General features: G+C 44.4%; 1 protein-coding gene across 1 annotated transcript; it reads left to right on the forward strand.

Annotated features, from left to right (window-relative positions):
• The first annotated feature begins 25938 nt into the window (after nucleotides 1-25938).
• Nucleotides 25939-57496, forward strand: LOC138845289 (uncharacterized). Its single transcript, XM_070057150.1, has 6 exons — nucleotides 25939-25959; nucleotides 27601-28160; nucleotides 28358-28471; nucleotides 53424-53467; nucleotides 55380-55454; nucleotides 55793-57496. Exons 1-6 carry the CDS (start codon nucleotides 25939-25941, stop codon nucleotides 55852-55854), a joined length of 876 nt encoding a protein of 291 aa, XP_069913251.1. The 3' UTR covers nucleotides 55855-57496.
• The last annotated feature ends 14593 nt before the right edge of the window (nucleotides 57497-72089 follow it).

Consider the following 72089-nt stretch of genomic DNA (forward strand, 5'->3'; position numbering starts at 1 on the left):
AGACACTGAGTGAAACCAAAACAGGATAAACCTAAAGAAAGCCATGGAAGACACACTGTACTCACATATCTGAAAACTAAACACCTAGCAAATATCTTGAAAGCAGTGAAAGCAAAGCATCTTACCTATAAAGCAACAATAATTACAATAACAGCAAATTCCTTCACAGAAAATATGGAGGCTGATATTGCACTCCCAAGTTTACAGCAGCCCAATTCACCATAGTAAAAATATGGAATCAACCTAGATGCCCATCAACCGATGACTGGATAAAGAAAATGTTATATATATATATACACACAACAAACTATTACTCAGCCATTAAAAAAAAAGAAATCCTGACTTTTGCAACAAAATCAGTGAAACTGGATATCATTATGGTAAGTGAAATAAGCCAGACACAGAATGGCAAATACCACATTTTATCTTACTGTGGAAACTACTATCTAGAAAGAGTATAAAAATGAAAATGATATGGATGTCATATTATTTAGTGTATACATAGTTATATGTTTCTCCTCTGAGTTATACCATCTACATGACAAAATACCCTTCATTCTTTTTTATGACCATTGTCATGAATCCCACATTGTGTGACATTAATATCCCTGTGTTCAAGAAAAATAATATATATGTGTATGTGTAGAATATCTACATATGAAGCAATAGCAGCAAAAATGATAAAAAATGCTAAATCTGGGGTTGGTGTTGTGGTATAATGGGTTAAGCCACTGTCGGTGATGCCAGCATCCCACATGGGCACCAGTTTTAGTGCCAGCTACTCCACTTCAGGTCCAGAACCCTGCTAATACACCCAGGAAAGCAGCAGCAGATTGGCCCCTCAAGTGGGAGACCTGGATGAAGCACTGGCTCCTGGTTTAGCCTGGCCCAGCAGCCATTTGGGGAGTAAACCAGTGGATAGAAGATCTCTCTCTCTCTCTCTCTCTCTCTCTCTCTGTCTCCCTCTCTCTCTCTGTAACTCTGCTTTTCAAATAAATAAATCTTTAAAACATTGTTACATCTTAAAATAAATTTTTAAAATGCTTTGAAAAGTAAATAATGACATTTTTCAAGTGCTAAAAGAAATGTCATCCCAGAATTCTCTATCCAGTGAAAATATACTTCATCAAAACAGGGGACACGAAAATGGTCTCTGACAAATGAAAACAGAGTATTTGTCACCAGCAGAGCAATCCTAAAAGGATGAATAAAAGAAATTCTCTAAACAGAAAGAACAAGGAAGAATCTTGGAAGATCAGGAAGCAAGGAAAAATACAGTGAGAAAAAATAAGAGTAATCAAATAAGCATTCCTCACTGAGTTTACTAAATTATGCTTCATGGTTGAAGGAAGAATTAAACACATTTCTATGTGATTGTAAAGACGTCTAAAGAAAACAATTAAGGTAATTATACTATAGAAAGGAAAGGTAAAAGTGTAGAAAGGGAAGCAGCTCAATATCTCACTGTAAGTGTTAAGAGGAAAACTCTTGTGGAAAGTGAGAAGTTATGTGTGTATAATGTAGTATCTGGAGCAAACACTAGGCAAGCTGAGCACAGAGATTTATCCAAAGACACCATTGGTTTGGGTGTTTGGCACAGTGGTTAAGATGCCACTTGGAACACCAACATCCCATATCAGAGTACCTGGCTTAGAGTTACATATTTCAAAAGGTTCAATATACCAAGAAGTCGCAACATTTCTGAATGTGTATTTGTGTACACCAAACAACAGAACTGCAAAATATGTGAAGCTGAAATGATAAAGTAAAAGGGAAAATGGAAAAACCTACAATTACAGCTGGTGACTTCAACACCCCACTCCCAACAAACAACAGAACAACTAGAAAAAAAAAATATCAGCAAGGATAGAAAAATCAACAACATTATCAGTCAACAGCATCTAATCAATGTTTCTAGAACATTCATCCAACTACAGATTACATTTTTTTATCAAATGCTCACAAAATATTCACAAAGTTACATCAGATTCCAGGCTCTAAAATCATCCCCAACCAATTTAAAAGAGTTAAAGTCATGAGGAGTATATTCTTCTGCCACAATGGAATCAAGCTGGACATCAGTAACAGGAATAAAATGGGGAGAACATCAAAACACTTGGAAAATAAACAACACAGTTGGAAATAATCCATATATGAAAGACAAAGTTTCTAGGGAAATTTTTTTAAAATCTCCAAATTTAAAATCAAAATGTGTGGTACACTGCTATAGCAGTGCTAAGAAGAAAATGTATAGCACTAAATATATACACATATATATAAGAAAAGTAATGTATACATAATTAATACAATAATATAGGCTCCCATCTCAAGACCATGATGGGAGCAGAGCAAAATAAACCCAAAAAAGCAAAAGGAATGCAAAAACCTCCACTCTCAGCAATCTTATTCAATGCAATCTTGGGTTTCAATCCAGCATCAGACAAGAAAATAAAGCATACAGGTTGCAAAGGAAGAAGCAAAACTGTCCCTATGTCCAGATGCCATAATTTTCTACATAGAAAATCTCAGGAAATATACCCCTTGCCTCCAAAAATACTTTTTATACATTTTACCTGAATTTAGTAAGGTTGCAGGATACAAGGTCAATATACACAAAAAACCAACTGATTTTGAAAGTACTATCAATGAGCCCATGAATACAATAATTTAAAATATAGTATCATTAATTTTAAAAATGAGAACCTTTAGTATGTTAAAAATCCACAAAATAATCACAAAATAAATCAAGTAACATCTAATTAGAGAGATATCCTATGTTCATAATATAGTAACTATGTCAATTATCCCCAAATTGAGATACAATCTTAATGTAATTGCTACTAAGTTTATAAGAATCTTAGAGATAAGGGCAAGATTATTCTATAAGGTATATGAAAAGGCAAATAACTAGAATAACTAAAACAACTTTGAAGAAAAAGTGCAATAAATAAGTCTGTCAGGATGGGTGCTGTGGCATAGTACATTATGTCTCTCTGCAGTACCTGCATCCCATATGGGCACTGGTTCAAGTCCCGGCTGCTCCACTTCTGATCCAGCTCACTGCTGATGACCTAGGAAAGCAGTGGAGGGTAGCCCAGGTGCTTGGGTCCCTACAACCACATGGCAGACCCAGAGGAAGCTCCTGGCTTCTGCCTTCTGATCAGCCCAGCTCCACCCGTTGCGGCCATTTGGGGCGTGAACCAGCAGATGAAGGACCTCTCTGTCTGTAACTCTGTCTCCCAAATAAATCTTTAAAAATAAATAAATAAATAAATAAATAAATAAATCTGGTTAAAAGAAATAGCTAAATTAAGAAGACTGTGTGGCATATATAGATGGGTACATGGTTAGACGATGAGAAGAGAACAGGGAACTAAGAAATAAAGCAAAGATGTTCAACTTCATTTGACAAAAGTGAAGAGGAAGTCGACAGCAGAAAGGTAGACTTTTTACACTTGATCTCAGCGAAAAGGCCAAGAAGCGATAAAGGTAAAATTTTTAACAAATAGTCCTGGAGCAACAGGCTACCCAGAGGAAAACAATGAAACTCAACCTAAGTCTCACAGCTTGTTTAAAATGGAGCTCAAAATGAATCACAAACTTAAATATAAAATGACAAAATGTCCAGAAAACTATAAAGCAGTAAAGAATGAGGTAGGGGCCGGCGCTGTGGCTCACTTGGTTAATTCTCTGGCTGCAGTGCTGGCATCCCATATGGGCGCCGGGTTCTAGTCCCAGTTGCTCCTCTTCCAGTCCAGCTCACTGCTGTGGCCCGGGAGGGAAGTGGAGGATGGCCCAAGTGTTTGGGCCCCTGCACCTGTATGGGAGGCCGGGAAGAAGCACCTGGCTCCTGGCTTCGGATCGGCGCAGCGCCGGCTGTGGCGGCCATTTGGGGGGTGAACCAACGGAAGGAAGACCTTTCTCTCTGTCTCCCTCTCTCACTGTCTATAACTCTACCTGTCAAATAAATTTTTTTTTAAGAATTAAAAAAAGAATGAGGTAAATACTTTAAGACATGTATTTACAAACAACACAGAAGACAAAGGACTAGTATCTAGAAAATGTAAAAGACTCTCACAACCGAACAGTAAAATAGCAATCCAGTTAGAAAACACACATTCCACCTAAGAAGTATGCAGTCAGCATATATGCCCATGAAAAGATGTTCAATGTCATTACCCTTGAGGGAAATGCAAGTACAAACCACCCTGGGACATCAGTATATACCTATCAAATTGGCTCAAATAAAAATCACTTAAAATATGCAATGCTAGCAAGGATGTGCAGAAACTGGATCAACCCTACCTTGCTAATGAGACTACAAAATGGTACAGCTACATGGGCAAGCAGCTTGGTAGTCTCTCAACATTAAATTAATAATAAATTAAATTAAAATGCCAGAGGTTTTTATCCTTGAAAAATTAATTCCTACATTCATATAAAATACTTCATGTCTACAGCAGCTTAATTTTTAATAGGCAAGAACTGGAATCAACCCTGATGGACCTTAGTGGGCAATACCAGACCATCCATCCCACGGATGTTAATACAAAGGATGGAACTATGGGTACACACAGTGACCTATAGGAACTATGGGTATGCACAGTGACCTATAGGAACTATGGATACACACAGGAACCTATAGGAACTATGGGTACACACAGGGACCTACAGGAACTATGGGTACGCATGGTGACCCATATGAACTATGGATATGCACAGTGACCTACAGGAACTATGGGTACGCATGGTGACCTATATGAACTATGGATATGCACAGTGACCTATAGGAACTATGGATACACACACTGACCTACAGGAACTATGAATACACAGTGACCTATAGGAACTATGGGTACACACGGTGACCTACAGGAACTATGGGTACGCACAGTGGCCTATAGGAATCTCCAGAGAACCATGCTGACTGATAAAACCCAGTCCCCAGGGTACCTACTCTGTGTGACTGCACACAAATGACATTCAGGATGTGACTCAGTCATGGAGCTGTGGGACAGACTGGAGCCTGTCAGAGGAAATGGGTGTGGCTCTATGAGGGTGACGTGAAGTCTTGTGAGGTCCAAAACATTCTCTCCCTTGGCTGTGCCCATTGTGGTCTCCTGGCTTTGGAACTGTACTGTAACTCTGCAAGAGGCTGGTTCTGCAGGAGACTGGATACAGTCTGTACTGTGTCTCACCCCATTACGTGAACTTACAGATACTGCAAAATAAACAGGAAAGTTCGACTTTAGAATTACTGAGTGAGGGAGAAGAGGCATGCTTCCGCACGTTAAAAGTGTGAAAACTTTCTAGGGATAGTAAAGGAAAAGTCAGCCCACAAGTTCTGGTAGGACCCCTGCTGTCTTGGAGATTGGTGATCAGGAATTTAGAATGCGCAATCTGCTCTGTTGTGCGAGTTTTCATTACCTGTGCTGCACTGTCTGGGTATAGAAACAGAGAAAACAGGTGGTGGGGTTTGTTCAGGACAGGGGCATGACAACAAGGTACAAGAACAATGAGCAACCAAGGACAATTTTTCTCAAATCTCTCCCTGTTCTCTCCATGCTGCTTGGGCTCAGAATCCTGTTTGCACTTCTTATATGGGCCGAGTGTGTGCTCAGGGCCACACGGGTCCCTGGACTCTGCCACACTGCACTGTCTGCCCTCAGCGACCGGAAACTAGCCTGGGCTCAGTCCTCCCACCCTGCACTGTTGCAGGTTCTGTGGTTAAGGATGAAGATGAAGGGGGTCACAGCGACCCGAGTTGCAATGTGGACTGAAGCAGGGAACAGAAATTCTCCTAGTCTCTACTATCTGATTTCATGGTGTAGTGAGAACTAAATGATAACACACACACACACACACACACACACACACATGAACACAGAGCCAATCATTATTGAGTCAGCCCCCAGTATCTACTGACCCAAAGGGCTTGAATCTGGCCCCACCCCCACTGCCACACATCCCTCCTGGGTGGCCGTTCCCTGATTCAAGTTTTACAACCAGCATCTGCGTAAAACAAAGCCCTGGTTTATAGTGCCTGTGGATCTCCATGGAGTACGTGGCCCGTACAATGTACTAAAGTGACCACACATATACACACCATAGGCTCTTGTGAGTTGTTAGCAGCAGGTTCCAGCACTGACAATGGAGCTACCCTGGGCCACAGGTTAAGCCCTGCCTTGGCCCTTTCCCAAGAATTCCTCACTAGCCCATGCCCAAGAGGCCACCTGACCATGATCTGTTAGAAAGCTGCCCCCTTTTCTCTCCCAGGGATGACTCTGGGTAAAGGAGGCAGTAGTGTCATCTCCACACACAAGAGAATGCCAACAATTCTGATGGACAGAGAAACACAACCTCAATTATAGCCAGGGGTCATCTCATTACTTGGATGGCCAACACTGCCCTCTGGGCTCTTTATACCACTTCTGTTTATCTCACAGTTGCTAGGAGCACTGTCTGCAACTTTACTTCTCGTAAGTAAGTTGCCCCAGGTCTTCCCTTTCTACTAAGACCAACATTTCCAAGAACAACAACCAGAAAAACTGCATAAAACAAAAGCATATGGTTGCAGGTTATTTGGGAGCTACTGAAAGATCCAGGAGTTGAGGGCCACAGTCCCATGGAGAATGGTGTGAGGTGCTTCCCACTGGCAGTAGCCACTTTGGTCTGAAGCAAGGAGCTGAGAAGCCAGCCAGAGAATGGACCAGAAGCCAAGGGAAGATCATTACCCAGGCAGAGCTTTCCACATATCAGAACCAGGGGAACAAAAGCTGGAGTTTGGGCCAATGAAAACATCCAGATCTTTTCAATGGCGATGTTTATTTATTTCAGGGAGCTGGGAGAACTCCCATCCATTGGTTTATTCACCAAATGTCCACAGCAGCCAAGGATGAAGCTGGGAACCAGTATCTCCATCCAAGTCTCCCTTGTGAGTGGAAAAAAAAAAAAAACAATTATTTGAGCCATTATCACTGCCTCCCTGGGTCTGCCTTGAAAGGAAGCTGAAGCCAGGAGCCAGAGCCAGCAATCAAAACTAGATACCGTGACGTGGGCATCTGAGCCACTAGGCTAACTGCCAGTTTCCAGCATCTAGACCTTGAGGGACCAAAATCCCGGAGAACAGCAGGTCACAGTAAAAGACAAGCAGACCAGATGCCAGTTTTCCTACTACAACATTAGGTTAACAGACTAAGAAGTAGAGGGGAAGAAAGAATGGGAAAGAGGAGTGCAGGTTTTGGTCATTTTAGTAAGAGGCCAACTTACGGTTCTGAGAATCAGCCATCAGGAGGCGTTGGTAAACGTCACTGATTTTCACTTGGATCCCTGGAGGTCCACAGCCTAGGGGTGGAGATGAAGCCAGACTCTTCTAAGGAAGGAAATGCAGACTCGAGCCAGGGCCACCCCAAAAGATTGAGTTATGACCCTCATGCTATTTGCCTGGTCTATGATAGAGTGAATTATCTCTGGGCAATGAGATTATCATTCTGAGCCTTCATAAGTTTTTAATACAATGTCCAACTTTCAATAAGATGTTACCAGGCATGAACATAAAATAACCTCGCTGGCATCTAGTCCAGCACACTAAGGAGCTTGTAGTTCATATGCATAACAAGTGAAAAAACACTGCACAAACTCAAAACAAAAACAAAAACTTTTCCTAGCCTGGTCGGAGAAAGGAGCTCACAGGGTAAATCACTCCGGACCAAAATTTTAGACAAAGCAGCAGGGGCAGAGAATCCCAACCGCCATTAGGGGCTCTGGAGAGGAGCGGGATGGGAAAAGTCTCCTCACTCTTCATGAGCTTACTTCTCAGAGTTCTACTATGTGGGCCATGAACACATTAATGATTTTGAAGATTTATTTATTTACTTATTTGAAAGTCATGGTTAGAGAGGGAGAGACAGAGAGAAAGGTCTTCCACCTGCTGGTTCACTCCCCAGATGGCCAGAATGTCTAGGCCAGGGCCAAGGGCGAAGCCAGGAGCCTGTCTCTACCCCTGTCTCCCATGTGGGTGTAGCGGCCCAGGTACTGGGGCCATCCTCCGCTGCTTTCCCAGGGGCACTAGCAGGGAGCTGGATAGGAAGTGGAGCAGCCGAGACTCGAACCAGAACCCAGAATATATTAAATTTGGTGCAGGCTCTTGTCTCCTTCCAAGACAGAAACACAAAATGCAGACCGGCCCCACGTGCAAATAGGAAGGAGGTTATGTAGCACCCAGGAAACACACGCACACATTCAGGCCCAGGATGGGCTGCCCCACACAGAGAAATGCTCAACAAGAGCGGGCCAAGGAACTGCCCGTGGACAAGAGAAAGAGAAAAAAACGAAAATGGTACCTATGGTTGGGGTGGTCCGTGCACGCGTCAGAGATAGAGAGCAGGAAAGCACCAAGGTGGACGGCTCTGCACCGGGAATAGCACGCACAAGCGGTCCCTGGCTCTGGGCGTGCAGCGCTCCACGGAGCAAGAGAGAAAACAGCAGCCTTCATCCGCGCTGGAGGTGCAGCTCCTTCCAGCTGGTGCGCCCTCCGATTGGCTCCAGGAACCTGTGGGGTGCGAGCACGCATCCTGGACCCGGATGTGACAGGTGCATTCTGGGAAGGCGGATGTCATCACACTGACAGTTAAAGACACAGCCTTCCACTGCAGGAGAGGAAAGAGTTCCAAGGCCCCTAACCCTGACTAGTGACACCGTCTCACCGCCACGTTCTCTGAGACTTAACCCACTGCAGCACAGTGCTGGCCCCAATAGGTTTTTAAAATGGATTCAATGGGGGCCGGCGCTGTGGCATAGCAGATAAAGCTGCCTCCTACAGTGCCAGCATCCCATATGGGCACTGGTTTGAGACCCGGTTGTTCCACTTCCGACCAGCTTTCTACTATGACCTGGGAAAGCTGTAGAAGATGGCTCAAGTCCTTGGGCCCCGGCACCCACATGGGGGACCTGGAAGAAGCTCCTGGCTCCTGGCTTCAGATTGGGGCAGCTCTGGCCATTGCAGCCCTCGGGGAGTGAACCAGGGGATGGAAGGATGGAAAACCTCTCTCTCTCTCTCTCTCTCTCTGATCTCTCCTTCTCTCTCTCTGTATAACTGTGACTTTCAAGTAAAATAAATAAATCTTTTAAAACAAAATTGATTCAATGATTGAACCAAAAATTATAGCATTCACCTGATGAATTTTTAATGTGGATTGTTGGTATATGTGGAATATGTAAGAAAACTATGACACAGAAGAGAAAAGAAAGGACCTACCTGATGGTAAAATTTCTCCCTGATACGGCAAAACTGTTACGAGCCTATGAAAAAGAAAGTGTGTGTTATACTTCTGAGGGCAATCACTAACAATCTATAGAAACAGATAATGTATACATCACAACTGATAAATTAAAATGGAATGAAAAACCATGCAAGTCACCTGACAGCAAGAAAGGAGAAACTGAAATAAAGGAGTTCAATGTCAAAAAACAGATGATGAAATTGGGCTAAATCCAAAACTATCAATGAGTATGTTGAATGCAGCTAGCCTAAACACAGCAAGTGAAGGAGAGAAATTTTCAGAAAGGATTTTATTTTAAATGACCCCTCCTAATGCTGTCTATGACAAACTTACTTCAAAAACATCGAAATAGATAAAGTAGTAAAGGGGTAAATAAATACATCCTGTGCAACATTAATCCAAAAAATTTGAACGACTGTATTAATACTAGAGAAAGTACAATTTGGAGCAGAGAAAATTAGAAGGAGTTAGAAGGGTCATGGCATGTTGCCCAAAGGTGCAATTAAAAAAAAAACAATAAAATGATTCTACATGCATATTACATAGCAACATAACTTCACTATGCAAAGTTGACGAAAATCGAAAGAGAAATAGAAATATTTACAATTTTATTTGTAACTGTTGATGCATCAGTTAGTAACAGATAGGACTAGAAGACAATCAGTCAAGGATATTGAAGAATTGCATCAAACTTTCAATCAAATGGGTATAACTGATGTTTTTAGAATACTGCACCCAAAAATAACAGAAGACCCATTTTTTAAGTCCATAAGGAAATTCACCAATGTAGTCCATTTCTTCATCATAAAACAGACTTTCAAATTTTTTTAAAAGAAACTAAATGCTATAAAGAATGTTATTAGATGTAAATTGAATTAAGTTAGAAATTAATACTACAAAGATAGCTGGAAAACTTCCAATCTTGGTGTAAAATAACACACTTCCTTTTTTTAAAGATTTATTTATTTTATTTGAAAGGCAGAGCTACATAGAGAGAGAAGGAGAGGCAGAGAGAGAGAGAGAGAGAGAGAGAGAGAGAGGTCTTCCATCTACTGGTTCACTCCCCTATTGGCAGCAACAGCCAGAGCTGAGCCAATCTGAAGCCAGGAGCCAGGTCTCCCATGCGGTGCAGGGGCCCAAGGACATAGCCCATCCAGAAAGCTGGATACGAAAAGGAGCAATCGGGACTCAAAGCGGTGCCCATATAGGATGCTGGCATTGCAGGTGGCAGCCTTACATGCTAGGCCACAGTGCTGGCCCCACGATACACTTCTAAATCCCTAAGTCAAAGAGGAAGTCTCAAGATAAATTAGAAAAGGATATAACTTTAAAAAATTTAAAATGCAGATGTATCAGAGTTATACAGATGCAACTTAAGCAGTATTTGGAGTAAAATTCATAGCAATAAAGGCATTTATTAGAAGAGAAGAAAGATATCTATTCAACAATAATTTTTAGTTTAAAAAAATAACAAAGAACAGCAAAATAAACTAAGCCAAGCATAAGGGAGCAACTAATATGTCAAAGAGTGAAACAGATTAAAATTGAAAACAAAACAAAAAACTAGTGAACACAAAAACTGCGTCAGCAAAACTGATATATCTTTATTGCAATGATAAAGAAAAAGAGAAGACAAATTATGGAGGTGCCACACACCACATATACATTAGAAGGATAATAAGTGGGGCCAGTGCTGTGGTGTAGCAGGTAAAGCTGCCTGCAACACTGGCATCCCATATAGGTGATGGTTTGGGTCCCAGCTGCTCCTCTTCTGATCCAGCTCTCTGCTATGGCCTGGGAAAGCAGTGGAAGATGGCCCAAGTGCTTGCACCTCTGCACCCACGTGGGAGACCCAGAGGAAGCTCCTGGCTCAAGCCTGGTCCAGCCCTGGCCGTTGTGGCCATCTGGTGAGTAAAGCAGCAGATGGAAGATCTCTCTGTAACTCTGACTTTCTAATAAATAAATAAATATTTTTAAGAAAGACAGTGAGCTAAAATTCTGCTGAGCTTTATGTACTTAACACTTTATCTGAAATAATACATTTCCCTGAAAGCTATAAACTATAAGCTTAAACAAGATGAAATGAATTAATGATTCTTATAAATATCAAAGCAATAGAATTTTTAGTTTGGCAAAATCTTCTGAAAGATAGCTCTCTACTCCCTGATGGTTTTAGAGGTGAATTATGCCAAATATTCAAAGAAATGACAACAATTATACACACTGTCTTTCAGAAACTAAAAGAAACACTTTCTAAATCATTTTCTCCCACTCTGTGCAATAACTACACAGGCACAACAGAGAAAGGAATATATTTAAGAAGTGGCAGACAAGAATACTAACATGACTTTTAACTTCAATGCTTCAATGAAGGTGCTTGCATCTCTATGCAGTAGCTGCTTAAATCAAAGAGGTCAGGCCCACATATATGATTGTAGAATCGTTACCATAAATCAAATCTCCATTACTTTATATGTATGTTACTAAAAGCAAGGATATCATAAGTTATTTCCTGCAATGAACTTTCATGTATGGTTTCCACTCATCAAAACACAACTAAACGAAACCGCTGTCAGGGACACACATATTTACTACTCCCCGAGGTTATCATTTTCTGAAATCTTTGCGTAGCTACATTTGACAACTGAAATGTCATACTTTGAGGACACAGGCATCAGCCTCTCAAATCTAAGTTGTACAAACAAAAGGACAGCCCCAACTGTTTCAGTTTCATTAGGACAAGAAAGGCATCCACATTCACCTTGGAATCATATATTTGGCCAATGTTCAGTGCAGTCACACTTTTGTTCTTTTATTAAATTTTAAAACCTTAACTGATTCCTTTCTTCCACTTTTTAACCTTTTTTATGGAAGAAATCTTGAAAATTATTAGAATGATAGAATACAGCAGTAAAGTACTTGGCACATTACTGAATTAGTAACTACAGGATGAAAATGTAAGGAACTCATTCCTTACAGGCATGCACGAAGGGGACAAAGAAGAGGGGAACCATCCTTGCAGCGGTTAGCCAAACAGTTAAGAGGCTAGGAAGAGGCCTATGTAGGTCCAATAAGACAGTGCCTGGGTTTAATTCTGGGTTTCATCCTGGGATTCCAGCTTCCTACAAACATGGTTCCAGTGAGACAGCTGATGCTGACTCCAGTAGTTATCTCACATCTGCCCACTTGGGAGACCTGAACTGTGCTTCAAAGCCTTGGTTCTCAGATTCAGCCTGGTCATGTTCCAGGAGTTGCAGGAATACAGGGATTGATCCATCTATGGGATCTGTTCTTGTTTGAACTGGTACATGCCTGTTTTCTTCTTTCTCTTTTGAACAGTTTTTAAGACAGAAAAACAACCATTCCCTTCTCTGTTTTAGCATCAACTAATGCTTATTTTTAAAAAAATCACACACACACACACACACAGAGAGAGAGAGAGAGAGAGAGAGAGAGATAAATAAACATAAGAGACCATACCTGCTGGTGGCCATGGTCCCTCAGGAGCCCGTGAGGCTGTCTGCTCACTGATGGGAGGGGCGGTGTATTGCTGGAGATGCCACCATACACGGCTATGGGGCCACTGAGAAGGTGGACATGGCTGGGAGCCCACTGTTGACCTCAGCTCCATGCAGCTAGTAGTCCTTATGCTCCTAGTACATAATACCAAATGCACTGTGGCCTCAAAACCTACAACCACTGCCCATCCAGAGGGGTAGGTGGATGAGCTCCCACCCAGCAAGGGCCTGAAACCATCCTGGTCTGAGGGGCTCTAGAGCTCCAAGGAAGGGTGCAGGCTGGCCAGGTAGACAGCTGAGGAGCAGGTGCTACAGGGAGTCTTGGCAGATGGGTAGGCACAGGCATCCCTGCCTTAGTTGCCACCTAAGCTGGGATGGGGTGGGGGGTACAATGAGGAAGGAAGAACAAGTAGAATCTTCTGGACATTCTTGGACTGTGAGCCCAGTGGCCACCTGAGGCTCTCCCCAAGGGTTCGAGGTTACGAGGAAAGTGAGTCCAACGTGGTGGGCCAGAAGGAATGGGAGGATATACAGAGAGGACAGAGTGGGAGGCAAGTATGTAGGCCCTCAAGTAGGTTGAAGTAGGAGGGATGGTGGTGCAATGGTGGAAACTGGGTGGATGAGGGTCTCGTAGATGACTAGAAGTGTAAGGCTGCAACGGAGAAAACAGAAGGAGAATGAAGGCATACACAGATTACAACATTTTTAATGACAGATTTGAGTACGTGATGCAGTTGGGAACCAAATCCTGGTTTGAAATCCAAATTCCATACATGACCAAGCACCAGTTTCGATTCAATTTCCTGCTAATGCACACACATGGAGGCAGTAGATGTTGACTCAATCATCTGGTTCCCTTCCTCCAACGTGGGAGGCTTGGACTGAGTTCCCGGCTCCTAGCTTTGGCCTGGCCCAGCCCCAGCAGTTGCAGGCAGTCGAGCAGTGAAGCAGCAGAGGAAAGGAACTCTGTTGGGATTGCTTTACCGAGCAGGTCTGACCGAAGTGATCTTCCCAAAAGATCTCCAATGTTTTAGAAATGGGCCTGATATGACCTGGCACTATGGCACGGTCAGTTAAGCCGCAGCCCACAATGCCAGCATCCCATGTGAGCACAGGTTCGAGTCCCAATGCTCCACTTCATTCCATCTCCCTGCTAATCTGCCAGTGAAAGCAGTTGATGAGGCCTAAGTGTTTGGGTCCATGCACCACTTTGGGAGACCCGGATGCAGTTCCAGGCTTCTGCCTTTGGCCTGGCCTAACGCTTTCCATTGTGGACATTTGGGGAGTGAAATAGCAGATGGAAGATCTCCCTGTCAACTCTGCCTTTCAACTAAACAAATCTTTAATAAGATGGACCTACAAGACCTTGTTCCGCGGGACCAAAAGTTTCATGAGAAGCCAGTTTCAGTATTTCCCGATACCGATCAGCAAGTAAGTGGTATGTATGTTGAGGAAGTACTTAGTTCTATTTAATCACCTCCTTTCTGAGGATTTCATTAACAAAGACTTATACTATATCCTTCTAATAATACAAATAAAGAGAAGTTTTGTGCCAGCAGCACAAAATCAGTACTTACACATCCTTGAGCCTCCAGCATTAGATGTTGCCAAATCAGTACTTACACATCCTTGAGCCTCCAGCATTCACTTACGTGAATTTGACTGCTATTGAATTAATTTCTTCGACTGCTTCTAATTTGGGTGGAGTACAGTCTTACTATGAAGCAGCACAGACTATAATTATGTAAAACATAAAGTTATAAAGACTGTGTAGCAGTTGAATAGTTAATTTACAAGAGTGGAAAGGCAGTGAAATAGAGTAAACGACTGAAAACCAAAGCAGCTTTTACAAAAACATCTAACGTGTGTTGTCAAGTTTGAATCCTCACATGCTATCTATTCCTACAAACACGTTAACTATTCTGTTTTTAAAAACAAAGTATGAAACATCTGATATACCCAGAGTCCATTCTTTATCTCAACTTCCAAACAAATTCTCGGCTTTCCCAAATCTGTGTCACTTCCATGGGCCTTTTACTCACAACTGGGATTGTTGTCACTTCCCAGAGTTCATGACTGACATGAATAAGAAGCCCCATGACACGAAATTTGGGAAGTAAGAAACTGTCCTTTACAACTGTTTCCATAATGAAAGCAAAGTTTGGTTGCCCCACTGAAGGATCTTAAAGAGACCATCACTCTTTTCAGGCTCCTGATTCCATGCACGTCTCCATGAATGGACAACGACACTATAATACTTGGAATGACTCCTGCATCACAAATTGTCTCGAAATTTGAGTTACTAGGTTTTATAAAATACTCATTCTAAATGCTGCGTATCCTCATGAGTAATTTTCCCATCAGCAACACTGAAATGACTGTGAACGTTACTTTCAAAGCCTACACTAAGACCTTGCAGTCACATTTTTCTACCACTTCTTGTGGTAAGTTCCCACATGTGAATCTCTAGAGACAACTGTATCTGAGTACTCTGGTTGTGTTGTGTTCTATCAAAAGACTGTAATGCTCTTCATTCCACATTGGAAATACTATTCACAAGGCACCCATGGTGACCTGTGTGTACACAATTATCATTTAGATTCCTACCACTCCTCATGAATCTGGCCACAACAATGACTCTGGTCTGCTCATCCTCCTTGATGGTAACTCTCTTTAAAGGCAAAAAAATGTGGGTCAACACGGATACTGGGTGGAACGTATGGGGAGATGGGAGTAAGAACATTCACTGAGAAAGACTGAAAACAACTACAGCATTTAAAAGAACGAGGCGGGAGGAACAGAAATCACATCCTTGGTCTGAAAAACATTCACGACCAGGTGCAGAAAAGTCGATCTTCATCTCCTATAATATTCCCAGCACACCTTAAACATTTTGGAAGTCTACCTTCTTCAGAACTGGAAAACAACAACATCTATCTCCTTTCCATTGTTAAGAATGACTTGCACTTGAATGCTCTTATGAGTTTTTAAAACCTTTCATGGTTCCCTCATAATATGCCAAGAAGAAGGTGGAATACTGATGGTTATGTGAACAGACGATCTACAAGGTAGTACTAGAAAATGAAAACAGTCCTTTGATTTTTATTTCTGTGAGCCTCTTCTGACACTCCATCATTACAGAAGAATGTAGAGATAACAAGAAAAAAGATAAAAACACAATAACGCTCAACAATCAGAATGCCTTGCTGTCTAAGATCAAGTGAAATGAAGAGAAGGCAGATCTATTAACTACCTGACATAACCTTAGGACAAACAGAACTGATGCTTCAGCATAAGATTAGGAAATGGTCCCAAAAGCAATCTCCAAATTCTTCACTTTCACTTATCCAGAAGCCAATCAACGGACCCTGCCTGGCTTCATAAGAACAATAGGTACAGGTTCTAACTTTGAAAGCCTTTACATGGTTTGGCTTCCAAGAAACCAGCATTGATTCAGAAAACTCATTCAACGTTGCATCAGATGGCTAACAGGATGAATCTGGAGTGGTAGCAGAATTCATTGCAAAGAAGTAGAATTTTCTTCAGGCTCACTGAGGAGTACACTTCTAGCATTAAAGAACAGAGATCTAAATATCAGTAAGGACTGATCTGTAATAAATTTATCTAATAGTAAACTTCAAGAAAGTCAGGGATGGGATGATTTTGTAGCATTTTTGCACCATAATGCATGCACCCAAGGCCAAAGACAAGAAGGATCATCTCCCTACATTCCTAAAACTTAAGACCAACCAATCACTGGTTCATTCCACTTTTAGAGTTATTTAGTGGTCAAAGTGACAAGAAAAACAATATTCCAAATTAGTTTGATTATGTTAGCTTCCATGTTCCTTTTACAAAGAGTCTCAAAATGTTCCACCAAAACATGCCTAATGGCAGAATAATCTAACGATGCAATTTGAATGGGCTTATTCATTATTATGGGTGAGAAACTGAACCTGAAATGGCCAAGATGTGTCAAAGAGAACTGGTGTATGGTGAAGTCAGGGCTTGCCCAAGGCAACCTAACCAGACACACCGTTTCACTCTTAATTACCGTTCAACACTATTTGCTCCATATTTTCCATGGCATTCTGTTCAGAAGGTCACTTTGTCAATAACATCATGAGTTTAACATCCTGTGAGTAGATGAATCCTTTCCTTCCTGGAACATGCATAAATGATCTTAAGGCTTCTAAGGCAGCAAGACAGCTGCCACCTGGGCCTCTCCTAACACTGGCTCTATGGGGATCCAGCTATGGTGTAAGAAATCACTCCTACTGCCCATGTTGTGAGGAAGCAGAAGTGAGCCAAGTGGAGACACCACCTGGAGGAAGAAATGGTTACTTTCTGCCAGCTTTCAACAGCCTCATGATGAAGGAACCATCAGCCCAGCCACCACCAGACTATACACACAAGAACTCCAAGTAAGAACCACCCAGCCATCCCCCAAATACTGGGAAATTAATAAGTACCATTTAAACCACAACGTCTGGGATGACTTGTTACACGAGATTAGAAAATTGGAACAAATTTCTTTCTGCACCTAGGACTGCACTGTTTTTCAATATAGAACCATCTAACTAACTGTGTTTAACGCGAGGCTTGGGGCTAATTCTGTGTTTCAATAAAGCTGACAGATGTTTATGAGCACACACTATGTGCTAGGCACTTCTAACACCCTGTTGAACAAAACAAAATGTTCTGCCTTCTCAGAGAGCTTATGTTCCAACAAAGATTAAAACAATTAAAAGTACAAGAGTATTTGCTGAAGTTTGTGGAAAATGACATTTACATATTTACTTTGGTGCAATTTTTTTCACATATTGAAATATATTGCATGCTTCTGGTTTCATTCCTGAGCAATTCACCTTTTCGTTAATCAGTTTTGGACTAGGACTTGAGCTTAAATTGAGTCTTTTTCTTAACATGATTCTCTTGGGAGTTGATGTACGGCTGTTGGTGATGACATTTTGATTCAAACTTATATCTTGACTCTCCTGGTTGTTGCCAATCAGGTCATCACTTGGGGCCACTTGCAGGTGCAATTTATTTTTTAAATCCATGCATGTGAACTTCAGAAAGCTCATGGAAAAGCCCCTCATGAAAAACCCTTGCCAACAGACAACATGGAAGGGTTACTCCGTAACACATGGGCATACCTGTTGTCTGCTAATTCTACTTTCTTGCAGGATATAAATTATGGACCTGAGAAACAATCTTCTGATCCCTTGGCTCAATCTTCCTTTTGCACCTTGCATTCTTGAGATCTATTTCCATATTGCTTTCCAAACACCAATTTATCAGCATTTGCTGAGACATTACTAGTGCAAATGTTGTGTGAAAAGGAGATTAATGATCAGTAATACAAAGTAGATTCTGTCTGATACTGGATAAATCTGAGTGGATCTGGAGGTGTGGTTCAGAGGGTTAAGCTGCATTTGGGACACCAGCTTCCCATATGGGACTTAAGGTTTTGAATCCTGGCTCTTTGGCTTCTGATTCAGCTCCCTGCTAATGCACCTGGGAGGGCAGAAGACAACCCCAGTGCTTGGACTCCTGCCATCCATGTGGGAGATCTGGATTGGGTTCTTGGCTCCTAGCTTTGGCCTGGCCATTGTGGTCATCCAGCGAGTGAATCAGTGGATTAAAAACCTTGCTCTATTATTCATACACACACACAAACACACACACACACACACACACACACACACACACGTAATTCAAGAAACCATTCCCGGGGCCCGCGCTGTTTCAAAACTGGTAAAGCCGCCGCCTGCAGTGCTGGCATCCCCCACGGGTGCTGGTTTGAGTCCAGGCTGTCCCACTTCCAATCAAGCTCTATGCTATGACCTGGAAAAGCAGTATAAGATGGCTAAAATCCTCGGGGCCCTGCATCCACACGGGAGACCAGAAGAAACCCTGGATCCCAGCTTTGGACCGGCACAGCTCTGGCCACTGCAGCCCTTTGGGGAATGAACCAGCGTTCTCAATCTCTCTGCCTCTCTGTAATCCTCCCTTTCAAATGAATAAATCTTTTTTTTTTTTTTAATTTTGTGACAGGCAGAGTGGACAGAGAGAGAGAGAGAGACAGAGAGAAAGGTCTTCCTTTGCCGTTGGTTCACCCTCCAATGGCTGCCGCGGCCGGCGCGCTGCGGCCAGCGCATCGCGCTGATCCGATGGCAGGAGCCAGGTACTTATCCTGGTCTCCCATGGAGTGTAGGGCCCAAGTACTTTGGGCCATCCTCCACTGCACTCCATGGCCACAGCAGAGAGCTGGCCTGGAAGAGGGGCAACCAGGACGGAATCCGGCGCCCCGACCGGGACTAGAACCCAGTGTGCCAGCGCCACAAGGCGGAGGATTAGCCTAGTGAGCCGCGGCGCTGGCCAAAATGAAGAAAATTTTAACAACAAGGAAGCCATTCTTCAGGCATGTCCCCACATATAGCTTCAGTCAATGAGTGACAAAAAGTTACAAACACTTATGCAAACACAGAGGCAGGACACATAAAGCTTCGTAAGCAAAAAATGAAACCAAGTACATTAGAAAGTTTATTGTACTTGTAAGAAAAATGCAGATCAAGTAGAAGTCAATATAAAAGCTTTATATTACATATTTATTATATAGACTTTGACCAATGGGCAGAGATCTCTGTGCCATCTAAAGATGTGACTATTTTTCAAAACCTTTCAGTTTTCACAATTAAATTTCATTTTATCAGAGATAAAAAGAATATGATAATTGGGAAAAGCCATGAAATTAGATTTAACGAAAGTAGATCTGGGCTTAAATAGGAGACAAATTAAAACCTAAATTACATTTAGGCTTGGGTAACAAAATGACAACTCTGCGTGAGAATCTATGCACTGTGAACAAACTAGCAAAGCTTAAAAATTTACATGCGGGCATGTATAAAACTAGTCCAGATCCAATTAAATGGGACATTTGGAGGGCTAAAATATTAACTAAAGTCATACACACTCTATTTAAAACCCATGTGAAACTTAAATCAATAATCCTAGAGCTTTAAAAAGGGAAATTGCGTGCATGAACACTCGGTAGCCTTTGTCAATTCAGTGTCTCATGATAACAGATTCAGGTACTTGTGTATTCAGCCTTAAACACAAATGCTTTTGATTATCCAAGGGCCAAGAGACAGCAGGAACAGAAACGAGCAGAAAACCTCAGGAGAAGGCAGAAGGTCACAGAGAACCCTACTCCTTTCAACTTATCTCACTCTACATTCCTACTTCCCTAGCCATCCCAAACCAGAATGCATCTCTTCACAATCAACAGGTAGATAATCCCATGAACCCGGAAACTGTCTGCAAACCTGCTCCTCACTTGGGCTAGCACTGAGGCACAGCAGATGAACCGCCGCCTGTGAGGCCAGCATCCCATACGGGCACTGGTTCGAGTCCCAGCTGTTCCACTGCTGATCCAGCCTCCAGCTAATGTGCCCAGCAAGGCAGCAGATGTCTCTATAGTCGAGCTCTCCCACCAACACGGAAGACCTCAATGGAATTCCAGGCTCAAGGTTTTTGCTCTGGCGAGCCCTGGCAATGGCAATCATTTAGGGAGCGAACCAGTGGATGGAAGAACCCCAGGCCCCCGTCACTCTGTCACTATCTGTACTGTGCCTTTATGTCTTTTAAATAAATAAAACCAAAAAACCATTTTTCAAAACCCAACCATTAAGTGCAAAAAAGTTTTTTCATCACTTTGCATCCTATCCAAAACACCCCAGAGAAACATATTTTTACTAGTATTAGTCTGCTTTTTGACTATCAGCACCGCCCCCCCCCCCAACACACACACCAAACTGTCGCTCCCCCTCTTCGTGGAGGAACGACACAGAACCCTGCCTAGGCTTCATATCCGAGTCACGGCACCATTATGTCGCTCCCCGTCTTCATGGAGGAACGACACTAAGCCTTGCCTAGGCTTCATATCCGAGTCACGGCACCATTATGTCGCTCCCCGTCTTCGTGGGGGAGCGGCACACCGCCGGCCGGCTCTCTCGGGGGCTGCACAGGTGTTCCCTCAGATGTTCCCCTTAGATGTTCCTGGTGCATGTTGTCTCTCTCCTCTTTTATAGTCCTCCTCCGCCAATCCCAACTCGGCTGCCCACACGCCAAGTACGCTGCTCTCCTCCAATCAGGAGCAGGATTGGCTCCTGGAGGTCATCACTCAAGTTGGCAAGAGGCAGCTGCGTAGAAGCTGTTTTCTCCTCTCCCAGCGCCATATTGTGGGAGAGCAGATGCATAGAATAAGTCTTAATTCCAGTAACTCAGTCCAGTCCGGGTTGCTCCCCACACCAAACAGACTGCAGAACAGGCCAGAACCTTGCAGAAGCTGCCAAGCGTCAGGTTGTTTCTGACATATTGTCATACAAACACTGAAGTAAAGACTAAACAGAGCAGTGCCTCCTCACACTGGGCACCAAATGCAGGGGAAAGGGTGCAGATCCACAGCAGTCACAATACAAACTCACAGCCAGATCAAACTTAGTCAAAGAAAAGAAACTCCCAGAGTTGGACCAACTGCCAGCGAGCACACAGACTGAACACGTGGCAGACGGCCCAGACCCCAGCAGGAAGGGCCTTTTTAAATCTTAGGTGGGCTAATGGTGGGTGTGGGTGGTAGCAGGTGGAGACGAGCATCTCTATGCAGGTTCTTCAAGTTTGGCCTCCTGGCTTCCAAACCTGGGGACAATGCAGGCAGTGGGGGGTGGAGGGGAGAACAATAGGATGTGAGATGAAACTGGTCTCTTGAAAGAAGGCATGAGTAACCAGGAGTTTTTTAAAATGGCTGAGACATCTGTCCTTGTTCCATCAATCCTGATTTTGAGTATAGATAAGGAAGCGGGGCGCTGGTTTCTTTCTGGCTACTTCCTGCTGATACGGGGTGTAGACGTGGGGCAGGGTATCTATACGCTGGATCAGATTGATTGGAGAAGGAGAGAGCAAGCAGCCTTGTATTGCTCCTGTGTGACGGCTCGAGATACAGCAGTCACAGCCTCCTGTAAGGGCTTCTGAAACATGTACATGTTGTACATGGTAGGAATAGCAGCTAACGATTACGAGGATAAAAAGACAAATCAGAAACATTGCCCATGGTGGGAACGATGCCAAAATGAGGACAATGGGGGATATAGGAAAGAAAGAGTCCTGTCCAGTTAATGCGAAGACAGGTTTATGCCTGACCACTCCATGTGTAGGGTGTCTAACAAGCAGATTAGAAACACAAGGTGTAAGCCACAGGACACAGTCATTGTTACAGGATCTAAGAAAGGAGGGAGTTTTCCTACTGAGATGCAAATGGAAACTGACAGAAGGGGTTCAGTAATAAGCAGGTGTGTTTTAAGGCATGGCCAAGGAATCTGTGAGGTCCAGACCTGCCTGTCTCTTCACATGTAGCCCTGGATGAGACATAGCAAGGGAGATGGGAACCCCCTTGGGGAAGACACCCCGTTGACTTCCATTACCCTTGTTGGCCGGGGAGGAGGGCTGGCCTGAATAGGAAGTTAGTATTGAAGAGGTGGCATCTGCCTTGATTGGTGCTGACCCGAGGCTGTCCTCCTGATGGCGGTGGTTACTTTGGGAGCTGGGCAGAGGGAAACGCTTTTTAGCCTGGGGCCAACAGGGTCTGCGGTTCTGACCCAGGAGTCCTTCAACCCCGAGGGCAGTTCCGTTTTCCAGTGGCCTGGCTCTTGTCACAGCCGACAGGGCTCTTCATGACAGCTACTTGCCCAATGCCCTGACCCCTCATTTCCTAAACAGGTGCCATTCAAGGGTGGACTGGCCTGGCTGGGTCTCCTTGATGGCAGATCATGGTGTAAAGTGGCCATTAACTGGCCTGCCACCTAACTTTACATTGCTATTGCTGCCTCACTCGCTCCTCTTTCTCCTGGTCTCTGTTAAAGTAGAACCCAGAAGCAGCCTTTAGGAATGGCAGCCAAGGGGGCGCTCAATCCCGTCGCTAATCTTTGGTGGCCTGAGCTAGCAATCTACGGTCACAGGCATATTACGACAATATTCTTCCTGTGAGGTAAGATGATGCCAATGAGGAGAGCTATGTTCTTCTATGTAAGATCAAAACCTTGAGACCACCCTATCGAAACTGTCTAATATAAGGTCTGAAGATCAAACTGTACACCCTGATGGGGAGTCCTGCAGAATAGAATCAGTTCCCCATCTTGAAGAGACTAGAGAAATGAGGGAACAAGTCAGATTTCCAGACTGCTTACTGTCAATAACTTAAAATCCCGTGAAAACTTAGCAAACATTTCAGCTGTCAAATAACTTATGAAAACATTTACCGAAAGGTCCAATGCCTTCAACCAATGTTAAGAGTACATATAGTTGGAAATACTTCTCAAATGTCTAACACAAGTGTAACCCAATTGAAACAGAGAGCTGTTAATAAATTTTCCCATGTGGACATACAATACATGCACACATATGACACAGTACAGGAGAGTGACAGAACAGTTTGTTACTAGCAGAGAGATTTTTGTCTGCCACTAGACAAGGGAGGGGAAAAGATGGAAGGCGACTAGGCATGGAGCATTCTTTGGAACACAGTTGCTCAGGACTCACCCCTGCTCCTCAGTTTTTTTGTTTTTTGTTTTGTTTTGTTTTGTTTTGATAGCTCTGCGAAACATATTATTAGAGATGGCTGGAAAAGAGGTTCTGTCTTTGTGCAAGAGAGAATTTAGATGTGAGAGCAGCAGTGTGAGATGCAGCTCCATTACATTAAGTTTCAGGATTTTCGGGTTCATAGGAGGAGGGAAGCGACGGGTAGAGAAGACTATTTTAATTAGGACAGAAAGGGGGGGACCGTAAAGAGAGCAGGGGCTTAGCTTGTGGGACAGAGGGTGGCATGTGGGAGTGTGGGTGGTGGTGCTGAAGTCAGGCTTCATTGCATCTGAGCAGCAGGCAGAGTCCTTTCTTAAGCTCTTGTTGGGGGAGGTGCTGAGCACCACATGGACCCTGAGAAGGTGGGCACACGTGAGAAAGGCTCCTAGTTGAAGTTTACAGTGCATTGTCTTTGGAGCTTGGCATGTCTCAGGTGCAGAGCTTTCCAGAGCCAATACACATTCTGCTAGCCTTTACACTATCTTTCTACATCCAGGGGGAGGGACTGGCAGAGGAGACTGGAGAGGAGAGATCAGAAAGAGAGGAAAGAGCCAGTTTTGGCTGCCAGTGACAGGAGTGGGGAAGAGCCAGACAGGGGGAAGGGTAAGGAGAGGGTCATGGTCCAGAGGCTGCAGCATCCCTGAGAGAACAGTGGAAGGGAAAGTCGAGGGTTCTAGGGGAGATTCCAAGTGTTTCTCTGGTTTTTGGTCTTGGAATTAGAAAAGCTGACCTCAGGGGGGCTTAATGAAGGGGAATCAGGTGGGTTGGCCAGACAGGAATCACCAGATGGACGCTTGGGAGGACCCTGGGGTGGGCAGGGAGGAGGGTCACACTCCCGGGCCAGGATCTCAGAGAGGAGGATATGAGGGAGGGACGGAGAGCTTACAGAGAGTTTGATCTCCCTCAGGAAGAGCAGGATAAAGAGAATTCCGGGGAGAAGAGGCTGGAAGGGTGCTAACTTTCCTTGTTGCCAGTGGAGAGGGAAAAGGAGGCACCAGAGAAAGAGGGGGAATGGAGTGAGCAAAGGGTTGTGTTCCTGAAAGGCCAGCTTCTCAGGTGTGGGAGAAAGGAGGGGTGGGCAGGCTGACGATTTAAGGGGTGGCTCCAGGCCTTCTTCCTCCATGAGAAATTAGAGTGAGCAACGTTGACCCCAATGGAGGAAAAGGGCTTGGAATAGGAGCTTCTGACCATTTGCCTTTTCTCTGTGTGAAGTTATTAAAATCTTGGAGAATTTTGAGACAAAAAAAAAAAAAAAAAAAAAAAACAACACCAAATTCGTGCTGAGGTGGAATAATCGCTTTGGCTTTGTCTCCCCCTTCAGGCCCAGCTTGTGCAAGTCTGCAGAGGCAGGCCAGAGGGGAGCTGAAATTTGGAACCCATGGATTAAGCAAACTACGGTCTGAGGGAAGAGGTTCTTCTAGCAGGGTTTCCCTGGGAAAAAAATCACCTCAACCGAGCACCTAAGTCCTGAGTCCTCTAACAGGAGGCAGCGATAGAAACCAACTAAACACCCAAGCCCTCCGAGGGGGGGATGAACTGGTCACGAGCATCGCCCCAGCATGCCTGAGGAGAGAGTGACCTCTCTTACCAATCTGATGGGCTGAGAACTAGGTCCGATGTGGGCATGCAGCGATGAGATCAGGCAAAGGCTCTGGCTGTGAATTCGCTCCAAATGAGAAGTGCAAGAGGGAGTGAGAAAATGTTCTGGAGAGGCGTCTCTCAGGGCCTTCCAGGTCAGAAGGGAAAAAGGAGATTGTAGGAAAGAGAAGGTTAGGGGTGGGTGGAGACACTAAAAAGGGGAAGGATTTGTCCAGATGAAGGGTGGGGGGGTCACAGCTCTCACCCAGAGAATACGAGATCGGCAGATTGGGACAAGATGCTGGCCCTTCCCTCTATTTCTCACACGGGGCACCAAATATAAGCAAAAGGGTGCAGATCAGAGAAAAGACAGAATACAAACTCACAGCCAGACAAAGCTTATCCAAAGAAAACAAATCCGCAGAGATGGGTGACCAACAGCTAGCACACAAGCACAAGCGCGCGCGCACACACACACACACACACACACACAATACACAGCAGAGTGCCCAGACCCCAATAGGCTGGACCTTTTTATATCTTAGGTGCACTAGGGGTGGGGGGGGCAGTAAACAGAGGTAACCTTCTCCATACAAGTTTTTTCAAGTTTTGGCCCCCTGGCTTCCAAACATGGGGAATAATGCAGGGGGTGGGGTGGAGAACACCACATTGAGAGACTCAATTGGTCCCTTGAGAGAAGGTAAGGGTCACAGAAACCTGAAGTGGCTGAGGCGCCTGTCCTTGTTCCATCACTACCTACCTATGTCAAATATACACACACTGAATGTCTTGCTAACGGCAGGTAGAACCGTCTCTGCTGTCAAGCGTTAGTTCTACTGCTGGGCATTAGATGGCTGGGCCCCAGGGTGTTAACTCGACTACTTAATGTATATGCAAATCACACTACTTGTGGGTCTAGGGAGATGATGGTGAGGAAAACTAAGGTAGGAATTCAAGCCAGGTATACCACATATGTGGAAGTGATCCAACCTCACCCAGCATATGGGAGTGGAACCAGATCTTGCAAAATAGGCATTCCAATATTCCAAGACTGGGTGTCAGTGTCCCAAATAATGACAAATGACTGCTCCTTGACACTGCACATCCAGTTGAGTAAGAGTATATCTAATAATTTATGGCATTAATGACCAAGCATTTAACTAACTGCTTTAAAAGTATTATATATACAGGATGTCAGTCAAATCTGTAACACTCCCAAGAAAACATATACAAAAACGCAGGAGTGTGCCCAGTGTCGTCCAAGTAGAGGTACTCAAACTTAAACCTAACTAAAAGATTACATCACATATTAGTTAAGGGTAAAGGTAAGTATTACTATTCCCTGAACACTAAAAGTACTCCTGGTCAGTCCTCTCAGACTGACACTGTCAACATCAACCTTCTGCTGAATCCACTATGTAAATACTAAATACAAGTGTATAAAACAAGTTTTATAAAGTGATCTGGAAAGGTTTTATACAACCCTAGTACTTCATGGCATAAAAATTTCCTCCTGGGGAAAAGTAGCAATTGACTCAATGACCGGATTTGATGTAATTTGATTTTTCCTCCATTCCCTGTATTGTCCAAGTCTTCTATAATGAATGTGCACTTACAAAGAATAAAATTAAAACGAGCTGCACCCTATAACTCAAGGTCCCATCAATCCCGACCTTGCTTTGCGTAAATAGAGTAGAGCAGAAATGAGGCACATGAAACTTTTTTTTATAGAACCACAAGGGAGTGGCTGATCTAGATAGTATACTCCAGCACTGTACTGGCCCAGCAGGTGGCCACTACCAATCCTGGGTGACATGCTGGACACACTACACGTGACTAGTCCAAGCTGAAATGGGCTGTAAATGCAAAATATACATTGGATTTTAAACACTTTGGTCCAAAAACACTAAAGAAATCTCTTAACAGTTTTCAGCATATCAATTAAATGTTGAAATGATAGTACTTTGGGTATATTAGGCTAAAAAAACACTGAGGTTGATTTCACATCATTGTCAAATGAGGCTACCAGAAATGAACTCACAGTTTACACTAATTCGTATATTCAAACGAAGCCAGCAGCATGGCCGTCACCTGGGATCTTGTTCAAAGGCAGAGTTTTGGGCCCCAGCCCTGGAGTGCTAAGCAGAATATGCATGTTAACAAGACCCTCAGTTGATCAACATACACACTGAATACTGAGATGCACAGTTAAAGAAAACTTGTATTTTCCCTAAGCGTGACAATCTCACTTTTCTTCAATTTACCCAATCATTAAAATGCTACAAGGCTTTTGTGACAATTCTAGACAACAAGAACCTAAGGTGCATAAAAAATGCAAAAGCGTATTTCACTACCTGTTTTGGTGGTTTCTATTCCACAGAAGATAACAAATTGAAAAATAACAATCCAGTTCTACTATGAACGCTTGTTGGGATAGAGGCGGCAGTCTTTCCGCGCCGCCGCCGGCGCCCGCCACGACCTGCGCCGTCCAGAGTACCATGTCCCACGGGACGCCCACACGACAGCCACTGCTTCCTGGCCTCCTGGTTCACCGCTTCCAGCGAACACTGAGGCTTCCGGCCTAGGAAGTCCCAGGCTTCAGTGAGGCCGAGGCACAGCCGTACTTCCCAACCCAAGATGCCCGGCACGGAGCAGCCACTGCCGCCTCTATCCCTGCCACCCCGCACCGCCGCTTCCTTCGCCGCACTTCCCAGGGCTACACTCACACCGTCCCCACCTACCTCTGCTTCCTCGCAGACCTCCGACTTCTCAGACCGCCGCCGCCACTTCCTTCCTCACCGCTGCCGCCGATGAACTTAGCTGCCACGCCCACGACGTCGAACGCGACCCCGACGCTACGCACGCTGGCGCCGACGCCGACACCGACGCCATACACGACGTTACAACGCAGACGCTGTCACAGATGCAGTGTCAGTGAGCGTCAGCGTCAAAGCGTCCTGTACGGCGTCGGCGTCAGCGTCGGCGTCGGCGTGCGTAGCGTCGGCGTCAGCGTCGGCGCCAGCGTGCGTAGCGTCGGGGTCGCGTTCGACGTCGTGGGCGTGGCAGCTAAGTTCATCGGCGGCAGCGGTGAGGAAGGAAGTGGCGGCGGCGGTCTGAGAAGTCGGAGGTCTGCGAGGAAGCAGAGGTAGGTGGGGACGGTGTGAGTGTAGCCCTGGGAAGTGCGGCGAAGGAGGCGGCGGCAGCGGCGGTGAGGGGTGGCGGGGATAGAGGCGGCGGTGAGGCGTGGCGGGGATAGAGGCGGCGGTGGCGGCTCCGGGTCGGACGTCCTGGGCGGGGAAGTGCGGCTGTGCCTCGGCCTAACTGAAGCCTGGGACTTCCTAGGCCGGAAGCCTCAGTGTTCGCTGGCAACGGCTGCAGCGGCAGTGAACCAGGAAGCCAGGAAGCGGCTGCTGTCGTGTGGGCGTCCCGTGGGACGTGGTGCTCTGGATGGCGCAGGTCGGTGGCGGGCGGGGCGGAGCGGAAAGATACCGCGGGGCGGCTCTGGTGCAGAGTCCGGGGTCAGCAGCGTCGGGCGGCCGGGAAGGAAGCAGCAGGTAGGGGCGGCGGTGCTGACGTGATGGGCAGCCGCGGCGAAGGCGGCGAGGCCTCAGTGACGCTGGGGCGGCAGTGAAGCAGGCGGCTGTGGCTCTGCGTTGGGCAGCAGAAGAGAGAGAGGGCGCGGTGGCGGCCTGAGTTGGCCGTGGCGTGGGCATCAGGTGGGCAGTACGGATTAACAGGTTGGGTCCGGACACGTCACAGCAGTTGTAATCTACTAAATGAAGGGGAAGGAAGCTAGGCAGGCAGTTGCGAGGGGGTTTTCTCTAGCTTGGAGAGTGCCCCTTGCCCTGGCTTTAGGCTCACAGCCTGTGGGCGTCATTTGTCAGATGCTTGGGGGCGCACGTTTGATGTGGGAGTTCAGTTTCTGCTTGGGGTGTCTGTGGCCTGTGTTCCAGCGTCTGGATTGGAACTCTGGATCGTTTCCAATTCCAGCTTTCCTGCTGAGGTGTGTCCTGGGGAGATAGCAGGTGATGGCAAGTGTCTGGGTACTTGTCAGCCCCATGGGAGACTGAGTTCCTGGCTCTTAACTTTAGCCTGACCCAGTCCTAGCTGCTGCAGGCATTTAAGGAGTGGGGGAGTAAATGGGAAAGCTCCATCTCTTTGCCTCTTAACCAACTAAAGTTAAAATTCTTCCAAAGTGGGTGGTTTCTATGTATTCTTAAGATTTATTTCAGAGGCAGATATTCATACCCATGCATGTACATGCACACACGCACACACGCACACACACACACACACACGGCAAGAAACAGCCATAAAGAGGATTCTCATCTGCTGGTTGACTTCCCAATTCCCACAACTACTGGGCCTGAGCCTGGCTGAGTTGAGGACTGGAGAACTCATTCCGTGTTCCCAGCAAGGGTGACGGGTACCCAAATGCCTGAGTCCTATCCACTGCCCTCCAGGTCCACATTACAGGAAGGTAGACGCAGGAGCCAGAAACAGCTCCCCGATTTCTTGAGCCATCACAATTGCCTTCCCCATCCACCTTAACAGGAAGCTAGAGTCAGGAGCCGGAGGTGGATACTGAACCCGGGTTCTTCAGGGTTGGGATGCAGGTGACCTTAATTGGCTTGGTAACCAAGATTTCAAATCCTTGTCCCTCTGAATTCGAAAAACCATGACAGTTTAGCAACAGTTTAAAAAAGGAAATTAAGAACTTACAATGTGTTTTAATTTCATTTCCTTCATATATTTATTTCTCTGCATATACTCTTTACCTTTTTCATGTGTACACACATTTTATGTAAATACTTTGGTACTCTGTGGAGCTTCGTGATGTAGCTTTTTTTTTTTTTTACCATATCCTGTTTATAGTTAATACATTTCAATAATTCTTACTTATTGAATGTACCTTATTTTCTTAGTTCTGTACTGCGTTTTTGCAGTTTGTTTGGCAAATGGGTAAGCGGTGATGTGGGGAACAAATGGATGTGCGTCGGTTTTCTTTGTCTTTTCTTTTTTTCTTTTAATTAGTGTTTAGCAGACTCAGTGTGTTTTGTAGGCACAGCTGTAAGAACACCATGATATTGCCTTCCTCCCTCCCCCTTTCTCCTTTCCACTGTGTTTCCTTCTTCTTTTTCTTTCTGTCTTTGGTTTAGATTTTGAGCCAGTTTTCAAATTACATTACAGTAAAAAGGCTTAATACTTCACTAGATAAGTTTAGCGAGTAAAAAACAAAATTATACCAGTTTAGTGAGACTATAGACACCGAGTGTAAACAGTAATTGAACGGAGAAATGAGCGTTTCATCCCTCTGTGGTAAATCTTTAAGTAGCTGTAGATCATTGAAACTGTGGTAGGATAACATTTTTAACCATCGGTTTCACAAAGGCATAAAACAAAGTTTTACAAACTGTATTCGCATCAGTACTGATACACACAAACATTTCTTTCTGTTCGATTCCCTGAGATTCCTCCCAGCAGCGTCTAAGTGTTCCCCTTTCCCCACATCCATGCCAGCACTTGTTCCTCTGTTGTTTGGATTTCAGCCATTCTAATAGGGGTAAGGAGATACCTCATTGTGGTTTTGATTTGAGTTTCCCTGAAGCCTGGAGATGTTGAGCATTTTTTCATATGGTTGTTTGCCATTTGTATTTGTATTTCTTCTTTCTGAGAATTGTCTCTTGAAGTCCTTTTCCATTTCCGAACTGGATTGATTTTGTTGTTGTTGACTTTTTTAAGTTGCATGTGTATTTGGGATATTAATCCCCTGCAACTATTTTTTCCATTCTGCTGTACATCTCTCCACTCTAATTGTCATGTGCTTTGTTTCTGAGTTTGATAAAGTCCTGTTTCCTTAGTTTTGCTTTTGCTGCCTGTGCTTCGGGGGTTCCCATCCAAGAAGTTGTTCCCACACCATCGTCTTTGAGTGTTTCCCCACGTTTTCTTCTAGCAGCCTCATAATGTCCATAATGTCAGGTCTTAAATTGGGTCCTTGATGTATCTTCAGTTGATTTTTGTATGTGAAGAGAGATATGGATCTACTTTGGTTCTTCTACGTATATGCATTCAGTTTTGCCAGCGCCATTTTGAAAATATTATCCTTAACGCCACTGTGTGGTCTGAGCACTTTTGTCAGAAGTCAGCTGGCTATCTGTATGCAGATTAAATTCTGGGCTCTCTCGTCTGTCCCATTGAGCTACGTGTTGGATTTTATGCCATTACTAAGCTGTGTTAATTACTGTAACTTTGTAGAATACTTTGAAATCGAGCATTATGATTCATCCAGGTTGGGTTTTCTTGTTCCAGATCACTCCAACTGTTTGTGGCCTTTTGTGATTCCACATGAATTTTCTTTCAAGATTTTACTTATTTGAGAGGTAGAGTTACAGACAGTGAGAGGGAGAGACAGAGAGAAAGGTCTTCCTTTCCCTGGTTCACTCCCCAGATGGCCGCAACGTGCAACATATTATTGTTGCTATACCCTATTCAGCCATGTTGGATCTGTTCTGTATTTTCTTGGAAATGAGGTTATTTTTTCAAAGTGTGTTAGTATTTGTATACCTTTAGTATTAAGGCCTATATGTAACTTACAGATCCCTTTGTCTATACCTTACTTCTTGACAGTGAAAAATGGGGGAGAAACACAGAGGATATACAAACAGCATTTGAAAAATTTTAAAAAATCTGATTTACCGTCAAGCTATTCTTCAAACTAGCTGTATTTTTTATTTCATTTAAAAAAAGGAAACCAGCACTTCCTACACTGAATTTAATCAGATAAAGCTTTTCTTTCATTGTGTGAACTCACAGGCTCGTTATCGTTTATTCAGCAAATCTTTGAGGGCCTAAGTACCCCACTTCCACTAGTAGCTCTTCAGAAATTCACATTTTTGCAGGTGAATCACACAAAACGATGTTTTTGGTATAGTCTTGTGAATAAGTATGGATTCTCTGTATAAATTTTCTTGGGTGGCGGATAACTAAGTGGGAGTGTGGAGCAGAGAGAATCAATTCTTTTTCAGTTTCCTGTGGGCGCATTTCCTTTTATTAAATTATAATCAGTCAGAATTTTATTAAATTATAATCAGTCAGAAGCATGGGGACGTGAGCAACTGCTTGCTTTAGTTTTGAGTAATGCATCTCTGTAGAATCAACAGGTGCAGTGGCATACAGGAAAGGACTTTGGAGACCAGAACAGTGGCTTCCTCTAAATGAGTTCATTGTTTGTATCAGCACAGTATTCTTGTGCACTAAGTTTACACTACTTTTGTCATATGCTGTTTTTTTCTATTCGTCCTACATTTTAAATTGAAATGTTTCTTGTATTTTTTTAGTATTCTTTAAGTTCCTTATTTTGGTGAAATTATTAAGTGGACACCTTTAGATTTTCCTAACATCTTGTGGCTCCATAGACACTCTATGGTATTTTAATTGATTTTCAGTCTTTTTTTCTATTGACACTGGCAGTTTTGCACAGACACTATGATATGTTCTTGGTGCATTAATAGGTTGGTTTGAAAGTCCATGATGCATCAGTTGTTTTTGCGCAAATTTGCATTTTTAAAAACAAGCGTTCATAGTAGAACTGGATTGTTATTTTTCAATTTGTTATCTTCTGTGGAATAGAAACCACCAAAACAGGTAGTGAAATACGCTTTTGCATTTTTTATGCACCTTAGGTTCTTGTTGTCTAGAATTGTCACAAAAGCCTTGTAGCATTTTAATGATTGGGTAAATTGAAGAAAAGTGAGATTGTCACGCTTAGGGAAAATACAAGTTTTCTTTAACTGTGCATCTCAGTATTCAGTGTGTATGTTGATCAACTGAGGGTCTTGTTAACATGCATATTCTGCTTAGCACTCCAGGGCTGGGGCCCAAAACTCTGCCTTTGAACAAGATCCCAGGTGACGGCCATGCTGCTGGCTTCGTTTGAATATACGAATTAGTGTAAACTGTGAGTTCATTTCTGGTAGCCTCATTTGACAATGATGTGAAATCAACCTCAGTGTTTTTTTAGCCTAATATACCCAAAGTACTATCATTTCAACATTTAATTGATATGCTGAAAACTGTTAAGAGATTTCTTTAGTGTTTTTGGACCAAAGTGTTTAAAATCCAATGTATATTTTGCATTTACAGCCCATTTCAGCTTGGACTAGTCACGTGTAGTGTGTCCAGCATGTCACCCAGGATTGGTAGTGGCCACCTGCTGGGCCAGTACAGTGCTGGAGTATACTATCTAGATCAGCCACTCCCTTGTGGTTCTATAAAAAAAAGTTTCATGTGCCTCATTTCTGCTCTACTCTATTTACGCAAAGCAAGGTCGGGATTGATGGGACCTTGAGTTATAGGGTGCAGCTCGTTTTAATTTTATTCTTTGTAAGTGCACATTCATTATAGAAGACTTGGACAATACAGGGAATGGAGGAAAAATCAAATTACATCAAATCCGGTCATTGAGTCAATTGCTACTTTTCCCCAGGAGGAAATTTTTATGCCATGAAGTACTAGGGTTGTATAAAACCTTTCCAGATCACTTTATAAAACTTGTTTTATACACTTGTATTTAGTATTTACATAGTGGATTCAGCAGAAGGTTGATGTTGACAGTGTCAGTCTGAGAGGACTGACCAGGAGTACTTTTAGTGTTCAGGGAATAGTAATACTTACCTTTACCCTTAACTAATATGTGATGTAATCTTTTAGTTAGGTTTAAGTTTGAGTACCTCTACTTGGACGACACTGGGCACACTCCTGCGTTTTTGTATATGTTTTCTTGGGAGTGTTACAGATTTGACTGACATCCTGTATATATAATACTTTTAAAGCAGTTAGTTAAATGCTTGGTCATTAATGCCATAAATTATTAGATATACTCTTACTCAACTGGATGTGCAGTGTCAAGGAGCAGTCATTTGTCATTATTTGGGACACTGACACCCAGTCTTGGAATATTGGAATGCCTATTTTGCAAGATCTGGTTCCACTCCCATATGCTGGGTGAGGTTGGATCACTTCCACATATGTGGTATACCTGGCTTGAATTCCTACCTTAGTTTTCCTCACCATCATCTCCCTAGACCCACAAGTAGTGTGATTTGCATATACATTAAGTAGTCGAGTTAACACCCTGGGGCCCAGCCATCTAATGCCCAGCAGTAGAACTAACGCTTGACAGCAGAGACGGTTCTACCTGCCGTTAGCAAGACATTCAGTGTGTGTATATTTGACATAGGTAGGTAGTGATGGAACAAGGACAGGCGCCTCAGCCACTTCAGGTTTCTGTGACCCTTACCTTCTCTCAAGGGACCAATTGAGTCTCTCAATGTGGTGTTCTCCACCCCACCCCCTGCATTATTCCCCATGTTTGGAAGCCAGGGGGCCAAAACTTGAAAAAACTTGTATGGAGAAGGTTACCTCTGTTTACTGCCCCCCCCACCCCTAGTGCACCTAAGATATAAAAAGGTCCAGCCTATTGGGGTCTGGGCACTCTGCTGTGTATTGTGTGTGTGTGTGTGTGTGTGTGTGCGCGCGCGCTTGTGCTTGTGTGCTAGCTGTTGGTCACCCATCTCTGCGGATTTGTTTTCTTTGGATAAGCTTTGTCTGGCTGTGAGTTCGTATTCTGTCTTTTCTCTGATCTGCACCCTTTTGCTTATATTTGGTGCCCCGTGTGAGAAATAGAGGGAAGGGCCAGCATCTTGTCCCAATCTGCCGATCTCGTATTCTCTGGGTGAGAGCTGTGACCCCCCCACCCTTCATCTGGACAAATCCTTCCCCTTTTTAGTGTCTCCACCCACCCCTAACCTTCTCTTTCCTACAATCTCCTTTTTCCCTTCTGACCTGGAAGGCCCTGAGAGACGCCTCTCCAGAACATTTTCTCACTCCCTCTTGCACTTCTCATTTGGAGCGAATTCACAGCCAGAGCCTTTGCCTGATCTCATCGCTGCATGCCCACATCGGACCTAGTTCTCAGCCCATCAGATTGGTAAGAGAGGTCACTCTCTCCTCAGGCATGCTGGGGCGATGCTCGTGACCAGTTCATCCCCCCCTCGGAGGGCTTGGGTGTTTAGTTGGTTTCTATCGCTGCCTCCTGTTAGAGGACTCAGGACTTAGGTGCTCGGTTGAGGTGATTTTTTTCCCAGGGAAACCCTGCTAGAAGAACCTCTTCCCTCAGACCGTAGTTTGCTTAATCCATGGGTTCCAAATTTCAGCTCCCCTCTGGCCTGCCTCTGCAGACTTGCACAAGCTGGGCCTGAAGGGGGAGACAAAGCCAAAGCGATTATTCCACCTCAGCACGAATTTGGTGTTGTTTTTTTTTTTTTTTTTTTTTTTTGTCTCAAAATTCTCCAAGATTTTAATAACTTCACACAGAGAAAAGGCAAATGGTCAGAAGCTCCTATTCCAAGCCCTTTTCCTCCATTGGGGTCAACGTTGCTCACTCTAATTTCTCATGGAGGAAGAAGGCCTGGAGCCACCCCTTAAATCGTCAGCCTGCCCACCCCTCCTTTCTCCCACACCTGAGAAGCTGGCCTTTCAGGAACACAACCCTTTGCTCACTCCATTCCCCCTCTTTCTCTGGTGCCTCCTTTTCCCTCTCCACTGGCAACAAGGAAAGTTAGCACCCTTCCAGCCTCTTCTCCCCGGAATTCTCTTTATCCTGCTCTTCCTGAGGGAGATCAAACTCTCTGTAAGCTCTCCGTCCCTCCCTCATATCCTCCTCTCTGAGATCCTGGCCCGGGAGTGTGACCCTCCTCCCTGCCCACCCCAGGGTCCTCCCAAGCGTCCATCTGGTGATTCCTGTCTGGCCAACCCACCTGATTCCCCTTCATTAAGCCCCCCTGAGGTCAGCTTTTCTAATTCCAAGACCAAAAACCAGAGAAACACTTGGAATCTCCCCTAGAACCCTCGACTTTCCCTTCCACTGTTCTCTCAGGGATGCTGCAGCCTCTGGACCATGACCCTCTCCTTACCCTTCCCCCTGTCTGGCTCTTCCCCACTCCTGTCACTGGCAGCCAAAACTGGCTCTTTCCTCTCTTTCTGATCTCTCCTCTCCAGTCTCCTCTGCCAGTCCCTCCCCCTGGATGTAGAAAGATAGTGTAAAGGCTAGCAGAATGTGTATTGGCTCTGGAAAGCTCTGCACCTGAGACATGCCAAGCTCCAAAGACAATGCACTGTAAACTTCAACTAGGAGCCTTTCTCACGTGTGCCCACCTTCTCAGGGTCCATGTGGTGCTCAGCACCTCCCCCAACAAGAGCTTAAGAAAGGACTCTGCCTGCTGCTCAGATGCAATGAAGCCTGACTTCAGCACCACCACCCACACTCCCACATGCCACCCTCTGTCCCACAAGCTAAGCCCCTGCTCTCTTTACGGTCCCCCCCTTTCTGTCCTAATTAAAATAGTCTTCTCTACCCGTCGCTTCCCTCCTCCTATGAACCCGAAAATCCTGAAACTTAATGTAATGGAGCTGCATCTCACACTGCTGCTCTCACATCTAAATTCTCTCTTGCACAAAGACAGAACCTCTTTTCCAGCCATCTCTAATAATATGTTTCGCAGAGCTATCAAAACAAAACAAAACAAAACAAAAAACAAAAAAACTGAGGAGCAGGGGTGAGTCCTGAGCAACTGTGTTCCAAAGAATGCTCCATGCCTAGTCGCCTTCTGTCGCTCCCCCTCTTCATGGAGGAACGACACTAAGCCCTGCCTAGGCTTCATATCCGAGTCACGGCACCATTATGTCGCTCCCCCTCTTCGTGGAGGAACGACACAGGACCCTGCGCTGTTCTTTGGTCTGCTCGGCCCTCCCCGGGTTTGCTGCTGGTTCTTCCCGGGTTGGCTACTATCCCTTCCACCTCCGTGGAAGGGCAGTTCCCCCTGGCCACATTCCCCACTTCCGCAGGGGAGCGGCACACCGCCGGCCGGCTCTTCTCGGGGGGCTGCACAGGTTCCCTTAGATGTTCCCCATAGATGTTCCTGGTGCATGCCGTCTCTCTCCTCCTTTATAGTCCTCCTCCGCCAATCCTAACTCGGCTGCCCACACGCCGAGTACGCTGCTCTCCAATCAGGAGCAAGTCCTACAGTTTATTGGTTGAACTGGAGGCAGCTGGGTAGAAGCTGTTTTCTCCTCTCCCAGCGCCATATTGTAGGAGAGCAGATGCATAGAATAAGTCTTAATTCCAGTAACTTAGTCTAGTCCGAGCTGCTCCCCACAGAGGAGAGCAGATGCATAGAATAAGTCTTAATTCCAGTAACTTAGTCTAGTCCGAGCTGCTCCCCACAGATCCCCCTTTCTTTTTATTTTTTGGTGTTGATACGCGCCTGTCTTCGGTGTCCCGCGGCACACACTCTGCTCTACTTGCTAGAGTTGCCACAGGCTCTTACAAGTCCTATCAATCAGGAAAACCGAATCCGGGTCCTCTCTTCGCCATGTTGTGAGGAGGTTTTTAGGCGCTGATGCGTGCCTGTGTTCGGTGCCCTGCAGCGCATGCTCTGCTCTGCCTGCAGGGGACTTACAAGACCTATCAGGCAAACCGAATCCAAGCCTTCTCATTGCCTTATTGTGGGGGAGACTTATTAGTGTTGGTTCGTGCCTATCTTCGGTGACCTGCAGCTCATACTCTGGTCGAGCTTTGCTGGCGCTTACCGCCTTAAATCAGGCAGACCGAATCCAAGCCTCCTAATTGTTGCATTGTGGGGAAGCTTTACTGATGTTAATTCGTGCCTGTCTTCGGTGACCTGCGGCTAGCCGCCCAGGTACTCATCGCCTCACTAATCGGGCAGACCGAATCCAAGCCTTCTAATTGGCATGTTGAGGGGAGGCCTTATTTTTCTCTATTTCTCTATCTCCGGGCATTTCTATTTCTCCCATTTTACTTCTGTCTGCCAACATTCCTATTTCTCTTTTACTTCTAAACTTCTGTTTCTCTTATCCCCGCAGCTTTCCGGCACCTCGCCCCGCCGGCGGGTTCCCGGCTCTGCGCCGCTTCAGCCCGCGCGCCTCTCTGCGCGGCTTCCCGGCTTTGTGCGGTCCGCGGTCTCCACGCTTAACCCTTTCGCGTCTGAACCACGGCCTACGCCAGCGTTCCCTATCTATTCACGCCCCGTGCTCTCTCTGCACGCGGCGGCTTCCGCGAGTAACACAGCGTAGCTTGCGTCTCCGCCACTAGGATTCAATCTAAGTTCCCCGGGCTAGCCTGGCGAATTCAACCCAGCGTACGTCTCCGCCCCACGGTTTGGCTTCCCGTCCTTTGCTCCCCGGGCTAATCAGACGGATCCCAATCTGGCTTACGTCTCAGCTTCTGGTTTCAACTTTTCGCCCCCTATTCCCGGGCTAACTTGAGAACCCCAAAGTGGCTTTCGTCTCCGCCTCGGCCTGCCCCCCGCGGCTTCAATTTCCCTAACATTTTTCTCTACCCGGTATGTTTCCCCAAGCTTTCCTCCAACGATATTCCTCCCTCATTTCTCCTGGCCTCTCCCCACAGTCCGCATCCGAGTCTGTTTGTTCTAGCTTTCACTTTCGCTTTCGACCTTAGAGATTTCTCCCAGCTTCCCCCCGTAGTCCGTATCCGAGTCTATGCCTAGGCTTTCAATAGCTTCTTCCGGCACCCTTTTCGTCCGGCTTTTCCCTAGGCTGTTTGCTAGTCTCTCTCTCCGGTATTTTCCCAATTCTTCCCGTTTCTTCCCTCCTAAGTTTGCTATCCGTCCTAAGTTTCCTATCCGAGTCAGGTTTCCTATCCGAGTCACGGCACCATTATGTCGCTCCCCCTCTTCATGGAGGAACGACACTAAGCCCTGCCTAGGCTTCATATCCGAGTCACGGCACCATTATGTCGCTCCCCCTCTTCGTGGAGGAACGACACAGGACCCTGCGCTGTTCTTTGGTCTGCTCGGCCCTCCCCGGGTTTGCTGCTGGTTCTTCCCGGGTTGGCTACTATCCCTTCCACCTCCGTGGAAGGGCAGTTCCCCCTGGCCACATTCCCCACTTCCGCAGGGGAGCGGCACACCGCCGGCCGGCTCTTCTCGGGGGGCTGCACAGGTTCCCTTAGATGTTCCCCATAGATGTTCCTGGTGCATGCCGTCTCTCTCCTCCTTTATAGTCCTCCTCCGCCAATCCTAACTCGGCTGCCCACACGCCGAGTACGCTGCTCTCCAATCAGGAGCAAGTCCTACAGTTTATTGGTTGAACTGGAGGCAGCTGGGTAGAAGCTGTTTTCTCCTCTCCCAGCGCCATATTGTAGGAGAGCAGATGCATAGAATAAGTCTTAATTCCAGTAACTTAGTCTAGTCCGAGCTGCTCCCCACAGAGGAGAGCAGATGCATAGAATAAGTCTTAATTCCAGTAACTTAGTCTAGTCCGAGCTGCTCCCCACAGCCTTCCATCTTTTCCCCTCCCTTGTCTAGTGGCAGACAAAAATCTCTCTGCTAGTAACAAACTGTTCTGTCACTCTCCTGTACTGCGTCATATGTGTGCATGTATTGTATGTCCACATGGGAAAATTTATTAACAGCTCTCTGTTTCAATTGGGTTACACTTGTGTTAGACATTTGAGAAGTATTTCCAACTATATGTACTCTTAACATTGGTTGAAGGCATTGGACCTTTCGGTAAATGTTTTCATAAGTTATTTGACAGCTGAAATGTTTGCTAAGTTTTCACGGGATTTTAAGTTATTGACAGTAAGCAGTCTGGAAATCTGACTTGTTCCCTCATTTCTCTAGTCTCTTCAAGATGGGGAACTGATTCTATTCTGCAGGACTCCCCATCAGGGTGTACAGTTTGATCTTCAGACCTTATATTAGACAGTTTCGATAGGGTGGTCTCAAGGTTTTGATCTTACATAGAAGAACATAGCTCTCCTCATTGGCATCATCTTACCTCACAGGAAGAATATTGTCGTAATATGCCTGTGACCGTAGATTGCTAGCTCAGGCCACCAAAGATTAGCGACGGGATTGAGCGCCCCCTTGGCTGCCATTCCTAAAGGCTGCTTCTGGGTTCTACTTTAACAGAGACCAGGAGAAAGAGGAGCGAGTGAGGCAGCAATAGCAATGTAAAGTTAGGTGGCAGGCCAGTTAATGGCCACTTTACACCATGATCTGCCATCAAGGAGACCCAGCCAGGCCAGTCCACCCTTGAATGGCACCTGTTTAGGAAATGAGGGGTCAGGGCATTGGGCAAGTAGCTGTCATGAAGAGCCCTGTCGGCTGTGACAAGAGCCAGGCCACTGGAAAACGGAACTGCCCTCGGGGTTGAAGGACTCCTGGGTCAGAACCGCAGACCCTGTTGGCCCCAGGCTAAAAAGCGTTTCCCTCTGCCCAGCTCCCAAAGTAACCACCGCCATCAGGAGGACAGCCTCGGGTCAGCACCAATCAAGGCAGATGCCACCTCTTCAATACTAACTTCCTATTCAGGCCAGCCCTCCTCCCCGGCCAACAAGGGTAATGGAAGTCAACGGGGTGTCTTCCCCAAGGGGGTTCCCATCTCCCTTGCTATGTCTCATCCAGGGCTACATGTGAAGAGACAGGCAGGTCTGGACCTCACAGATTCCTTGGCCATGCCTTAAAACACACCTGCTTATTACTGAACCCCTTCTGTCAGTTTCCATTTGCATCTCAGTAGGAAAACTCCCTCCTTTCTTAGATCCTGTAACAATGACTGTGTCCTGTGGCTTACACCTTGTGTTTCTAATCTGCTTGTTAGACACCCTACACATGGAGTGGTCAGGCATAAACCTGTCTTCGCATTAACTGGACAGGACTCTTTCTTTCCTATATCCCCCATTGTCCTCATTTTGGCATCGTTCCCACCATGGGCAATGTTTCTGATTTGTCTTTTTATCCTCGTAATCGTTAGCTGCTATTCCTACCATGTACAACATGTACATGTTTCAGAAGCCCTTACAGGAGGCTGTGACTGCTGTATCTCGAGCCGTCACGCAGGAGCAATACAAGGCTGCTTGCTCTCTCCTTCTCCAATCAATCTGATCCAGCGTATAGATACCCTGCCCCACGTCTACACCCCGTATCAGCAGGAAGTAGCCAGAAAGAAACCAGCGCCCCGCTTCCTTATCTATACTCAAAATCAGGATTGATGGAACAAGGACAGATGTCTCAGCCATTTTAAAAAACTCCTGGTTACTCATGCCTTCTTTCAAGAGACCAGTTTCATCTCACATCCTATTGTTCTCCCCTCCACCCCCCACTGCCTGCATTGTCCCCAGGTTTGGAAGCCAGGAGGCCAAACTTGAAGAACCTGCATAGAGATGCTCGTCTCCACCTGCTACCACCCACACCCACCATTAGCCCACCTAAGATTTAAAAAGGCCCTTCCTGCTGGGGTCTGGGCCGTCTGCCACGTGTTCAGTCTGTGTGCTCGCTGGCAGTTGGTCCAACTCTGGGAGTTTCTTTTCTTTGACTAAGTTTGATCTGGCTGTGAGTTTGTATTGTGACTGCTGTGGATCTGCACCCTTTCCCCTGCATTTGGTGCCCAGTGTGAGGAGGCACTGCTCTGTTTAGTCTTTACTTCAGTGTTTGTATGACAATATGTCAGAAACAACCTGACGCTTGGCAGCTTCTGCAAGGTTCTGGCCTGTTCTGCAGTCTGTTTGGTGTGGGGAGCAACCCGGACTGGACTGAGTTACTGGAATTAAGACTTATTCTATGCATCTGCTCTCCCACAATATGGCGCTGGGAGAGGAGAAAACAGCTTCTACGCAGCTGCCTCTTGCCAACTTGAGTGATGACCTCCAGGAGCCAATCCTGCTCCTGATTGGAGGAGAGCAGCGTACTTGGCGTGTGGGCAGCCGAGTTGGGATTGGCGGAGGAGGACTATAAAAGAGGAGAGAGACAACATGCACCAGGAACATCTAAGGGGAACATCTGAGGGAACACCTGTGCAGCCCCCGAGAGAGCCGGCCGGCGGTGTGCCGCTCCCCCACGAAGACGGGGAGCGACATAATGGTGCCGTGACTCGGATATGAAGCCTAGGCAAGGCTTAGTGTCGTTCCTCCATGAAGACGGGGAGCGACATAATGGTGCCGTGACTCGGATATGAAGCCTAGGCAGGGTTCTGTGTCGTTCCTCCACGAAGAGGGGGAGCGACAGTTTGGTGTGTGTGTTGGGGGGGGGGGCGGTGCTGATAGTCAGAAAGCAGACTAATACTAGTAAAAATATGTTTCTCTGGGGTGTTTTGGATAGGATGCAAAGTGATGAAAAAACTTTTTTGCACTTAATGGTTGGGTTTTGAAAAATGGTTTTTTGGTTTTATTTATTTAAAAGACATAAAGGCACAGTACAGATAGTGACAGAGTGACGGGGGCCTGGGGTTCTTCCATCCACTGGTTCGCTCCCTAAATGATTGCCATTGCCAGGGCTCGCCAGAGCAAAAACCTTGAGCCTGGAATTCCATTGAGGTCTTCCGTGTTGGTGGGAGAGCTCGACTATAGAGACATCTGCTGCCTTGCTGGGCACATTAGCTGGAGGCTGGATCAGCAGTGGAACAGCTGGGACTCGGACCAGTGCCCGTATGGGATGCTGGCCTCACAGGCGGCGGTTCATCTGCTGTGCCTCAGTGCTAGCCCAAGTGAGGAGCAGGTTTGCAGACAGTTTCCGGGTTCATGGGATTATCTACCTGTTGATTGTGAAGAGATGCATTCTGGTTTGGGATGGCTAGGGAAGTAGGAATGTAGAGTGAGATAAGTTGAAAGGAGTAGGGTTCTCTGTGACCTTCTGCCTTCTCCTGAGGTTTTCTGCTCGTTTCTGTTCCTGCTGTCTCTTGGCCCTTGGATAATCAAAAGCATTTGTGTTTAAGGCTGAATACACAAGTACCTGAATCTGTTATCATGAGACACTGAATTGACAAAGGCTACCGAGTGTTCATGCACGCAATTTCCCTTTTTAAAGCTCTAGGATTATTGATTTAAGTTTCACATGGTTTTTAAATAGAGTGTGTATGACTTTAGTTAATATTTTAGCCCTCCAAATGTCCCATTTAATTGGATCTGGACTAGTTTTATACATGCCCGCATGTAAATTTTTAAGCTTTGCTAGTTTGTTCACAGTGCATAGATTCTCACGCAGAGTTGTCATTTTGTTACCCAAGCCTAAATGTAATTTAGGTTTTAATTTGTCTCCTATTTAAGCCCAGATCTACTTTCGTTAAATCTAATTTCATGGCTTTTCCCAATTATCATATTCTTTTTATCTCTGATAAAATGAAATTTAATTGTGAAAACTGAAAGGTTTTGAAAAATAGTCACATCTTTAGATGGCACAGAGATCTCTGCCCATTGGTCAAAGTCTTTATATAATAAATATGTAATATAAAGCTTTTATATTGACTTCTACTTGATCTGCATTTTTCTTACAAGTACAATAAACTTTCTAATGTACTTGGTTTCATTTTTTGCTTACGAAGCTTTATGTGTCCTGCCTCTGTGTTTGCATAAGTGTTTGTAACTTTTTGTCACTCATTGACTGAAGCTATATTTGGGGACATGCCTGAAGAATGGCTTCCTTGTTGTTAAAATTTTATTCATTTTGGCCGGCGCCGCGGCTCACTAGGCTAATCCTCCGCCTTGTGGCGCTGGCACACTGGGTTCTAGTCCCGGTCGGGGCGCCGGATTCTGTCCTGGTTGCCCCTCTTCCAGGCCAGCTCTCTGCTGTGGCCATGGAGTGCAGTGGAGGATGGCCCAAAGTACTTGGGCCCTACACTCCATGGGAGACCAGGATAAGTACCTGGCTCCTGCCATCGGATCAGCGCGATGCGCTGGCCGCAGCGCGCCGGCCGCGGCAGCCATTTGAGGGTGAACCAACGGCAAAGGAAGACCTTTCTCTCTGTCTCTCTCTCTCTCTCTGTCCACTCTGCCTGTCACAAAATTAAAAAAAAAAAGATTTATTCATTTGAAAGGGAGGATTACAGAGAGGCAGAGAGATTGAGAACGCTGGTTCATTCCCCAAAGGGCTGCAGTGGCCAGAGCTGTGCCGGTCCAAAGCTGGGATCCAGGGTTTCTTCTGGTCTCCCGTGTGGATGCAGGGCCCCGAGGATTTTAGCCATCTTATACTGCTTTTCCAGGTCATAGCATAGAGCTTGATTGGAAGTGGGACAGCCTGGACTCAAACCAGCACCCGTGGGGGATGCCAGCACTGCAGGCGGCGGCTTTACCAGTTTTGAAACAGCGCGGGCCCCGGGAATGGTTTCTTGAATTACGTGTGTGTGTGTGTTTGTGTGTGTGTATGAATAATAGAGCAAGGTTTTTAATCCACTGATTGACTCGCTGGATGACCACAATGGCCAGGCCAAAGCTAGGAGCCAAGAACCCAATCCAGATCTCCCACATGGATGGCAGGAGTCCAAGCACTGGGGTTGTCTTCTGCCCTCCCAGGTGCATTAGCAGGGAGCTGAATCAGAAGCCAAAGAGCCAGGATTCAAAACCTTAAGTCCCATATGGGAAGCTGGTGTCCCAAATGCAGCTTAACCCTCTGAACCACACCTCCAGATCCACTCAGATTTATCCAGTATCAGACAGAATCTACTTTGTATTACTGATCATTAATCTCCTTTTCACACAACATTTGCACTAGTAATGTCTCAGCAAATGCTGATAAATTGGTGTTTGGAAAGCAATTTGGAAATAGATCTCAAGAATGCAAGGTGCAAAAGGAAGATTGAGCCAAGGGATCAGAAGATTGTTTCTCAGGTCCATAATTTATATCCTGCAAGAAAGTAGAATTAGCAGACAACAGGTATGCCCATGTGTTACGGAGTAACCCTTCCATGTTGTCTGTTGGCAAGGGTTTTTCATGAGGGGCTTTTCCATGAGCTTTCTGAAGTTCACATGCATGGATTTAAAAAATAAATTGCACCTGCAAGTGGCCCCAAGTGATGACCTGATTGGCAACAACCAGGAGAGTCAAGATATAAGTTTGAATCAAAATGTCATCACCAACAGCCGTACATCAACTCCCAAGAGAATCATGTTAAGAAAAAGACTCAATTTAAGCTCAAGTCCTAGTCCAAAACTGATTAACGAAAAGGTGAATTGCTCAGGAATGAAACCAGAAGCATGCAATATATTTCAATATGTGAAAAAAATTGCACCAAAGTAAATATGTAAATGTCATTTTCCACAAACTTCAGCAAATACTCTTGTACTTTTAATTGTTTTAATCTTTGTTGGAACATAAGCTCTCTGAGAAGGCAGAACATTTTGTTTTGTTCAACAGGGTGTTAGAAGTGCCTAGCACATAGTGTGTGCTCATAAACATCTGTCAGCTTTATTGAAACACAGAATTAGCCCCAAGCCTCGCGTTAAACACAGTTAGTTAGATGGTTCTATATTGAAAAACAGTGCAGTCCTAGGTGCAGAAAGAAATTTGTTCCAATTTTCTAATCTCGTGTAACAAGTCATCCCAGACGTTGTGGTTTAAATGGTACTTATTAATTTCCCAGTATTTGGGGGATGGCTGGGTGGTTCTTACTTGGAGTTCTTGTGTGTATAGTCTGGTGGTGGCTGGGCTGATGGTTCCTTCATCATGAGGCTGTTGAAAGCTGGCAGAAAGTAACCATTTCTTCCTCCAGGTGGTGTCTCCACTTGGCTCACTTCTGCTTCCTCACAACATGGGCAGTAGGAGTAATTTCTTACACCATAGCTGGATCCCCATAGAGCCAGTGTTAGGAGAGGCCCAGGTGGCAGCTGTCTTGCTGCCTTAGAAGCCTTAAGATCATTTATGCATGTTCCAGGAAGGAAAGGATTCATCTACTCACAGGATGTTAAACTCATGATGTTATTGACAAAGTGACCTTCTGAACAGAATGCCATGGAAAATATGGAGCAAATAGTGTTGAACGGTAATTAAGAGTGAAACGGTGTGTCTGGTTAGGTTGCCTTAGGCAAGCCCTGACTTCACCATACACCAGTTCTCTTTGACACATCTTGGCCATTTCAGGTTCAGTTTCTCACCCATAATAATGAATAAGCCCATTCAAATTGCATCGTTAGATTATTCTGCCATTAGGCATGTTTTGGTGGAACATTTTGAGACTCTTTGTAAAAGGAACATGGAAGCTAACATAATCAAACTAATTTGGAATATTGTTTTTCTTGTCACTTTGACGACTAAATAACTCTAAAAGTGGAATGAACCAGTGATTGGTTGGTCTTAAGTTTTAGGAATGTAGGGAGATGATCCTTCTTGTCTTTGGCCTTGGGTGCATGCATTATGGTGCAAAAATGCTGCAAAATCATCCCATCCCTGACTTTCTTGAAGTTTACTATTAGATAAATTTATTACAGATCAGTCCTTACTGATATTTAGATCTCTGTTCTTTAATGCTAGAAGTGTACTCCTCAGTGAGCCTGAAGAAAATTCTACTTCTTTGCAATGAATTCTGCTACCACTCCAGATTCATCCTGTTAGCCATCTGATGCAACGTTGAATGAGTTTTCTGAATCAATGCTGGTTTCTTGGAAGCCAAACCATGTAAAGGCTTTCAAAGTTAGAACCTGTACCTATTGTTCTTATGAAGCCAGGCAGGGTCCGTTGATTGGCTTCTGGATAAGTGAAAGTGAAGAATTTGGAGATTGCTTTTGGGACCATTTCCTAATCTTATGCTGAAGCATCAGTTCTGTTTGTCCTAAGGTTATTTCAGGTAGTTAATAGATCTGCCTTCTCTTCATTTCACTTGATCTTAGACAGCAAGGCATTCTGATTGTTGAGCGTTACTGTGTTTTTATCTTTTTTCTTGTTATCTCTACATTCTTCTGTAATGATGGAGTGTCAGAAGAGGCTCACCGAAATAAAAATCAAAGGACTGTTTTCATTTTCTAGTACTACCTTGTAGATCGTCTGTTCACATAACCATCAGTATTCCACCTTCTTCTTGGCATATTATGAGGGAACCATGAAAGGTTTTAAAAACTCATAAGAGCATTCAAGTGCAAGTCATTCTTAACAATGGAAAGGAGATAGATGTTGTTGTTTTCCAGTTCTGAAGAAGGTAGACTTCCAAAATGTTTAAGGTGTGCTGGGAATATTATAGGAGATGAAGATCGACTTTTCTGCACCTGGTCGTGAATGTTTTTCAGACCAAGGATGTGATTTCTGTTCCTCCTGCCTCGTTCTTTTAAATGCTGTAGTCGTTTTCAGTCTTTCTCAGTGAATGTTCTTACTCCCATCTCCCCATACGTTCCACCCAGTATCCGTGTTGACCCACATTTTTTTGCCTTTAAAGAGAGTTACCATCAAGGAGGATGAGCAGACCAGAGTCATTGTTGTGGCCAGATTCATGAGGAGTGGTAGGAATCTAAATGATAATTGTGTACACACAGGTCACCATGGGTGCCTTGTGAATAGTATTTCCAATGTGGAATGAAGAGCATTACAGTCTTTTGATAGAACACAACACAACCAGAGTACTCAGATACAGTTGTCTGTAGAGATTCACATGTGGGAACTTACCACAAGAGGTGGTAGAAAAATGTGACTGCAAGGTCTTAGTGTAGGCTTTGAAAGTAACGTTCACAGTCATTTCAGTGTTGCTGATGGGAAAATTACTCATGAGGATACGCAGCATTTAGAATGAGTATTTTATAAAACCTAGTAACTCAAATTTCGAGACAATTTGTGATGCAGGAGTCATTCCAAGTATTATATTGTCGTTGTCCATTCATGGAGACGTGCATGGAATCAGGAGCCTGAAAAGAGTGATGGTCTCTTTAAGATCCTTCAGTGGGGCAACCAAACTTTGCTTTCATTATGGAAACAGTTGTAAAGGACAGTTTCTTACTTCCCAAATTTCGTGTCATGGGGCTTCTTATTCATGTCAGTCATGAACTCTGGGAAGTGACAACAATCCCAGTTGTGAGTAAAAGGCCCATGGAAGTGACACAGATTTGGGAAAGCCGAGAATTTGTTTGGAAGTTGAGATAAAGAATGGACTCTGGGTATATCAGATGTTTCATACTTTGTTTTTAAAAACAGAATAGTTAACGTGTTTGTAGGAATAGATAGCATGTGAGGATTCAAACTTGACAACACACGTTAGATGTTTTTGTAAAAGCTGCTTTGGTTTTCAGTCGTTTACTCTATTTCACTGCCTTTCCACTCTTGTAAATTAACTATTCAACTGCTACACAGTCTTTATAACTTTATGTTTTACATAATTATAGTCTGTGCTGCTTCATAGTAAGACTGTACTCCACCCAAATTAGAAGCAGTCGAAGAAATTAATTCAATAGCAGTCAAATTCACGTAAGTGAATGCTGGAGGCTCAAGGATGTGTAAGTACTGATTTGGCAACATCTAATGCTGGAGGCTCAAGGATGTGTAAGTACTGATTTTGTGCTGCTGGCACAAAACTTCTCTTTATTTGTATTATTAGAAGGATATAGTATAAGTCTTTGTTAATGAAATCCTCAGAAAGGAGGTGATTAAATAGAACTAAGTACTTCCTCAACATACATACCACTTACTTGCTGATCGGTATCGGGAAATACTGAAACTGGCTTCTCATGAAACTTTTGGTCCCGCGGAACAAGGTCTTGTAGGTCCATCTTATTAAAGATTTGTTTAGTTGAAAGGCAGAGTTGACAGGGAGATCTTCCATCTGCTATTTCACTCCCCAAATGTCCACAATGGAAAGCGTTAGGCCAGGCCAAAGGCAGAAGCCTGGAACTGCATCCGGGTCTCCCAAAGTGGTGCATGGACCCAAACACTTAGGCCTCATCAACTGCTTTCACTGGCAGATTAGCAGGGAGATGGAATGAAGTGGAGCATTGGGACTCGAACCTGTGCTCACATGGGATGCTGGCATTGTGGGCTGCGGCTTAACTGACCGTGCCATAGTGCCAGGTCATATCAGGCCCATTTCTAAAACATTGGAGATCTTTTGGGAAGATCACTTCGGTCAGACCTGCTCGGTAAAGCAATCCCAACAGAGTTCCTTTCCTCTGCTGCTTCACTGCTCGACTGCCTGCAACTGCTGGGGCTGGGCCAGGCCAAAGCTAGGAGCCGGGAACTCAGTCCAAGCCTCCCACGTTGGAGGAAGGGAACCAGATGATTGAGTCAACATCTACTGCCTCCATGTGTGTGCATTAGCAGGAAATTGAATCGAAACTGGTGCTTGGTCATGTATGGAATTTGGATTTCAAACCAGGATTTGGTTCCCAACTGCATCACGTACTCAAATCTGTCATTAAAAATGTTGTAATCTGTGTATGCCTTCATTCTCCTTCTGTTTTCTCCGTTGCAGCCTTACACTTCTAGTCATCTACGAGACCCTCATCCACCCAGTTTCCACCATTGCACCACCATCCCTCCTACTTCAACCTACTTGAGGGCCTACATACTTGCCTCCCACTCTGTCCTCTCTGTATATCCTCCCATTCCTTCTGGCCCACCACGTTGGACTCACTTTCCTCGTAACCTCGAACCCTTGGGGAGAGCCTCAGGTGGCCACTGGGCTCACAGTCCAAGAATGTCCAGAAGATTCTACTTGTTCTTCCTTCCTCATTGTACCCCCCACCCCATCCCAGCTTAGGTGGCAACTAAGGCAGGGATGCCTGTGCCTACCCATCTGCCAAGACTCCCTGTAGCACCTGCTCCTCAGCTGTCTACCTGGCCAGCCTGCACCCTTCCTTGGAGCTCTAGAGCCCCTCAGACCAGGATGGTTTCAGGCCCTTGCTGGGTGGGAGCTCATCCACCTACCCCTCTGGATGGGCAGTGGTTGTAGGTTTTGAGGCCACAGTGCATTTGGTATTATGTACTAGGAGCATAAGGACTACTAGCTGCATGGAGCTGAGGTCAACAGTGGGCTCCCAGCCATGTCCACCTTCTCAGTGGCCCCATAGCCGTGTATGGTGGCATCTCCAGCAATACACCGCCCCTCCCATCAGTGAGCAGACAGCCTCACGGGCTCCTGAGGGACCATGGCCACCAGCAGGTATGGTCTCTTATGTTTATTTATCTCTCTCTCTCTCTCTCTCTCTCTCTCTGTGTGTGTGTGTGTGTGTGTGATTTTTTTAAAAATAAGCATTAGTTGATGCTAAAACAGAGAAGGGAATGGTTGTTTTTCTGTCTTAAAAACTGTTCAAAAGAGAAAGAAGAAAACAGGCATGTACCAGTTCAAACAAGAACAGATCCCATAGATGGATCAATCCCTGTATTCCTGCAACTCCTGGAACATGACCAGGCTGAATCTGAGAACCAAGGCTTTGAAGCACAGTTCAGGTCTCCCAAGTGGGCAGATGTGAGATAACTACTGGAGTCAGCATCAGCTGTCTCACTGGAACCATGTTTGTAGGAAGCTGGAATCCCAGGATGAAACCCAGAATTAAACCCAGGCACTGTCTTATTGGACCTACATAGGCCTCTTCCTAGCCTCTTAACTGTTTGGCTAACCGCTGCAAGGATGGTTCCCCTCTTCTTTGTCCCCTTCGTGCATGCCTGTAAGGAATGAGTTCCTTACATTTTCATCCTGTAGTTACTAATTCAGTAATGTGCCAAGTACTTTACTGCTGTATTCTATCATTCTAATAATTTTCAAGATTTCTTCCATAAAAAAGGTTAAAAAGTGGAAGAAAGGAATCAGTTAAGGTTTTAAAATTTAATAAAAGAACAAAAGTGTGACTGCACTGAACATTGGCCAAATATATGATTCCAAGGTGAATGTGGATGCCTTTCTTGTCCTAATGAAACTGAAACAGTTGGGGCTGTCCTTTTGTTTGTACAACTTAGATTTGAGAGGCTGATGCCTGTGTCCTCAAAGTATGACATTTCAGTTGTCAAATGTAGCTACGCAAAGATTTCAGAAAATGATAACCTCGGGGAGTAGTAAATATGTGTGTCCCTGACAGCGGTTTCGTTTAGTTGTGTTTTGATGAGTGGAAACCATACATGAAAGTTCATTGCAGGAAATAACTTATGATATCCTTGCTTTTAGTAACATACATATAAAGTAATGGAGATTTGATTTATGGTAACGATTCTACAATCATATATGTGGGCCTGACCTCTTTGATTTAAGCAGCTACTGCATAGAGATGCAAGCACCTTCATTGAAGCATTGAAGTTAAAAGTCATGTTAGTATTCTTGTCTGCCACTTCTTAAATATATTCCTTTCTCTGTTGTGCCTGTGTAGTTATTGCACAGAGTGGGAGAAAATGATTTAGAAAGTGTTTCTTTTAGTTTCTGAAAGACAGTGTGTATAATTGTTGTCATTTCTTTGAATATTTGGCATAATTCACCTCTAAAACCATCAGGGAGTAGAGAGCTATCTTTCAGAAGATTTTGCCAAACTAAAAATTCTATTGCTTTGATATTTATAAGAATCATTAATTCATTTCATCTTGTTTAAGCTTATAGTTTATAGCTTTCAGGGAAATGTATTATTTCAGATAAAGTGTTAAGTACATAAAGCTCAGCAGAATTTTAGCTCACTGTCTTTCTTAAAAATATTTATTTATTTATTAGAAAGTCAGAGTTACAGAGAGATCTTCCATCTGCTGCTTTACTCACCAGATGGCCACAACGGCCAGGGCTGGACCAGGCTTGAGCCAGGAGCTTCCTCTGGGTCTCCCACGTGGGTGCAGAGGTGCAAGCACTTGGGCCATCTTCCACTGCTTTCCCAGGCCATAGCAGAGAGCTGGATCAGAAGAGGAGCAGCTGGGACCCAAACCATCACCTATATGGGATGCCAGTGTTGCAGGCAGCTTTACCTGCTACACCACAGCACTGGCCCCACTTATTATCCTTCTAATGTATATGTGGTGTGTGGCACCTCCATAATTTGTCTTCTCTTTTTCTTTATCATTGCAATAAAGATATATCAGTTTTGCTGACGCAGTTTTTGTGTTCACTAGTTTTTTGTTTTGTTTTCAATTTTAATCTGTTTCACTCTTTGACATATTAGTTGCTCCCTTATGCTTGGCTTAGTTTATTTTGCTGTTCTTTGTTATTTTTTTAAACTAAAAATTATTGTTGAATAGATATCTTTCTTCTCTTCTAATAAATGCCTTTATTGCTATGAATTTTACTCCAAATACTGCTTAAGTTGCATCTGTATAACTCTGATACATCTGCATTTTAAATTTTTTAAAGTTATATCCTTTTCTAATTTATCTTGAGACTTCCTCTTTGACTTAGGGATTTAGAAGTGTATCGTGGGGCCAGCACTGTGGCCTAGCATGTAAGGCTGCCACCTGCAATGCCAGCATCCTATATGGGCACCGCTTTGAGTCCCGATTGCTCCTTTTCGTATCCAGCTTTCTGGATGGGCTATGTCCTTGGGCCCCTGCACCGCATGGGAGACCTGGCTCCTGGCTTCAGATTGGCTCAGCTCTGGCTGTTGCTGCCAATAGGGGAGTGAACCAGTAGATGGAAGACCTCTCTCTCTCTCTCTCTCTCTCTCTCTCTCTGCCTCTCCTTCTCTCTCTATGTAGCTCTGCCTTTCAAATAAAATAAATAAATCTTTAAAAAAAGGAAGTGTGTTATTTTACACCAAGATTGGAAGTTTTCCAGCTATCTTTGTAGTATTAATTTCTAACTTAATTCAATTTACATCTAATAACATTCTTTATAGCATTTAGTTTCTTTTAAAAAAATTTGAAAGTCTGTTTTATGATGAAGAAATGGACTACATTGGTGAATTTCCTTATGGACTTAAAAAATGGGTCTTCTGTTATTTTTGGGTGCAGTATTCTAAAAACATCAGTTATACCCATTTGATTGAAAGTTTGATGCAATTCTTCAATATCCTTGACTGATTGTCTTCTAGTCCTATCTGTTACTAACTGATGCATCAACAGTTACAAATAAAATTGTAAATATTTCTATTTCTCTTTCGATTTTCGTCAACTTTGCATAGTGAAGTTATGTTGCTATGTAATATGCATGTAGAATCATTTTATTGTTTTTTTTTTAATTGCACCTTTGGGCAACATGCCATGACCCTTCTAACTCCTTCTAATTTTCTCTGCTCCAAATTGTACTTTCTCTAGTATTAATACAGTCGTTCAAATTTTTTGGATTAATGTTGCACAGGATGTATTTATTTACCCCTTTACTACTTTATCTATTTCGATGTTTTTGAAGTAAGTTTGTCATAGACAGCATTAGGAGGGGTCATTTAAAATAAAATCCTTTCTGAAAATTTCTCTCCTTCACTTGCTGTGTTTAGGCTAGCTGCATTCAACATACTCATTGATAGTTTTGGATTTAGCCCAATTTCATCATCTGTTTTTTGACATTGAACTCCTTTATTTCAGTTTCTCCTTTCTTGCTGTCAGGTGACTTGCATGGTTTTTCATTCCATTTTAATTTATCAGTTGTGATGTATACATTATCTGTTTCTATAGATTGTTAGTGATTGCCCTCAGAAGTATAACACACACTTTCTTTTTCATAGGCTCGTAACAGTTTTGCCGTATCAGGGAGAAATTTTACCATCAGGTAGGTCCTTTCTTTTCTCTTCTGTGTCATAGTTTTCTTACATATTCCACATATACCAACAATCCACATTAAAAATTCATCAGGTGAATGCTATAATTTTTGGTTCAATCATTGAATCAATTTTGTTTTAAAAGATTTATTTATTTTACTTGAAAGTCACAGTTATACAGAGAGAGAGAAGGAGAGATCAGAGAGAGAGAGAGAGAGAGAGAGGTTTTCCATCCTTCCATCCCCTGGTTCACTCCCCGAGGGCTGCAATGGCCAGAGCTGCCCCAATCTGAAGCCAGGAGCCAGGAGCTTCTTCCAGGTCCCCCATGTGGGTGCCGGGGCCCAAGGACTTGAGCCATCTTCTACAGCTTTCCCAGGTCATAGTAGAAAGCTGGTCGGAAGTGGAACAACCGGGTCTCAAACCAGTGCCCATATGGGATGCTGGCACTGTAGGAGGCAGCTTTATCTGCTATGCCACAGCGCCGGCCCCCATTGAATCCATTTTAAAAACCTATTGGGGCCAGCACTGTGCTGCAGTGGGTTAAGTCTCAGAGAACGTGGCGGTGAGACGGTGTCACTAGTCAGGGTTAGGGGCCTTGGAACTCTTTCCTCTCCTGCAGTGGAAGGCTGTGTCTTTAACTGTCAGTGTGATGACATCCGCCTTCCCAGAATGCACCTGTCACATCCGGGTCCAGGATGCGTGCTCGCACCCCACAGGTTCCTGGAGCCAATCGGAGGGCGCACCAGCTGGAAGGAGCTGCACCTCCAGCGCGGATGAAGGCTGCTGTTTTCTCTCTTGCTCCGTGGAGCGCTGCACGCCCAGAGCCAGGGACCGCTTGTGCGTGCTATTCCCGGTGCAGAGCCGTCCACCTTGGTGCTTTCCTGCTCTCTATCTCTGACGCGTGCACGGACCACCCCAACCATAGGTACCATTTTCGTTTTTTTCTCTTTCTCTTGTCCACGGGCAGTTCCTTGGCCCGCTCTTGTTGAGCATTTCTCTGTGTGGGGCAGCCCATCCTGGGCCTGAATGTGTGCGTGTGTTTCCTGGGTGCTACATAACCTCCTTCCTATTTGCACGTGGGGCCGGTCTGCATTTTGTGTTTCTGTCTTGGAAGGAGACAAGAGCCTGCACCAAATTTAATATATTCTGGGTTCTGGTTCGAGTCTCGGCTGCTCCACTTCCTATCCAGCTCCCTGCTAGTGCCCCTGGGAAAGCAGCGGAGGATGGCCCCAGTACCTGGGCCGCTACACCCACATGGGAGACAGGGGTAGAGACAGGCTCCTGGCTTCGCCCTTGGCCCTGGCCTAGACATTCTGGCCATCTGGGGAGTGAACCAGCAGGTGGAAGACCTTTCTCTCTGTCTCTCCCTCTCTAACCATGACTTTCAAATAAGTAAATAAATAAATCTTCAAAATCATTAATGTGTTCATGGCCCACATAGTAGAACTCTGAGAAGTAAGCTCATGAAGAGTGAGGAGACTTTTCCCATCCCGCTCCTCTCCAGAGCCCCTAATGGCGGTTGGGATTCTCTGCCCCTGCTGCTTTGTCTAAAATTTTGGTCCGGAGTGATTTACCCTGTGAGCTCCTTTCTCCGACCAGGCTAGGAAAAGTTTTTGTTTTTGTTTTGAGTTTGTGCAGTGTTTTTTCACTTGTTATGCATATGAACTACAAGCTCCTTAGTGTGCTGGACTAGATGCCAGCGAGGTTATTTTATGTTCATGCCTGGTAACATCTTATTGAAAGTTGGACATTGTATTAAAAACTTATGAAGGCTCAGAATGATAATCTCATTGCCCAGAGATAATTCACTCTATCATAGACCAGGCAAATAGCATGAGGGTCATAACTCAATCTTTTGGGGTGGCCCTGGCTCGAGTCTGCATTTCCTTCCTTAGAAGAGTCTGGCTTCATCTCCACCCCTAGGCTGTGGACCTCCAGGGATCCAAGTGAAAATCAGTGACGTTTACCAACGCCTCCTGATGGCTGATTCTCAGAACCGTAAGTTGGCCTCTTACTAAAATGACCAAAACCTGCACTCCTCTTTCCCATTCTTTCTTCCCCTCTACTTCTTAGTCTGTTAACCTAATGTTGTAGTAGGAAAACTGGCATCTGGTCTGCTTGTCTTTTACTGTGACCTGCTGTTCTCCGGGATTTTGGTCCCTCAAGGTCTAGATGCTGGAAACTGGCAGTTAGCCTAGTGGCTCAGATGCCCACGTCACGGTATCTAGTTTTGATTGCTGGCTCTGGCTCCTGGCTTCAGCTTCCTTTCAAGGCAGACCCAGGGAGGCAGTGATAATGGCTCAAATAATTGTTTTTTTTTTTTTTCCACTCACAAGGGAGACTTGGATGGAGATACTGGTTCCCAGCTTCATCCTTGGCTGCTGTGGACATTTGGTGAATAAACCAATGGATGGGAGTTCTCCCAGCTCCCTGAAATAAATAAACATCGCCATTGAAAAGATCTGGATGTTTTCATTGGCCCAAACTCCAGCTTTTGTTCCCCTGGTTCTGATATGTGGAAAGCTCTGCCTGGGTAATGATCTTCCCTTGGCTTCTGGTCCATTCTCTGGCTGGCTTCTCAGCTCCTTGCTTCAGACCAAAGTGGCTACTGCCAGTGGGAAGCACCTCACACCATTCTCCATGGGACTGTGGCCCTCAACTCCTGGATCTTTCAGTAGCTCCCAAATAACCTGCAACCATATGCTTTTGTTTTATGCAGTTTTTCTGGTTGTTGTTCTTGGAAATGTTGGTCTTAGTAGAAAGGGAAGACCTGGGGCAACTTACTTACGAGAAGTAAAGTTGCAGACAGTGCTCCTAGCAACTGTGAGATAAACAGAAGTGGTATAAAGAGCCCAGAGGGCAGTGTTGGCCATCCAAGTAATGAGATGACCCCTGGCTATAATTGAGGTTGTGTTTCTCTGTCCATCAGAATTGTTGGCATTCTCTTGTGTGTGGAGATGACACTACTGCCTCCTTTACCCAGAGTCATCCCTGGGAGAGAAAAGGGGGCAGCTTTCTAACAGATCATGGTCAGGTGGCCTCTTGGGCATGGGCTAGTGAGGAATTCTTGGGAAAGGGCCAAGGCAGGGCTTAACCTGTGGCCCAGGGTAGCTCCATTGTCAGTGCTGGAACCTGCTGCTAACAACTCACAAGAGCCTATGGTGTGTATATGTGTGGTCACTTTAGTACATTGTACGGGCCACGTACTCCATGGAGATCCACAGGCACTATAAACCAGGGCTTTGTTTTACGCAGATGCTGGTTGTAAAACTTGAATCAGGGAACGGCCACCCAGGAGGGATGTGTGGCAGTGGGGGTGGGGCCAGATTCAAGCCCTTTGGGTCAGTAGATACTGGGGGCTGACTCAATAATGATTGGCTCTGTGTTCATGTGTGTGTGTGTGTGTGTGTGTGTGTGTGTTATCATTTAGTTCTCACTACACCATGAAATCAGATAGTAGAGACTAGGAGAATTTCTGTTCCCTGCTTCAGTCCACATTGCAACTCGGGTCGCTGTGACCCCCTTCATCTTCATCCTTAACCACAGAACCTGCAACAGTGCAGGGTGGGAGGACTGAGCCCAGGCTAGTTTCCGGTCGCTGAGGGCAGACAGTGCAGTGTGGCAGAGTCCAGGGACCCGTGTGGCCCTGAGCACACACTCGGCCCATATAAGAAGTGCAAACAGGATTCTGAGCCCAAGCAGCATGGAGAGAACAGGGAGAGATTTGAGAAAAATTGTCCTTGGTTGCTCATTGTTCTTGTACCTTGTTGTCATGCCCCTGTCCTGAACAAACCCCACCACCTGTTTTCTCTGTTTCTATACCCAGACAGTGCAGCACAGGTAATGAAAACTCGCACAACAGAGCAGATTGCGCATTCTAAATTCCTGATCACCAATCTCCAAGACAGCAGGGGTCCTACCAGAACTTGTGGGCTGACTTTTCCTTTACTATCCCTAGAAAGTTTTCACACTTTTAACGTGCGGAAGCATGCCTCTTCTCCCTCACTCAGTAATTCTAAAGTCGAACTTTCCTGTTTATTTTGCAGTATCTGTAAGTTCACGTAATGGGGTGAGACACAGTACAGACTGTATCCAGTCTCCTGCAGAACCAGCCTCTTGCAGAGTTACAGTACAGTTCCAAAGCCAGGAGACCACAATGGGCACAGCCAAGGGAGAGAATGTTTTGGACCTCACAAGACTTCACGTCACCCTCATAGAGCCACACCCATTTCCTCTGACAGGCTCCAGTCTGTCCCACAGCTCCATGACTGAGTCACATCCTGAATGTCATTTGTGTGCAGTCACACAGAGTAGGTACCCTGGGGACTGGGTTTTATCAGTCAGCATGGTTCTCTGGAGATTCCTATAGGCCACTGTGCGTACCCATAGTTCCTGTAGGTCACCGTGTGTACCCATAGTTCCTATAGGTCACTGTGTATTCATAGTTCCTGTAGGTCAGTGTGTGTATCCATAGTTCCTATAGGTCACTGTGCATATCCATAGTTCATATAGGTCACCATGCGTACCCATAGTTCCTGTAGGTCACTGTGCATATCCATAGTTCATATGGGTCACCATGCGTACCCATAGTTCCTGTAGGTCCCTGTGTGTACCCATAGTTCCTATAGGTTCCTGTGTGTATCCATAGTTCCTATAGGTCACTGTGCATACCCATAGTTCCTATAGGTCACTGTGTGTACCCATAGTTCCATCCTTTGTATTAACATCCGTGGGATGGATGGTCTGGTATTGCCCACTAAGGTCCATCAGGGTTGATTCCAGTTCTTGCCTATTAAAAATTAAGCTGCTGTAGACATGAAGTATTTTATATGAATGTAGGAATTAATTTTTCAAGGATAAAAACCTCTGGCATTTTAATTTAATTTATTATTAATTTAATGTTGAGAGACTACCAAGCTGCTTGCCCATGTAGCTGTACCATTTTGTAGTCTCATTAGCAAGGTAGGGTTGATCCAGTTTCTGCACATCCTTGCTAGCATTGCATATTTTAAGTGATTTTTATTTGAGCCAATTTGATAGGTATATACTGATGTCCCAGGGTGGTTTGTACTTGCATTTCCCTCAAGGGTAATGACATTGAACATCTTTTCATGGGCATATATGCTGACTGCATACTTCTTAGGTGGAATGTGTGTTTTCTAACTGGATTGCTATTTTACTGTTCGGTTGTGAGAGTCTTTTACATTTTCTAGATACTAGTCCTTTGTCTTCTGTGTTGTTTGTAAATACATGTCTTAAAGTATTTACCTCATTCTTTTTTTAATTCTTAAAAAAAAATTTATTTGACAGGTAGAGTTATAGACAGTGAGAGAGGGAGACAGAGAGAAAGGTCTTCCTTCCGTTGGTTCACCCCCCAAATGGCCGCCACAGCCGGCGCTGCGCCGATCCGAAGCCAGGAGCCAGGTGCTTCTTCCCGGCCTCCCATACAGGTGCAGGGGCCCAAACACTTGGGCCATCCTCCACTTCCCTCCCGGGCCACAGCAGTGAGCTGGACTGGAAGAGGAGCAACTGGGACTAGAACCCGGCGCCCATATGGGATGCCAGCACTGCAGCCAGAGAATTAACCAAGTGAGCCACAGCGCCGGCCCCTACCTCATTCTTTACTGCTTTATAGTTTTCTGGACATTTTGTCATTTTATATTTAAGTTTGTGATTCATTTTGAGCTCCATTTTAAACAAGCTGTGAGACTTAGGTTGAGTTTCATTGTTTTCCTCTGGGTAGCCTGTTGCTCCAGGACTATTTGTTAAAAATTTTACCTTTATCGCTTCTTGGCCTTTTCGCTGAGATCAAGTGTAAAAAGTCTACCTTTCTGCTGTCGACTTCCTCTTCACTTTTGTCAAATGAAGTTGAACATCTTTGCTTTATTTCTTAGTTCCCTGTTCTCTTCTCATCGTCTAACCATGTACCCATCTATATATGCCACACAGTCTTCTTAATTTAGCTATTTCTTTTAACCAGATTTATTTATTTATTTATTTATTTATTTATTTTTAAAGATTTATTTGGGAGACAGAGTTACAGACAGAGAGGTCCTTCATCTGCTGGTTCACGCCCCAAATGGCCGCAACGGGTGGAGCTGGGCTGATCAGAAGGCAGAAGCCAGGAGCTTCCTCTGGGTCTGCCATGTGGTTGTAGGGACCCAAGCACCTGGGCTACCCTCCACTGCTTTCCTAGGTCATCAGCAGTGAGCTGGATCAGAAGTGGAGCAGCCGGGACTTGAACCAGTGCCCATATGGGATGCAGGTACTGCAGAGAGACATAATGTACTATGCCACAGCACCCATCCTGACAGACTTATTTATTGCACTTTTTCTTCAAAGTTGTTTTAGTTATTCTAGTTATTTGCCTTTTCATATACCTTATAGAATAATCTTGCCCTTATCTCTAAGATTCTTATAAACTTAGTAGCAATTACATTAAGATTGTATCTCAATTTGGGGATAATTGACATAGTTACTATATTATGAACATAGGATATCTCTCTAATTAGATGTTACTTGATTTATTTTGTGATTATTTTGTGGATTTTTAACATACTAAAGGTTCTCATTTTTAAAATTAATGATACTATATTTTAAATTATTGTATTCATGGGCTCATTGATAGTACTTTCAAAATCAGTTGGTTTTTTGTGTATATTGACCTTGTATCCTGCAACCTTACTAAATTCAGGTAAAATGTATAAAAAGTATTTTTGGAGGCAAGGGGTATATTTCCTGAGATTTTCTATGTAGAAAATTATGGCATCTGGACATAGGGACAGTTTTGCTTCTTCCTTTGCAACCTGTATGCTTTATTTTCTTGTCTGATGCTGGATTGAAACCCAAGATTGCATTGAATAAGATTGCTGAGAGTGGAGGTTTTTGCATTCCTTTTGCTTTTTTGGGTTTATTTTGCTCTGCTCCCATCATGGTCTTGAGATGGGAGCCTATATTATTGTATTAATTATGTATACATTACTTTTCTTATATATATGTGTATATATTTAGTGCTATACATTTTCTTCTTAGCACTGCTATAGCAGTGTACCACACATTTTGATTTTAAATTTGGAGATTTTAAAAAAATTTCCCTAGAAACTTTGTCTTTCATATATGGATTATTTCCAACTGTGTTGTTTATTTTCCAAGTGTTTTGATGTTCTCCCCATTTTATTCCTGTTACTGATGTCCAGCTTGATTCCATTGTGGCAGAAGAATATACTCCTCATGACTTTAACTCTTTTAAATTGGTTGGGGATGATTTTAGAGCCTGGAATCTGATGTAACTTTGTGAATATTTTGTGAGCATTTGATAAAAAAATGTAATCTGTAGTTGGATGAATGTTCTAGAAACATTGATTAGATGCTGTTGACTGATAATGTTGTTGATTTTTCTATCCTTGCTGATATTTTTTTTTTCTAGTTGTTCTGTTGTTTGTTGGGAGTGGGGTGTTGAAGTCACCAGCTGTAATTGTAGGTTTTTCCATTTTCCCTTTTACTTTATCATTTCAGCTTCACATATTTTGCAGTTCTGTTGTTTGGTGTACACAAATACACATTCAGAAATGTTGCGACTTCTTGGTATATTGAACCTTTTGAAATATGTAACTCTAAGCCAGGTACTCTGATATGGGATGTTGGTGTTCCAAGTGGCATCTTAACCACTGTGCCAAACACCCAAACCAATGGTGTCTTTGGATAAATCTCTGTGCTCAGCTTGCCTAGTGTTTGCTCCAGATACTACATTATACACACATAACTTCTCACTTTCCACAAGAGTTTTCCTCTTAACACTTACAGTGAGATATTGAGCTGCTTCCCTTTCTACACTTTTACCTTTCCTTTCTATAGTATAATTACCTTAATTGTTTTCTTTAGACGTCTTTACAATCACATAGAAATGTGTTTAATTCTTCCTTCAACCATGAAGCATAATTTAGTAAACTCAGTGAGGAATGCTTATTTGATTACTCTTATTTTTTCTCACTGTATTTTTCCTTGCTTCCTGATCTTCCAAGATTCTTCCTTGTTCTTTCTGTTTAGAGAATTTCTTTTATTCATCCTTTTAGGATTGCTCTGCTGGTGACAAATACTCTGTTTTCATTTGTCAGAGACCATTTTCGTGTCCCCTGTTTTGATGAAGTATATTTTCACTGGATAGAGAATTCTGGGATGACATTTCTTTTAGCACTTGAAAAATGTCATTATTTACTTTTCAAAGCATTTTAAAAATTTATTTTAAGATGTAACAATGTTTTAAAGATTTATTTATTTGAAAAGCAGAGTTACAGAGAGAGAGAGGGAGACAGAGAGAGAGAGAGAGAGAGAGAGAGAGAGAGAGATCTTCTATCCACTGGTTTACTCCCCAAATGGCTGCTGGGCCAGGCTAAACCAGGAGCCAGTGCTTCATCCAGGTCTCCCACTTGAGGGGCCAATCTGCTGCTGCTTTCCTGGGTGTATTAGCAGGGTTCTGGACCTGAAGTGGAGTAGCTGGCACTAAAACTGGTGCCCATGTGGGATGCTGGCATCACCGACAGTGGCTTAACCCATTATACCACAACACCAACCCCAGATTTAGCATTTTTTATCATTTTTGCTGCTATTGCTTCATATGTAGATATTCTACACATACACATATATATTATTTTTCTTGAACACAGGGATATTAATGTCACACAATGTGGGATTCATGACAATGGTCATAAAAAAGAATGAAGGGTATTTTGTCATGTAGATGGTATAACTCAGAGGAGAAACATATAACTATGTATACACTAAATAATATGACATCCATATCATTTTCATTTTTATACTCTTTCTAGATAGTAGTTTCCACAGTAAGATAAAATGTGGTATTTGCCATTCTGTGTCTGGCTTATTTCACTTACCATAATGATATCCAGTTTCACTGATTTTGTTGCAAAAGTCAGGATTTCTTTTTTTTTAATGGCTGAGTAATAGTTTGTTGTGTGTATATATATATATAACATTTTCTTTATCCAGTCATCGGTTGATGGGCATCTAGGTTGATTCCATATTTTTACTATGGTGAATTGGGCTGCTGTAAACTTGGGAGTGCAATATCAGCCTCCATATTTTCTGTGAAGGAATTTGCTGTTATTGTAATTATTGTTGCTTTATAGGTAAGATGCTTTGCTTTCACTGCTTTCAAGATATTTGCTAGGTGTTTAGTTTTCAGATATGTGAGTACAGTGTGTCTTCCATGGCTTTCTTTAGGTTTATCCTGTTTTGGTTTCACTCAGTGTCTTGTATGTTTTATGTCTTTCATGGAATTTTAAGTTTTAAGCTATTACTTTATGAGTACTTTTCTCTAAAATCTTGTCTTCTTTCTCTTCTTTCTGGGACTCTGATATCGTGCATGTCAGATGTTTTTGTAATGTCCCAGTGACACCTGAGGCTCTGTTCATTTTTAAAATCTATTTTCTGTCTTCACTCTTCAGATTATCTAATTCTAATTGATCTGTCTTTAAGACCACTGCTTCTTTCCTCTGTGCTCTTCAGTTTGCTTTTGAGCCCATCCTGTGTTTGCTCTTTTTTCCTTGGAGTTGTATTATTCACTTTCAAAATTTATGTTTGATTATTACTTATGTCTTCTGTTTCCTTACTGAGACTTTCTATTTTGAGTTTCCCCCAGTCTTTTGTTTCAAGTATGTTCCCAATCATTTGGTGATTAATTTTATGATAGCTGCTTTAAAGACCTGTCAGATTAATTCTGACATTGATGTCATCTCCATGTTGACATCTGTTGATCATCTTACTTGACACCTTTTTAAATCTTCCTAGTTCTTGTTATGATGAAGGATGTTAATTGAAATCTGAACATTTAGGGTATTATGCTAGGAGATGCTGAATATTTTTAACATTTGTGCCTTTTTTTTCATTTATTAACAGGCAGAGTAAAAGAGGGAGGGAAGAGGGGAGGGAGGGACACAGATTGAAAGAGATCTTCCATCTGCTGGCTCACTCTCCAGATGGTGGCAATAATCAGGATTAGGCTGGGCCAGGTCATGGTCATGGAACTGGAACTCCACCCTGGTCTCTTTACAAGGGCCCAGGCACCTGAGCTGTGATCCCTGAGCCAGGCTGCATTAGTAAGCTGGACTGGAGATGCAGGTGGCAGGACGCGAGCCTGCCCTCTTATATGGGGTGGCTGCGTCCCTAGCAGTGCCTTAACCCACTGTGCGACAAACTTGCCCTGGATTATGAAATCCTCTGTGTGGTTGACCTCTCTGCTCTGGTAGGAAAAGGTGTAGATGCTGCCTGGTTACTGCTACATAAGGGGTAGAGGTCCACATTCCCTGCTCAGCCTCCATTGAGATCCAAAATTGGTGAATTCTTTGTTACTTGTGCTTGGACATGGAAGTTCCAGCTCCTCCCTGGGTCCTCACAGACACCATGATTGGGGGGAGTTGCTCATTACCCTGATGTGTAGTCATAAAAGTCTGGTTTCCCACCACGATGCCTCTGACGCTGCCCTGGCAGTTATGGATGGAGAGGGCTGATTTTCACCCTTCCCTTCTCTGTGAGCGCCCTCGTTGGAGACAAGCCTCACTCGAGTGCCACAAAGGTGGACGTCTAAGCTTGCCTCTTGGTTTTTGCTGGTGCAGGTGAGGGTGGGCCATGGTCCTTTCTCTGTCATTTTTGTTGTAGTGAAACAGTTATTACCCAGTTTTCTGTCTTGCAAAACTGCATGTTTCCTAGTACTTTGGAGACAGAAAATAGTACTGTGCTGCTGGGGCTTAGTGCCACTTGGTGTTGCCCAGTTGTGTGCTTCTTCAGCTCCAAGTCCAGGATATAAGAGAGAAATAGAAAACCTGGGGGATTCATCCGACATGTTGTTCCTCACAGCCCGAGGTCCAGCCAGTCTGCTGCCATCTCTCCACCTTTCAGAGTCTTCTTCTGTTTTTCCTATGTGATATCCAGGGATCCAGATTGTCGTTGGGGGTGGGAGGGAAAGAAAGGCACATCTGCTCTGCCATGTAGAAGCAGAAGTCCTGGCTCAAGTCATTTTATTCCGGATCCATTTCACAGAAATAAACCACATTGAAATAATAGCTTCCATGTAATAATTTGCTTGTCTTCCCAGATCTGCCAGTGACTTGCATCTGTGTTATCTCTGTGTGTGTGTGTGTGTGTGTGTGTGTGTGTGTGTGTGTCTCAATTTCCTTGCAGTATGGGAGACGTCTCTCGCAGGAGCTAAAGCCACAGCTCATATTGAGTAATAGATTCTATTCAGTTCTGCTTCCCTGGGAGCATTGGAGCACATTAATTATATGTACTCTTTCTTATCCACAGCTTCATCCTTCCTGTTAACTAGATTTTCCCATTGGCTTTTTAAAAATTTTTAAATTTTTTAAAATTTTTTTATTTTTATTTTTTGACAGGCAGAGTGGATAGTGAGAGAGAGAAAAAGGTCTTCCTTCTCCATTGGTTCGCCCTCCAGTGGCCGCCACGGCCAGCACGCTGCGGCCGGCGCACCATGCTGATCCGAAGCCAGGAGCCAGGTGCCTCTCCTGGTCTCCCATGCGGATGCAGGGCCCAAGGACTTGGGCCATCCTCCACTGCACTCCCGGACCATAGCAGAGGGCTGGCCTGGAAGAGGGGCAACCGGGACTAGAACCCGGTGTGCTGGCACCGCAGGTGGAGGATTAGCCTATTGAGCTGCAGTGCCAGCTGGCTTTTTAAATTGTGTTCAAGCTCTTCCATTAAGTACTAGTCAAATCCTAGCCACAAATTCCTTCTACCTATTGTGGTGTCTCCCTGCTTCGCTCATTGAACTTCTCAAAATGTTTTCATTTATTCATCCCCCGTTCACCCCTCAACCACTCCAGTGTGGTTTTGGTTCCCATAATTTCACATCCTGTTAACTCTACTGAAGAGAGATATTTCTTTGTGCCCTCTTTCTTCTATTAAATGTTAAAAAAATGTAGATTTTCCATCTGCTGGTTCACTCCCCTAAATTTCTTTTTTTTTTTTAACTTTTATTTAATGAATATAAATTTCCAAAGTACGAATTATGGATTACAATGGCTTCCCCCCCATACCGTCCCTCCCACCCACAACCCTCCCCTTTCCCACTCCCTCTCCCCTTCCATTCACATCAAGATTCATTTTCGATTATCTTAATATACAGAAGATCAGCTTAGTATACATTCACTCCCCTAAATTTCTACAACAGCCAGGGCTGAGGCTGGGTCAGGCCAAGTCCAGGATCCAGGGACTCCCTCTGGGTTTCCCTTGTCGGGGGTAGCAGGGGCTCAAGTACTTGACCCATCATGTGCCACATCCAGGGTGTGAGCAGGAAGCTGGGTGGGATGTGGAATCGTCAGACTTGCACCAGGCACTCGGATACGGCACACAGGAGCCTGAAGAAGTGCCTTGACCCGCCCATCAAACGCCCACTCGCTCTGCTTCTCAAATTCTCAGCAACATCTTTGTTATCATGGTCACTCCTGGTTCTCGAAGCACTCTTCCCTTGGCTTCCACACGACAGCATTTTCCTGGTGTTTCCTCTACTTCTCTGGACACGTCTTCTCTGTTTATTTTTTGAACTCCTTCTTTCTATGCAGCAAGCAGATGTTGGCATTCTCAGAATTCAGTCACAGCTCTCATTTCTCAGCTTGCTTAGATTTTTCTTCCTGGACATTCTCTTACACAATATGACTTTTGGTTATCATCGATATGCAGACAGCATACACATTTGTACGCAACCTCATCTCTCCTCTGAGGTTCAGACTTGCAATACGTATCTCCTCTTAGAAGCCTGCAAGTCCCTGCAAACCAATCTGTCCAGAACTGAGATCAAAGTCTCCTGAGAGCAGACCTCCACCCTCCTCTCCATCTGTTGTCTCCCATGTTCAACACATCAACACACGGCTGACTTTATCTTCTAAATAACTTACCAGCCTGTTGCTTTGTCTCTCATCCCAGCACACTGACTCAAGAGCTCATCCCCCTCTCCTACCATGGACATTGGCATAGCTGCCTCAGCCTCCCCTGCACCTGCCCTTGCTCCTCGCCAAACTGGCTGCCACTCTGCAGCCCAAAATTTTTTTTTTTTCAGAATTCAGTTCTCTCTCTCTCTCTCTCTCCCCTCTTTCCCTCTCTTTCTGCCTTGCCAATATTCTTAGAACAGAGGCAGTTCCTTCTGTACGTGGCTCTGAATTCCCAGTCTCATTTTGTACAATTTCACTGCAGTTTCTGCTTCAGCCACTCTGGCCTTTCAGTGACCATGATGCCCTGTGATACTCCTGCTCCAGGGCAGGGTTCTCTGTGAGACCCGAGTCTCAAACCAGTGCCCATATGGGATGCTGGCACTGCAGGCGGCAGCTTTACATGCTATGCCACAGCTCCAGCCCCCATTGAATCCATTTTATAAACCTCTTGGGGCCGGCACTGTGGTGCAGTTGATTAAGTCTCTGCCTGATGTGTTGGCGTCCCACATGGGTGCCAGTTTGAGTCCTGGCTGCCCCACTTCCAATCCAGCTCTCTGCTATGGCCTGGGAAAGCAGTAGAAGATGGCCCAAGTGCTTGAGCCCCTGCACCTGTGTGGGAGACCTGGAAGAAGCTCCTGGCTCCTGGCTTCAGATCAGCACAGCTCCAGCTGTTGTGGCCATTTGAGGAGTTAACCAGAGGATGGAAGACCTTCCTCTCTGTCTCTTCATCTCACTGTCTGTAACTCTACCTCTCAAATAAGTAAATAAATCTTTTAAAATAAAAACCTGTTATATTTATCAGTAGTCTCTGTTCCTAGGATTCTAGTGGCCTGAATTCTTCATTGTGGTCACACAGATCACCAAAACTCTGTTCATCTTTTTCCTCCCATCTTTTTTTTTTTTTTTTCTTTTCTCTCTGTTATCATTCTCTGCCTCATCCAATGAATTTTACATTTTGGTTGTTATTTTTTTTTTTCAGTTCCAAAACTCCTATTTGATTCTTCCTACACATTCTTATTTGCTAACCTTCTGATTTGTCATTTTTTTCAAGAGTGTTTACTATTGCTTGTTGGGCCATTTGCACAATAGCTGTGCCACTGTCTCTCCCAAGTATTTTAACATCTGTGTTATCTTGGCGTCTGTGCCTGTTAATAATAGTCTTCCCACTCAGGTTGAGAGTTTCCTGATTCTCCGGTGCTGCATAATCCAGGATTGTTTCCTGAATAGTGTGAATACTATATTTTGTACTCTGGGTCGTTTTTAAAGGCAGATAACCAGGCTGCATTTCTACCACAAGCTTCAACTCATTTTCTTTGGACTGTGATTCAGATTTGGCCCACATGTGTGCCACTTTGTAGTCAGTCTGAGACTTGGGCAATGATTCATTGGTTGATTTAGTTCTAAATCTCTTGTACACTCAGCAGAATCAGATCCCTTCATGGCCAGCTTGAAGGTGAGTCCATGAGTTGTTGAATAATTTTATGGAGTTTCTTTTCTTCCTTTCTGCTCAATTCATGGTCTCTCAGATACAGTATATACATTTTTAAATTCATTTATTTTATTTATTTGTGAGAGAGGGAGGAGAGAAACAGGCAGATATACAGAGAAAAAGCTCCCGTCTGCTGCTTCACTCCCCAAATGTCCACAGCAGCCAGGGCTGTGCCAGCCTGAAGCTGGGGCCGGGAACCCCATCCAGGTCAGCCGCATCGGTGGCAGGGACCCAGCTGCTTTGAGCCACCGCCCACTCCCTTCAGGATGTGCATCAGCTAGGAACTGGAATTGGAGTAGAACTTGCACTCAGACCCAGGCACTCTGAATAGGGGTGTGGACATCCCAAGCAGCATCTTCACCTTTGTAGCAATAGTGCACTTCCGTTTTGCATTTTTAAAACTTTTTAAAATTTTGAGCTAATTTAAAACCCATAAAAGTGGCAAAAATCACATAGGAATTTTACATGTGTGCCTCACACAGCTTTTCCCAGCAACACCTTGTATCTCCGAGCGTATTTTCGAAGTCAGGAAATTGGCAGTGGTACAATACTGTTGGTTAAACTGTGGCACTTGTTTGGTTTTCATCAGTTTTTGTTGTTGCTGCTGCTGGTGTGTGATGCTGTGGGGTTTCTCCACACGTGTAAATCAGCATTGAGACCTCCACAATCAAGACACAAAACTCTCCATCACTGCAAAGGAACTCTTTCAGTCAACCTCTGTATAATGACACCTTCCCCCTGACCCTCACTCTGGCAACCACTGGGCTGTTCTCCATCATTAAAATTTTATCATTTCAAGTCTGTTCTAAAAATGGAATTGTGCAGTAGATCCATTAGTTTGAAGAGAACCCAATTTTTGGCTCCATGCGTTTTGTTGTTGTATGGCATTCAGACACCTAGCCAACATGCCTTTGCTAGAGCAAAAACTGTGAAATGCTGTCCCTCCCCTCCAGTTCTTCGAACAAATGCATATATTTTAATTTTTTTATTTGACAGAGTTAGACAGTGAGAGAGAGAGAGAGAGAGAGACAGAGAAAATGGTCTTCCTTCCGTTGGTTCACCCCCCAAATGGTTGCCATGGCTGGCGCGCTGCGCCGATCCAAAGCCAAGAGCCAGGTCCCGCCTCCCGGCCTCCCATACAGGTGCAGGGGCGCAAGCACTTGGGCCATCCTCCACTGCCTTCCCGGGCCACAGCAGAGAGCTGGACTGGAAGAGGAGCAACCAGGACTAGAACCCGGCGCCCAAATGGGATGCCGGCGCTGCAGGTGGAGGATTAACCAAGTGAGCTGTGGCGCTGGCCCACAAATACATACATTTTAAAAAGAGGCATTATAGCCAGGGTGTATGAACTGATGGTGCTAAAGGCCTCCCCCGCCCCATTGTTGTCTGCTTCCAAGAGCCAGACTGCTGGCCTGCGGCAGAAAGAGTGAAGTCAGCTTCCCCTGGACGAGTTGTGGCTCCAGGTCACAAACGATGGCAAGGGGACTAGGTGCCTCCTCCTTGGCCCCAGCACGGTCCCTGTCTGCCTCCGTGTGAGGATTGGAAAATAATATGCTGGCACCACCGAGTGAAGCTGTGCCAGAAAGGACCCGTTTAAACACACCTATTATCCCTGCGGCTTTGTCAACAAAATATTTCAAACCCTGATGAATCTCTCTGTGTTCCTAGATTTATTTTTAGGTGCAGCACAACAGATTGTTTCTTTGTTTGTGTTTCTGTTTGCTCACGGTTATTACTTCCTTCTGAGTGGTTCATCATAGTGGCAGTCTGCAGTCATAGAGTGATCCTCTGGCAGCATGACTGTATTATTATTTATTATGTATTGAGTGTCATAAAGGCTCATAAGACTCATCAGGTGCCCTCAAGAATCCCAGCCATTGGCTGCCATACACACAGACACTTACTGGGGGGCTGGACCTGGAGCCGCAAAGACAGAATGGCAGTTTGGGAGAGCAATTAGTCCCTTCCAGCTTCCTCCTAGCAGGGGAAGTGGCTGCAGAGCGCAGGAAGCTCCAGGCAGTAAGGAAATGGAGAAGAGAACGGACAGACCATGCACTCCTGATGCAGGTTTAGTAGGCGAAGGTGGCATGGGGTGGCATGGCTCCTTCAGTTAGGAAAACTCAACTCTGAATTTCACATCTTCTGAAATGAGATGCTGTAGTCGTGAGAGAGGCTGGGGGCTGATAACAGGAGGTCAAAGGAACTTTACATTCATTGATTATCTGTGTGTGCCAGCACTGATCTGGGCCTTGAGGACTAGCAGACTGGACTGGTGTAAGAAACACAGAAGGCTGGCATTGTGGCACCGGGGTTTAAACCACCTTCTGCAGTGCCAGTATCCCATAAGGGCAGTTTGAGTCCCGGCTGCTTCACCTCCATCCAGCTCCCTGCTAGTGTGCCTGGAAAGGCAGAGGGGATGGCCCAAATGCTTGCACCACTGCACGCATGTGGGAGACCCTGAAGAAGCCCCTGGCTCCTGGCTTCAGCCTGGCTCAGCCTTGGCTGTCTTGGCTGTTTAGGGAGTGAACCAGCAGATGGACGATCTCTCTGTCGTTCCCCCTCTATCTGTAACTCTTTCAAATAAATAAATAAATCTTTTTAAAAAATTATTCGAGTTATACAAATTTTGTGTTTTTCCTAGATACAGATTTAGGAACATTTAGGACACTTCGCCCCCTATCTTCCTCTTGCCCATGTTCCAACCCTTCTTCCTCCTCCCTCTCACATTCCCACTCTTAATTTTTACAAAGGTCTACTTTCAGTTTACTTAATTATTAAACAAAGAAAAATTTGTGTCTTTTAAAATTTTTTTAAAAGATTTATTTGTTTACTTGAAAGCCAGAGTTACAGAGAAGGAGGGAGATAGAGAGAGAAAGAGAGAGAGGTTTTACATCCACTGGTTCACTCCCTAGATGGCTGCAACAGCCAGAGCTGCCCCGGTCTGTAGCAAGGAACCAAGAGCTTCTTCTGGGTCTCCCACGTGGGTGCAGGGGCCCAAGGATTTGGACCACAGCAGAGAGCTGGATTGGAAGTGGAGCAGCTGGGATTTCAATTGGCGCCCATGTGGGATGCTGGCACTGCAGGCAGTGGCTTTACCCACTACACCATAGCGCCAGCTCCGTATTTTTTTTATATTAGGAAACAAAAGGAATTCAGAAGGAGCCAAGTCAGGGCTATTTTCCATTGAACCTCTCACAAAATCACCTTCTTTGATGAGAGGCATGAGTAGGAACTTTGTCATCATAGAAGATTCTCTTGCAAAGCTTCCTGGGCATTTTTCTGCTAACCTTTGGGTGACTTTCTCGAAACAGCCTCGTAAGAAGCAGATGTTACCTTGCTTTATTCCCCAAAAAGTCAACAGCACAGTGCCTTGAGCACCTCCAAAACCGTTGCCATGATCTTTGCTTTTGATCAGTTCACTTGTTTTTCTAAATCTCATGTTTTTAATATTCACTTTTTAGCCTTCTTTCTATAGGAAGTAATGTTCCATTAGTGCAGAATTACTTTGGGTTATATAATGTATTCAAGTATTCTTTTCCATTTTTGCCCAAGAAATCATATGTGTGAAGTTCTGTATCAGTACCTTGGAAAGGAGGAGGAAAGTCTCACAAACTATGAATTTTTTTTCAGTAAACTAACTCACTGGTGTCCTCTTTTAGAGTTAACAGGTGAACACATGAATAGAAAAGTTGAGAGTCACTGCCTTTACAGACACAACCTCTCCTTTCGTGGCTAATATAGCCTTAATTGGCAATTCTGTACCAGTTTTAAATGTTTATATAATTTTGGTGAGTGTAAATAAAGGAAGCTAATGATCTTGTATCACCAATTGTGTTGGACATCAAAGAGTTACTGGTTTTTATCATGCTGTCATTCAGATGAATCCCCTGAGATGTTATTACACACATGTAATCAGTTGTCTCTATAAATGATGCATGTAAATGTTCTGTACTTGTCATATCCTGTGAAGGATCCCTTCATCAACTGTGAGCCTGAAGACACCATATCATCTGTCCACACTCTGGCCCTTGTCTATATGTGTATGTACATATACACATATATATATATATCACTTTGTTTTTGTTTTTAATATTTATTTATGTATTTGAAAGTCAGAGTTACAGAAAGAGAATGAAAGAAAGAGAGAGAGAGATCTTTCATCTCTGGTTCACTCCCCAGATGACC

The sequence above is a fragment of the Oryctolagus cuniculus genome, chromosome 15, assembly GCF_964237555.1.
Source record: "Oryctolagus cuniculus chromosome 15, mOryCun1.1, whole genome shotgun sequence".
NCBI classification, from domain to species: Eukaryota; Metazoa; Chordata; class Mammalia; order Lagomorpha; family Leporidae; genus Oryctolagus; species Oryctolagus cuniculus.

Coding starts and splice junctions, on each gene's coding strand:
- LOC138845289 (XM_070057150.1), top strand. CDS start 25,939: ATGATGGTGAGGAAAACTAAG. Junction 28,161..28,357: donor AGGTCTGCGAGGAAGCAGAG/GTAGGTGGGGAC, acceptor GGGACTTCCTAG/GCCGGAAGCCTCAGTGTTCG. Junction 53,468..55,379: donor GGGAGAAATTTTACCATCAG/GTAGGTCCTTTC, acceptor CTCCACCCCTAG/GCTGTGGACCTCCAGGGATC.